At 43.2% G+C, this 67,962-nt stretch overlaps 1 protein-coding gene across 1 annotated transcript; it reads right to left on the minus strand.

Moving 5' to 3' along the window:
* Window positions 1-14,915: 14,915 nt before the first annotated feature.
* NNMT (nicotinamide N-methyltransferase) lies at window positions 14,916-32,727 on the minus strand. Its single transcript, XM_066372794.1, has 3 exons — window positions 32,478-32,727; window positions 31,459-31,666; window positions 14,916-16,279 (listed from the first exon to the last, which is right to left on the minus strand). Exons 1-3 carry the CDS (start codon window positions 32,629-32,631, stop codon window positions 15,847-15,849), a joined length of 795 nt encoding a protein of 264 aa, XP_066228891.1. The 5' UTR covers window positions 32,632-32,727; the 3' UTR covers window positions 14,916-15,846.
* Between the last annotated feature and the right edge of the window lie 35,235 nt (window positions 32,728-67,962).

Below are 67,962 nucleotides of genomic sequence, written 5' to 3' on the forward strand. Positions count from 1 at the left end.
TGCTGGGCCCTCCCCCTAACCAATCCATTTCCTAGATCTCCAGGATTTTGTGTTCCTTATCTAATCCCATTTTTCTCCTAGGCTAGACAGACAGGCCTCCATGGCAGCCATCTTTGTTCTTATTGTTCATGTCCCAGCAGAGGAATTTCCCCTTTGCTGTTTTATCTCCCCTGCAGTAGTTCATCTTATGACCAGCAGTGAGGATCCTTCATGGGGATTAGATCCTGAAGTTGGAGGATGCAGCGGTCCCCTTGGGGAGGCTTTGAATGTTGTGGCTTCTTGGTGAATCAGGCTTACTGTTCAATTTCATTCACTCCCTTCCTTTATTAATAACTAGCTAGCTACCTCTGCTAACACAGAGGCAAAGTATCATTCTTCCATTTAACAAATAATATTTAGTGGCCCTGACCAGTTGACTCAGTGGATAGAGTGTTGGTTCAGTGTGCGGACATCCCAGGTTTGATCCCCTGTCAAGGCACACACGAGAAACGACCATCTGCTTCTTCCCCTTCCCTCTCACCCTTCTCTCCCTCTTCCCCTCCTGTGGCCAGTGGCTCGATTGGTTCAAGCGTCAGTCCTGGGGGCTGGGGATAGCTTGGTGGGTCCGAGCATTGGCCCCAGACAGGGTTGCCGGGTGGATCTCAGTCAGGGTGCATGTGGAAATTTGTCTCACTATCTCCCCTCTGACACTTAAAACAAAACAAAACAAACATTTAGTGAACACATCCTAAGTGTCAGGGCTGTATGGGTGAGGGCTGAGTCAAGAAGGGCTTAGGTGGGACCATTGAGAAGGGCCTTGGATGCCATGCTGAGAGGTATGGAATCAATCCATGAATGAGGGAGAACCATCAAAGGCTTTTCCGGCAGGACTATGGTGTGACCCAATGTGGACAGAGAACAAGGGCTTAGAGGAAACTAAATGTCTTCTTTTAGTTACACAGTAGACTAGACAACCCAAAGAAGCCACGCCATTTTCTTCCCTGGAAATTGCAAAGGATAGGGAAGCTCTATGTTTCACAAGTCAGGTTTTGTTATTTCCTTTCTTTTTTCTCTTTTCTTTTTTTTAAGATTTTATTTATTCATTATAGAGAGGAGAGAGAGAGAGAGAGAGAGAGAGAGAAGGGGGGAGGAGCAGGAAGCATCAACTCCCATATGTGCCTTGACCAGGAAAGCCCAGGGTTTTGAACCGGCAACCTCAGCGTTTCCAGGTTGACGCTTTATCCACTGCGCCACCACAGGTCAGACTGTTATTTCCTCTCTTAACACCTTTGAGGGTCTCTCATGCTTAGGATTAAATACAAATACCTTCAGCCTTTCTGACTCACCCTGTTTCTTTCACTGCTTCCTCACTTAAACCATGCACTAAGTGAGAGAGAGAGATGAGAAGCATCAGCTCATAGTTGTGGTACCTTAGTTGTTCAACAATTGCTTTCTCATATGTGCCTTGACAGAGGGAGCTCCAGCCGAGCCAGTGACCCCTTGCTCAAGCCAGTGACTTTTGGGTTCAAGCCAGCAACCATGGGGTCATGTCTATGATTCCATGCTCTAGCTGGCTACCCTGCGCTCAAGCCAACAACCTTAGGGTTTTGAACGTGGGTCCTTAGCATCCCAGGCCAATGCTCTATCCACTGTGCCACCTCCTGGTCAGGCTCAGCCACATGGAACTTCCCACAGTTCTTTGATGAGCCATGCTCTCTCTGATCTCGTGTCTTCATGGTGCTTTCTCTGGAATATGCTTCCCCTCCCCCCACCCTCTGCCTGCAACATATGCTTGACTTACTTTATTCATACTTTAGACCTCAGATTCAAAGTCACTTTCTCCTGGAAACCATACATGTACACTACATGATACTTTTTACACTGAATTGTTTTTGCTTGCTTTACTTTCCATCCTTGCTAAATAAACTATACTCTTTGAAAGGGCAGGGACTGAGTGTGTCCGACTTCCTGTCTGTATCCCTAGCACCTGGCGCTTGTGATCCCAAAAGCAGGATAGAGAACACAGTCCCCTCAGAGGACATTGGCATCCAGCTCACCTAGTGTATGAATTGGCAGGGTTTTGCATTACATTCAGGGTCAAATGCTCCATTCTGTGCTGTGGGTACTGCATGGTCCCAGGGTCCAGGTTTTCTTAAGCCCTACATACTGCTAAGGATGATCAGGTTGCCAAGGGCCCTGAGTTTGCTCTCCGGCCAGCAGGACCCTCTGTGAACTGTGAAACAACTGATTCTTCTTCAATGTACTAAGTGCACTTAAATATCTATAATTACAGTAGCATTCTCTAAAGGACGCTAATTATCCTTCATTCACAGATTATACTTACTGTCTGGGAGCAAGAGATGAAAAAGCACATTGCATTGGCAGGGCAGGCGTTCTGCTTCTTTGCTTCACAGCAGGTCTTAGAGTGCTTGGTACTCACCAATCAAGGTCCAGCTCCCATTCTGCTCCACCTGATCTCTAGGGGTAAAGGCAGGACAACGTGAGACTATTGCTGGTTATGTCAGAAAGGGTCTGGTCTTGTAGGTTCAGAAACTCAATGTGGTCACTGATTCACACCAATCAGCTCCGGAGAGATGGAGTCACCATCAGAACACAGACTCTTCACTTGGTGGGAGACGTGTGCATTTCCAGAATTTAGAATACGGTTGGTTGTGATCCAGGGCATTCCTGTTCTCACATCCGAGGCGGTTAAAGAACATGAGGTATTTTTGAGGTATGTTTTAGTCTAGCTATACCTTGATAAAGATCATACTTTGCTGGGTCTTGGGTTTTTATTTACAAATTTAAACTAGGGATGTTTTAACTGTGATCCTAGGAATCAGAAATCTGAGTGGATATAGTCCATAAGACATTTTTATTGAAAAGGGGAATAACTTAAGTAGGTAAAGTTATGGATGAATGGGCTCAAATGTGAACCAAGGGCACAGAGAGAATTCAATTGCAACCATGTTCCCTCGGCCACTGTCTCAGCTTAGTTAGGTTCTTTAGAAGCAGGTAAAGGTGTTCAGGAACATAGAGTTCATGGAGGGAGTGCTCTTCAGGGAGCATTGCCTATGAAGGGAGGAGGAAGCTGAGCAAGGGTGTGGTCTCAGGGGTCCCCTAGCCTTGGCCGGATCCACTAGGGGCAAGAAGCTTGGAGCATAAACTGCACTGGCTAGTATTCATTCCCCACCACCCCACCCACTTGCAGCAGGAACGCCAGCCTTCTGAAGCCCAGCATCAGTCAGTCACCTGCTGTGGGCTGCTCCGTGGATGGCAGGTGGGGCAATGGCTTGTAATGTTCTAGAGGAGAGGGCTCCTACCAGCTAAGAGCAATTGTCAAGAGAAGGGGGCAGCTGTGAGCCCTTAGCAGCCAATACTCATTGCAGCTAGGGGCTGAGTGTGCGACCAAACCAGAACACAGCAGCATCTACTGCAAGCACTAATCCTGTGCCTTTTCCTTCTCACCACCAGGCAGTTCATACGTGCTCTTCTCTCTGCCGGAGACTTGTTTTCATCCTTTTTTACACAGATAAATCTTACTTCCCTTTTAAGCCTTCTCTTAGGTATCACTTCCTCTAGGAAGCCTTTGCCAGTCCTTCGAGACTAGTCTAGAGTCTCCCGTGCGTCCCCATGTTTCTCCTGTGCTTCTCTCTGGCCATTACTCAGAACTGTTCCTGACACTCAGTGTGTGCTTTTTTGTGTACAGGAATTAATAATGCACCTCTAGAGTTTTCAAACTTGAAAAAGGTCTTGAAAAGCTACGATTACTAATTGAGCTAAGTCAGGTGTAACCACAGTATAGGCAGGGGGGTGGGGCCGATGCCTGCACTACACCCCCATCGTCATGAACTACAGGAGAGAGTTCAGGGAAGGGAAAGTCAAGTTTATGCTGAAACAGCAGCTGGTTTGTTTTGAACTTGTACATATAGTGAACCTCGTGACTGATGTTCTCCTGTTTTGCTTCGGCTGCTAGGAAGCTCAGGGCCCAAACCCCTGATGAAACAAACAGGGTAAGATGTTCTAATTAAATACAGGCACCAAAGTGTCTATTAAGGGTAACAAACACCCTGAAGGCTTGAGGGAGGTGAAACCCAGGGATGTCTAGACCTGACGAAGCACACAAAATGCTATGGGTATTTGGGAGGGGAGCCAAGAAGCCTCAGGAGGACAGGGCTGGAGACCAGACAGGTAGGGAAGACCGCAGGACAACCTAGTAAGGGGCAAGTGAGGAAGTGAGCCACTGAGAAATTCCCCAGAAGGTAACAGCAGGGGTGCTGAATACTTCACAATGCTGCAGTCCCTCAGAGTGAACCCCTTCCTTTGTCCTGAAGCTTCAGTAGCCTGATCCTCACGCATGTAAGGGACATGGAATTGCAGAGGGCGAAGGCTGAGTCTGGTCAGGGCTCATATGATCCAGGAAATGATTAGCACACACTTGAAGTGAGATGGTTCACAAGCTAGAACTCAGTGCCGGTAGGAGCTCAGACCCAAGGGTCACCAGGAGAAATACAAGTCACTGCCCCCGCAAATTCCCTGAAACAGTAGAGGAAGTTACTTCATGGGTTGAATGGGGGATAGGGTTTTGAGCCAATTTCAACTGAATCTTTAAAAATAGGATTAGCTAGCTGGCATGTGTTAGAATTCTATTTTAACAAGTATTATTAAAATAAATCATAAAAGTTTGGACTTTAAAGATAGCTAGTTTAACATCTCATTTTATAGTAGAGACTGAGGCATAAAAGGTGAAGTTTGTTGCCCCATATTGGTGTCAAAGTCTTCTCCTATAATATAGAAGATTTTGACTTTTAATTTTGTAAATCTTAATTTACAAGTAAGATTATAAATTCTGTAAGGGCAAGGGTCACATCAAGTAACTGGGATTCCATAGCATTTAACAAATATTAAAGGGTTATAAGAAGGACAGAAACTGATCCTTGAGAAGAAAGGGGGCTACACACTAACAGTTTATCCCCCTTCTAGAAACATCTTCCTTCTCTCAATGCACATGGAGATTTTATGGCCAGGCTCTTAACGAGAATACCAGCCATTAGGGTGGCGGTCTTCAAAGTGAGTTGTTTCTGCTGTTAGCAATCTTTGTGAAGAGCAACCTAACTACAGTTTATAATTTTTTAAAACTCTTCTTCTGTTTAAATGTGCAAAGGTTTTTCTCTGAAATGGAGAGGGACAGTAAACTCCCAGGGAAGAAATCATTTCCTGGTCTTCAACACTGAGTCAGAACAAAAGCAATATTCATTCACAATTATTTGTTAAGAGTTTGAAATTCAACCCCCAACTCTTCTACCGAATTCATCAGATTCTATTAAAGTAAAATTTAAAAATTGTGTTTTCAGGCCCTGGCCGGTTGGCTCAGTGGTAGAGCGTCGGCCTGGCGTGCAGGAGTCCCAGGTTCGATTCCCGGCCAGGGCACACAGGAGAAGCGCCCATCTGCTTCTCCACCCCTCCCACTCTCCTTCCTCTCTGTCTCTCTCTTCCCCTCCCTCAGCCAAGGCTCCATTGGAGCAAAGATGGCCTGGGCGCTGGGGATGGCTCCTTGGCCTCTGCTCCAGGCGCTAGAGTGGCTCTGGTTGCGACAGAGCGATGCCCCGGAGAGGCAGAGCATCGCCCCCTGGTGGGCAGAGCATCGCCCCCTGGTGGGCGTGCCAGGTGGATCCCAGTCGGATGCATGTGGGAGTCTGTCTTGACCGTCTCCCCGTTTCCAGCTTCAGAAAAATACACACACACAAAAAATTGTGTTTTCAGCATTGTAGTTTGGCCAATAACCACAGAATGACTTCATTTTTTAAGTAATAAAAAACTAGGTTTTGGCCCTGGAAGAGTGATTTCGTGGCTAGTGTCATCCCCACGTGCTGAGGTCGCAGGTTCGACCCCCAGTCAGGGCACACGGGAGAAGCCATCAATGAGTGCACTAGATGGAACAACTAAGTGGGGCAACAATTTAATGATTTTCCCTCTCTTTCTCTTCCCTCCCTCCCCTTTCCTTTTGTCTCTCTCACATAAATGCAAAATTAAAAAAAAAAGGGATTTGAAAAAGAAAAAAAATTCTTTTTCCTTCTTTGAATTAAGAGAAAACAGAAGATGATAGTGAGTTAACTGAATAATCTAATATTTAACATTTCTTATGCCAATCTGGCCAAGATCCTCTGTATGGTTTATTAAAATTTGTATTTTGGGTACAGACCTAAGGGGTAAGTTTTTTAATGTCTGTATCTCTAAAAATAATTACACAATTGTTTGTGTGTGTGAAGGTAAAATAGGCTGAGTCCCCTCCCTTTCCCAGCAGCCACAGGAGCAGAGTGCACAGAGGGAAGTATTGTGACAAGTCTCATTGTGACAGGCTTTAGTCAAGTTCAATTCCTGGCTGTCTCAATAGGCAAATTCAGGAACAAAAGTCTCTATAGTAGCCGCGTTCGCCCTCTTCTGGTGATCGGAAGGGCAAGCAAAGTCTTTTCATTTAGTGCAAAACTGTTGCCAGCCAGGGAGAAGAGAGAGCAGAGGAAGAAGTGAAATCCCTCCTTCTGTCAGAAATAACAAGTAGAAAGTTTTTGTGGCTCCACTCACGGTGCTGTCTGTCTTTGTGATTTTTCTTTTCTTTTTTTTTTCTTTTCTCTCTTTCTCTTTCTCTTTTATTTTTCTTTTTCCTTTTCCAAGTGAGAGGAGGGGAGATAGTGCAACAGATTCCCACATGTGCCCCGACCAGGATCCATTCAGTAAACCCTATCTGGGGTCGATGCTTGGACTAACTGAGCTATCCTCAGTGCCCAGGGCCAATGCTCAAACCAGTCAAGCCACTGAATGCAGGAGGAGAAGAGGGAGAAAAGGGGGTGAGGGAGGGGGAAAGAAGCAGATGGTTGCTTTTCTTGTGTGCCCTGACTGAGAATTGAACCTGGGACATCCAAATGCTGGGCTCATGCTCTATCCACTGAGCCACCAGCCAAGGCCCATAATCTTTCTTAAGCACCTTTATTTATAGCTTTCTTCTTTTTCTTTCTAGTTTCTTCTCTTTATTTCTTTTCTCTTCTTTTCTTCTCTCTCTCTCTCTCTCTCTCTCTCTTTCTTTCTCTCTTTCTTTGAACCAAAAAAAAAAACAACTAGTACTTACTCTAAGTTTCTGTTAAGAGCGCATTGCTCTCTGGTCCCCTTCACAGGGACATGATCCCATGAGGCTGCATCACTCACTGTCCGCTTAGCATCCTTGCTCCCAGGCCTGATGCTGGCATATAGTGCGGCCACAACAAATACCTACTAAATGAATGCAGAGCTAGAGAGGCACCTGTAGTGCTGACTTAGGTATGAAACATACACAAGGCAGATTTCCCTGGTCATGGCTGGAGCCTCTCCACGGTGCGACAGAGTTTCTGAAGAGCTTCACAAGTGGTTTTTTATTGTTGTTGTTGTTGTTTTGTTTTGTTTTTTCACAAGTGGTTTTGAAGGTGTCAAGCCATGAAGGGAACCCCAATGAATGTAGCAACATGAGGCATAGTGGCTGTCCTAGAGAGAGTTGACAGTATCAAAGCTACCTAATAGCTATGTATGACTTAACAGGTTACAAAATGACCTCATAGGTTCTCATTCGACCTCAATAGTCCTGAGAAGCAATTATCAGAGATAGGTAGAAGGATGGCATCATAGCAATGAAGTGATAAGGCTAAGAGTCACACATGTTTTCTGTCCCACAATCTGGAGCCTCCCCCTGCCCCTCCTTGTCTCCTTAAGATTTGATGGTCATCTCACACTCTTGGGTTGGCTGAGGTGGAAATTAGAGGGGGAATTCACAGCTTTTAATGATCAGCCTAGTATATCATGTCACTGACATTGCTTCTTATTACTCTTGACAGCCAGACAATGGGAATTGGGCAGGCTGGGCTGGTCAGGCTGCATCACACCGAATGGGTGAACAGTCTTTTTAATAGCTTTCTCTTCCCAGTCATTGCCCAGGACATTAAACATAGACTTGCGTCTTCCTGAGTCATAAAAGTTTGCTCAGGTTGAGATGGTTGAACATTTTCCCGGAAAGTAGACTGAAAAAACAAACAAACAAACAAAAAACCCCCTGCATGTGTCAGTGGTCAAAGATATTTATAAGTTAGTACCAGAGTGACCTCTAGTCAGTGTTTGTCAGTGACTTGGTTGATACGTTTGATTGCAGGGAAAACAAACAAAAGACCAGCAGCCAAATATTTGCTTAGGCCAGCTGCAGCAGGATGACAAAATTGTGAGGAGCGTCATTGCTCCCCCTTCGCCACCTGCCAAACACACCCCCGTGCAGCTTGCGAGACCCAGCACAGGTGCCGCCTCTCTTGACCACCCCACTCCATAGCACCCTGTGCTTACTCATCTCAGAGCAGAATTTTAACTGTTTGTGAGTCAGTTTCCCCTAGCGACTCAGAGTCTTGGAGAATAGGGCCATGCCTCTCATCTCCGTTTGAAAGAAAAATGCTGGCTATCGAGAGATGAGTCCCAGAAACCCAGAGAGTACAGTCCAGGGACTTCCAAACATTGTTATCACAACCTACAGTAATAAATATATTGCATATCATGATCTAGGAACAAATATATATATGTATATATATATATACATATATATGTAATTTTACAAAACTTAACAAAGTAATAATCTGTGAATTTTGTTTTCTAGTTTATTATTTTTCCAAATGTTTATTATGATATGCTATATTAATTTTATGATATACTATTGAATGCCAACTTGCAGTTTGAAAAAATTAGTATAGTTGGCTTCATCTGCAACCCTCCCATTTTCTTTTTATTTTCTCTTTCTTTCTTTCTTTCTTTCTTTCTTTCTTTCTTTCTTTCTTTCTTTCTTTCTTTCTTTCTGTAGGGCAGATAAAATATATTATGCTCACTTTGTTAAAGATGGTGCTGCCCACGTGAAAGTCCGTCGCCCAGGTGATATTAGTTGCCCTTCTTGCTTGAAATGGGCGTGATTTATTAATGTGTGTTGGGGGCGGGCTGTGGGAAGACAGGATCCTTGTAGCTGGGGCTTGGTTTTAGAACTAAGCCTTTCCCACCCTTTCTGATGTGGGGTGGTACAATCCCATCATGCCTCAGATAAGTGACTTTGTATTAAAGACTTCCCTATTTTGAATATTGGATTAAAGGTTTTACTTTCTGCATGATAAAGTGGGGAACAGCCAACATGGTGGAGTGCTGAGTGAGAACCCAGTTTGTGCAGAATTTGTGCGGAGAGAAGGAAGGAGATGGGGAACAGAGGTGAATAAGGCTGGTGAGCTAGAAACCTTTGATTCTAGGAAACTCGGATAAGTCAGTAGCTTTGCGAGCACTGAATGAGTGGGTTTTGGAGCCCAGTGTGTGTTTTTACTTGCCTGCTGGGTGCAAGCTAGGATTAAAGCTAATGGCCCACCAGTTCGTGGCTCCGTTGTTTCATTACTGACTGTACGAATCTAATGCAAACCTGCATGGGCCAGGCAGCTGTGATGTTGGCCCTGGCTACTGGCCTTACATCTCTCTTTCTTTCTTTCTTTGTCTTTTTCTTTCTTTCTCTCTCTCTCTCTTTCTTTCTTTCTTTCTTTCTTTCTTTCTTTCTTTCTTTCTTTCTTTCTTTCTTTCTTTCTTTCTTCTTTCTTTCTTTCTTTCTTTCTTTCTTTCTTTCTTTCTTTCTTTCTTTCTTTCTTTTGTTTTTTGAGAGAGAGAGAGAGACAAGAAGGGGAAGAGTGAGAAACATCAACTTGTAGTTGCTTTCACATTAGTTGTGCATTCAACTTCTCATATGTGCCTTGACTGGGCCATGCCAATGTCTTCTTGCTCAAGCCAGCGACCTTTGGGCTCAAACTGGCAAGCTTTGGTATCGTGTGGAACATTCCCTTGCTTAAGCCAGCAACCTGGTACTGATGAGCCTGCCCTCAGAACCAAGGACTTCAGATTTTCGAACCTGTGACCTTAGCATTCAAGGTTGACACTTTATCCACTGCACCACCACAGGCCAGGTTCTGTGTCTATGGAATGCTTCAAACCGAGGTAGGAGGAAGGAGTGCCAATTGGGGGATGCAGTGGGAAAAGAGTGAGGAAGCATGGATAGAACACGGGAAATCAGTGTTCTGCAATTCTCTTGTCTGCCCCTTGGACTGGATTTGAGCTCCTATATGTAGGACTGATGAAACCAACCAGATGTCATCAAATTTTGGGTACAGACAAGGCTGCTTCAAGCTCTAAATCAGGAATCAGTAAACTACAACCCTTGTTCCAAATAACAAATCCACTCACTCATCAACCTCTTTCTATAAATAAGGTGTTACTGGAACACACACACACCCATTCATTTGCATATTGTCTGGGGCTTTATTTTAAAGTTGAGGAAACTGAGGCACAGAAGGACTATATAATTTGCCCAAGGAAAAAGAGCTACTAAGTGGCAGAGCCAGAATTTAAAAATAGAATGATCTTTGTAGCTGACAGAAAAAAAAAAGGATTGCGCCTGGCCTGTGGAGGTGCAGTGGATAAAGCATCGACTTGGAATGCTGAGGTCACCAGTTTGAAACCGCAGCCTTGCCTGGTCAAGGCACATACAAGAAACAACTACAATTTGATGCTTCCCTCACCTCTTCCCCCTTCCTCGCTCTTTCTCTCCTCTCTCTCTAAAATCAATAAATAAAAAATCTTAAAAGAAGTCCCGGTGGGTTCCAAGTGTGTACTTTTTAAAAAGAATTACTAGAATGACAGAGATGCTGGCTCATTCATTGAACCCAGTGAGCCTTCTTTTTCTTTGTGTTGTCACCTAAGAATTTATTCACTCATTTAACAATTCTTAAGGAATGTGCTGCGTCTGACTTGAACCCATGTTTAGTCAGATATTCCATCACCCAGACATCCTCCATTCCATTATCTTGTTATATTTCCTCAGTAGATCTTATCACTATCAGACAGTATCTTATTTACTGATTAGCTTCCTTATCAGCTTATACCTCCCTCTCCCTCTTCTAGAACATCAGTTTCCAAGAACAGGGCTCTTGCCTCCACTATTCACGGCTCTGTCCCCAGAGCCTAGACCAGTTGTGGCCAACAGTTTTTGCCCCCGGGCCAGATTAGAAAGAAAACTTTTTCATGGGCTGGACAAAATATTAAAATTAAAAAATGTTAAATACAAAAACGATTCATTTAAGTAAACAAAATTTTATTATGTAATTTGTTTATGAATAAATGGGAGTGAAAAAATTTAATATACAATATTATTTTAATAAAAATATATTTAAATAAAAATATAATTACATACTGTATAAATATCCAAACTGTATTGCAATCAATCGAAACAATATTTAATTAATAGAATGAGCTTGAAGGGGTTATATTGCAAATAAAACAATTATTTCATTTTACAAATAGCCTGGACACGTTTTCAGTTATCAACTACAGCTATTATCTATGCTACACTGCCACTTGATTCAGCACCATTGACCACAAAAATAACAAATTGTTTGACCTTGGGTGTGCACTGGCAAACTCCGCCTAAAAGAATGTGGGTTTCACATCGCCTCTAAATGTCAAACAGTTCATATCGAGTACAGACGAGTACAAAAGTTGTAAATCTTTTTTTTACAGCAGGGGTCGGGAACCTATGGCTCTTGAGCCAGATGTGGTTCTTTTGATGGTTGCATCTGGCTCGCAGACAAATCTTTAATAAAAAATAACATTAAAAATATAAAACGTTCTCATGTATTACAATCCATTCATTTCCTATTGCTCATGTTCATGGTTGCGGGTGGCTGGAGCCAATCACAGCTGTCCTCCGGGACAACAACAAATTTTTATTGGATAATGCGTAATGTACACGGGTCGTTGTATGGCTCTCATGGAATTACATTTTAAAATATGTGGCATTCATAGCTCTCTCAGCCAAAAAGTTTCCCGATCCTTGTTTTACAGAGACAGAGAGTCAGAGAGAAGGATAGATAGGAACAGACAGTCAGGAATGGAGAGAGATGAGAAGCATCAATCATTAGTTTTTTGTTGCGACACCTTAGTTGTTCATTGATTGCTTTCTCATATGTGCCTTGACCATGGGCCTTCAGCAGACCGAGTAACCCCTTGCTGGAGCCAGCGACCTTGAGTCCAAGCTGGTGAGCTTTTGCTCAAACCAGATGAGCCCGTGCTCAAGCTGGCAACCTCGGAGTCTCGAACCTGGGTCCTCCGCATCCCAGTCCGACACTCTATTTACTGCACCACCGCCTGGTCAGGCCAAAAGTTGTAAATCTTTATAATGGAATTTTTTTTTAAAATAAAAAAGTCTCGTAAATTCATTCGACCAATTATTAGAAGTTAACCCTAGGTTAGTCACACGTAGAATTCTTTTCCATGTATCACTATCTTCTTAAATATCTCAATTTACAGTAATTAAAGACACTTCCACTTCTGAGTAGCTGAGATTTTAAAGTAGCGGAGAATATTAAAAATTTAACCGTGGGCTGCATAAACTCATTACACGGGCCGGATCGGGGTGTATGTTGGCCATGCCTGGCCTAGACCATGTCTGGCCAAAGTGTGGGGGAATTGATGTATAAACCAGAAGCTCAGAGTTCAGTGGGGAAACAGAAAAATGAAGCTGTGCTACAATATGACAAATGTCATCCTAGAAGTAAAAACCACAGCGAGGAGTTCTGCTTGGGACCTGTGCCTACAAAGCTATTGAAGCAGGTCTGATCGCAAACTCACTCCCACCATGCCCGGCCTCCCCAGACTTTCATAGAAAAAGGTAGGAAAACCTATCATTTTTAAGCTTGTTTTAAAAAGAGATCAATTGGTTTTGGAAGGGGTTTTTTTTTCTTGTTTATATTACTTTATTTACTTTATCTTATGTTTCTTGTAAAATCTGTCTTCAATATAGCTGATACTCACTGACAACCCGCTCTGAGTTCTCTGGACTGAAACATAGAATAGGTCTGTATTTAAATCTACCTGTATCCTTTATGTCAGATCACAGCCAACATGTTATTTGTCCCTAACTTTCAAGGGCATTACATTTAATTTAAAATGTTTTGAAGGAAATACTCAGTCCACGGATCTGTATTTTCAATAATGGAAATAATGGTAGAGAGGACTTGTTTTAAAAGAGCTTTAAGCCTAACCAGACTGTGGTGCAGCAGGTAGAGCATTGACCTGGGATGCAGAGGACCCAGGTTCAAAACCCTAAGGTTGCCTGCTTCCTCATCTGGCTTGAATGCAAGATCATAGACATGACCCCACGGTCACTGGCTTGAAGCCCAAGGTCGCTGGCTTGAGCAAGGGGTCACTGGCGCTGCTGGAGCTCCCCCCGTCAAGGCACATATGAGAAAGCAATCAATGAACAATTAAGGTGCCGCAACTATGAGTTGATGCTTCTCATCTCTCTCCCTTCCTGTCTGTCCCTCTCTCCCTGTCTCTCTCTCTAAAAACAAAACAAACAAACAAGAAAACAGAGCTTTAAATTGGGAAATCCCATTTTAAAGGAATACTTGTGTTTTTGTTTCCAGTTATGCAAAAATAAATGAGCAAGGGCTATTGTTTTTGAGAGGTAACCAAATACAGATGTTTTGGGAGAAGCTGTGGCCTTTGTGTACTCTGGGTTAGTGAGGTCTGTGGCATATGTTTGAGAGATCCTTGTTTCTAAAGACTTGCTTATGTCTCTGTGGCCTGTCTCTGTGGCTCTTTGGTGCTGGCTCCATGGGGTCAAGGGTGCTCTTCTGGGAGCAGTTGCTCTCAGAAAGGTATGCAGGCCCACTAATCACCACCTGCTGAAGGAACAGAGCTGGACTTGGCTTTCAACACCCAGGACTAGCCTGTTAAGTGTCCTTTAAGACAGACTCTCTAGAATTGTAATCAGATTAGAATGTTGTATTGCTGTGAATGTTTTATGAGCTTGAATGTTTGAAAATAGACCATCCTGTGTTATGACACCACTGTATTGTTGTTCTAAACAACCACATAAACAAAAACGTACTAACGTTGGACTCTTGTGTTCTGATGTGATTATGCATGAGTGTGGGGGAGTGGGGAGGAAGCACTCTCCTTGTGGGAAGTGGAAAGGTCCACTGTCAGTAATCCTAGGAATAAAAGAAATCTTGGGATGAGGAGGGAAGCTCCTCTTTTCTTTATGGTAGGGGTCAGCAAACTTTTTCTGTAATGATCCAGATAATAGCTAGTTTAAGTTTTGCTAAATGTCAATGGAGCTCAAAAGAGTCAGGAGCTTTGGCTAGAAATAAATGACAAAGATTTAGTCAGTGGCTTTAGGATTTGCAAAGAATAAACTCAATGAGGCAATATCCAGAGTGTTCTGAAAGGGAAAGAATAGCTGAGGCTTCTTACAATAAAAAGGATATTCTTTGTAGAATTGTGTACCTGAAACCTGTATGATTTTGTTAACCAGAGTCATCCCAACAAATTCAATAAGTTTCTTTCTTCTTTTTTTTTTTATTTTATTTATTGATTTTTAGAGAGAGAGGACAGAGAGAGAGAAGGAAGGGGAAGAAGTGGGAAGCATCAATTCATAGTTGTAGTTGCTTCTTATTATGTGCCTTGACCAGGCAATCCCAAGGATTCAAACAGGCCACCTCAGTGTTACAGGTTAATGCTTTATTCACTGCACTGCCACAGGTCAGGCTCAATAAATTTCTTGAGGAAAATGAGTTCTACATTCTTGGCCTCCAGATTGGTCTTAGATGATAATGGTCATTTGTATGGTGGTAATTGTCACATGTCCAGTGGTCTAGACATCAGAACATTTTCTTTTGCAGGTGGTTACCTGGAGGCCTGGTGTACGTCCAGTCATTGCCACACAATGCACTGATGTGCATCCAGGTATAGACCCAGAACAGGAGGGTTCAAAAGTTTAAGTTCTCAGAGTCACTTAAAGCAAAAATAATTGTTTCTCTATGGCATGGCCTACTTGAGGTTAATAATTAAGCAGCTTGACTATTGTGACTCCATTTTATTTCTTCACTCTGCTCCTCACAAGCTATGCATACAGATGTTGTCATACCCACTCAGCTCTGGTATGATAGCACAAAGACAGCCACGGACAGTACAAAAAGAAATATCATGGCTGTGTCTCAGAAAGCTTTTACCAAACAGGCATTAGGCTGGATTGGGCTCATAGGCCATAGTTTGTCAACCTCTGTTTTAGAGAATCGTGGGTAATGGTATTGATACATAGGAACCAGAGAGCATAGGCATGCCATGGGATATAAGCTGACTCCAAGTAGCTCCTTGGCCAAGAGCTATGCCAACAGGATTCCTTCCAGGGACCTCTAAGGAGGTAGGCTCTGAAGACACAGTTTCTAATAGCAGCTGTAACATAGTGTCTGTTTTCTCTCTTGCTAACTCCTAAACTTCTCTTTAGATAAGAGTCACAGCCATGGCTTAGGTGTGCTGATAGAGTAAGAGAAGGATCTGACTCATTCTTGGGACCCAGGAGCCAAAGGAACAGCTGTTCTCTGACCGCAGAGGTAGTGGTGGTGGTACCAGTGGACTCCAGCAGAGGATGGAGGCTCTGGAGAAGACAAGACTTAAAGAGGAAGAGAAGGAGGCAGCAGGTCCCTAAGGAAATGAGTAGTGGATAACTTCAGACATCTAGGGATGTGTGGGCTTGAGCCATCATAACTGGGATTCTTAATCAAAAGTATATTTTCTTTTATAATCACAGGCAGAGTATACTAGACACAGTGTAGGTAGTCAACCAGTTGCTCCTAGGTTGACTGACAGCTATAGCTCTGTCCTAGATGAACCATCAGGGCCTCAGCCATTAACCTCTACTCAGCACAATGACCGTGACAGTTAGAACCAAAGGCTGAAGTCAACAGGATAAGTCAGGGGAATTGCCTTAGTAGTGATCACAAGGTGTCACACAGATCCGCCCAGCTTCTGCCCCACCAGGAAGAAAAGCCCTTCATTGTTGGACACGGCAAGAGAATAACTTTGGGAGACCACCTCAAACTGCTTGATGGCGTAGCCAGCTTCCGTCACGGCAGCCTTGATTGCATCACGGCCCAGGCAGAGGCTGGAGAACCTCTGCTCACCGATCATGTAGTAGCTGCTGTTCAAGGCATCCACCAGCACCAGGTGGCCCCCGGGCTTCAGCAGGCTGCCGAGGCTCCTGAGGGCTGCGCGGTAGGCAGGCAGGTCTGGGCAGGCTGCGTGCAGGCACAGCGTGCTGAGCAGGCAGTCAGCGGGGGGCAGGGAGGCAGTGCCCAGAGGCTGGCTCTGGGTCACGTCACACTTCAGCACCCGCGTGACTGCCCGCCTCAGCTTCTCCTCCTTCTCTTGCTCCTTCCCTCTGAAACACAAAACCAGCAGACACTGTGCCACCCCACACCTGGGGACCACAGCTCTCTTTGCTCAGGGCTGAAAAGCAACCGTGTTGTCCCAAGCATTATAGCTTTAGGGCCATTGCTGTTATAAAGGCAGAGCACAAAGTAATGCTTTTGTGTCTGAATGTGATCACATCACCCTATGCTGGGTGCAGTCCCTTTATGCGGAAACGATGATAAAGATAGCTAGCTGCTCGCCTCTGCACTGGCTTGTCCCCATCAAATTCTTCTTCCTCCTCACTTCAAATAGTGCCTGGCTCATTTATTATTGTCACTTATTCATTATTATTAATTTATTGATTATTACTGTTAATCATTACCTTTGTCACCTCTACCAAATTGCAAGGTAGTGGCTATTGGACCCATACATATCAGGTAATAATGGGTTGAAAATGCGGAAATGGTGTTTCCGTGATAGCTTTTGGTGAATGAGGGGACGAGGGTCATTCCTAGACAGTTTAGAAACTGTTGATCACTATTGCACAGCTGTGGTCAGGGTCTCCCTAGAAAGAAGAAAGCTCCTCGTTACCATTCTCAGGTTCCAGAACATACTGCAATAGAGTGTGTTTTCTGAAGGAGCTCATTGTCTTGGTAGCCTTGCTAGGAATCCTGTCCTCTTCTGCCAAATCAATGGGGTTTCTTGAGAGACAATCGTCGCAGAAAGGAGCAGAGAAGCCAAGGGCAGGAGACGGGATAGAGTGCCTTGCATCCTTTTGGAACTGGTTAGGGGAAGAATGAGGAACAGACCGAGAAATCAAACAAACACATAAAATGCACAAGAGAAACTGAGGCAACAGACACAAAAGAAAGAAGTAACAGAAAATCAGAGAGGTAGGAGAAAGTGAAGAAGGCCCCAGAGCCCAAATAATAGGGATGATGGTTGGGTATCCAGCCTTCTGAGAAAGTTAATCAATAGAACACCAGGGGTGCAAATCCAGGCTTACATTCAGGGAACACATAGTCCTTTGGCTCCAGAAGCCAATCACTTGGGCAACAGGCTTGATGGAGAAAGTAGAGCATGGCCCAAGATCAAAGCAGGAGAGAGAGACTTACACAGGTACCATTTCTGCTCATGATGAAAAGTCAATGCTATAATTAAATGTTAGAGATTTACCTCTATCTGGAATGATTTAAGATTATAGCAATTAGTTGTGTGGATATCTTATTTAAAATATTTAGTTAAAGCCCTGGCTGGTTGGCTCAGTGGTAGAGTGTTGGCCTGGCACACGGGAGTCCCGGTTCGATTCCCGGCCAGGGCACACAGGAGAAGCGCCCATCTGCTTCTCCACCCCTCCCCCTCTCCTTCCTCTCTGTCTCTCTCTTCCCCTCCCGCAGCCAAGGCTCCATTGGAGCAAAGTTGGCCCCGAGCACTGAGGATGGCTCCATGGCCTCTGCCTCAAGTGCTAGAATGGCTCTGGTTGCAACAGAGCAACGCCCCAGATGGGCAGAGCATCGCCCCCTGGTGGGCATGCCGGGTGGATCCCGGTCGGGCACATGTGGGAGTCTGTCTGATTGCCTCCCCATTTCCAACTTCAGAAAAATACACACACAAAAAAACCCCAAAAATATTTAGTTAAAAATCTTAAACCTACAGTGTATAAAGAGTTTTTACAACACTCTTTATATTCATTATAATTCCCCACTCAAGGAGCTTAGCAATAAACATACAAAAAGATATTCAACATCCTTGGCCATCAGAGAAATGCAGATCAAACCCTGAGCTACCACTTCACAGCCCCAGGGATGTCTATAATAAAAAAGACAGATAACTAGTGTTGAGAAGGAAGTAGAGAAACGAGGACCTACGTACACTGCTGGTGAGAGTGTAAAATGGTCCAACTACTTTGGAAAAACAGTCTGGAAGTTCCTAAAGATGTAAAACATAGTGTGAGCATGTGACCTAGGAATTCCACTCATCATTTTTATCCAAGAGACATATGAAACATATGGTCACACAAGAACATACATGAGTAATTATAGCATCACTATGCACAATAGCCAAAGGATAGAAACAGCCCAAATGTCCATAAACTTATGAATAGATAAATAAAAAGTGATAGATACATACAATGGACTATTATTAAGTTATAAAAAAGGAATAAACAATGGATGCATGCTACAGTATGGCAGAACCTTAAAAAAACATCATGCTAAGTAAAGGAAGCCAGGCACATAAGGTGACATATTGTATGAATCCATGTACAGGAAATGTCTAGAACAGGCAAAGCTACAGAGACTGCAAGCAGACCAACCAGTGGTGGCCAGGCACTGCGAGGATGGGGGAAACGGGGTGACTGGCAGTGGGCACAGGTTTGTGCGGGGAACTGTGAGAATGTCCTAGGATTACGTGGAGGATTGCACCACTTTGTGAATATACAAATAACTATTGAACTGCACAATTTAAATGGTTGAAGCACACGTTATGTGAATTTTATCTCAGTAAAAACAGTGATACTGTTAAATCAGGGAAAGAGAGAGAGAGGGAGAGAGACTGAGAAAGAGAGAAAGCTTAGCATGGTATTTGTTTAGGAAATTCCTACCAACCAATAAATTTGTAATAAACAGAAAATAATTACTTTTGATTGGCTCTACCTGCTCTCCTAGCAAGGGTAAAAATGGTAGTGGGGTGACTAACTGATCCTACTTGGTCTGGACTTTCTGACTGAAAATCCCAGATTCTGAGAACCCCTCTCAGTGCTGGGCTAAGCGGGAAAGTTAGTCATTCTGAAAGTAAGGAAATCAGTTACAGAGCCACTACCCAGCCTGACAGAATGCAGATTATTTACTTGACAGAACATTTTTAAGAATAAAAAAATAATAATTCTACGTTATTGGAATCTGTGTGAAACACAGATTTGAACAGGTAAATTCATCTGGAATAGAAGAATTCCAAATAACCTATCAGCACATATGAATAACTTAAGTGTACGCAAAAAGCCAAAGTGACAACACAGTGTTTTTTAATGTGTTTACAAATGATCTTTTATACTGGGAGCATTTGGGGAATGTGCCTGAAAGTGATTAGTCAAAAGCAGGTTGGACTTCTGTGTCCCATTGTGTCTTAAGTTATTTTAAAGACACAGGTTACCACAGAACGCATCCTTGCCAGTCAGATGATGAGGACAATTGTTCCTGAACTGTGAGACACACTGTGAAGTTCAGAAAGCTCGTGGAGAATGTGCCAATACAAGAGGTGTTAGGAATGTGCCAATACAAGGGTGTTAGGAACACCCACCGCTGCAGATGTCTGCTTGTCCTTGGACACATAGCAAAGTTGCCAAAGCCGGTTGCTAAGGCAGCTGTGTAAAGATTACACCTCAGGGCTCCTCAGGGCCTGCAAGGTCACCCGCAGGGAAATGGACCCGCCTGGGGACACAGAAGATCACTGCTCAGCCTTACCTTCAGCTCAAGGGGTAGGTGATTAACACACACCAGGAGAGTGTTCTACGGTTTTACAGAAAACAAACTGCAGAGTGGCCGCTTCCCTAGTTCTGAAAACGCACTTTTTCAGATGAGTCCATATGGAAAACGGCAGCCAATTCCTCTATAAATGTGCTGTCCATAACAGCCTGGGGGAGCGGAAAGGGGACGGAGGAACAGCACACCTGGGAAGAACACTTTGAAGAATGTCTTTCCTTAAGGCACTGATTATTCTGTGATGTAGAGAAGGCTCCTCCTGCCCTGTCTCTGCAAGCCAGGTGGTGGGTCAGGATTTACGGGAGCCTCTCTGAGCCCCACCCCCAGAGTTTCCAGCTGGGCCTCCTGGGAAAGAGAGCTATCAAAACATGTCAGGGAAATAACGAGCTAAAGGTACATCAATGTAACAATTGTAAGAGCAAGGAATGATCCTTGGTCAAGCTTGGGCACAGTCATGCTGAGTCAGGGAGAAGACATCCAGGAGGGAGAGTCAGGGATGCCGCCTGCATGCAGTCATTCCTTTCACAAGATATCTTTTGAACCTCTCTTACATGCCAGGAAGAGTGTTGGGCAATGGGGCTTTCATTGGAACCCACAAGAAACAAATCCCATCTTCATGGAGGTTACAGTCTGCCAGGGGAGAAAGAATTAATCCAATAGTCATCCACAAAAGTGAATAATTAAAGCCATGACAGATGCTAAGAAGGGGAGGGACATGGGGCTAATGGGGGAATGCTGGAGACTCGACTTGGTCTCTAGAGTATCGGGCAGAGCTCCTCCACAGAGGGCCAGGGAAGCAGAGGTAGAGAGGAGAGGGTAGATAAGCTAGAGCTGACTCGGCCAAGCGTGTACGGAGGGGAGGAGAATACTCCAGTAAGAGGAAATAGCAAGGGCAAAGGCACACACCTGCAAAGCTACCTGCAAAGGCCTTGTGGTGGAAGGAAACATGGAAGGACCGTGCCAGTGAGGCTGGGCCTCAGAAGGCAGAGCAAGGAGGAGAGTGAGGCAGACGGGGTCAGCCGGCACCAGAGGAGGCGAGGCTTTGTGGACCGTGTTAAGACTTTTGCTTTCTTTTTTTTTTTTTTTTTTCTGAAGCTGGAAACAGGGAGAGACAGTCAGACAGACTCCCGCATGTGCCCGACGGGGATCCACCCGGCACGCCCACCAGGGGTGACGCTCTGCCCACCAGGGGGCGATGCTCTGCCCATCCTGGGCGTCGCCATGTTGTGACTAGAGCCACTCTAGCGCCTGAGGCAGAGGCCACAGAGCCATCCCCAGCGCCCGGGCCATCATTTGCTCCAATGGAGCCTCGGCTGCGGGAGGGGAAGAGAGAGACAGAGAGGAAAGCGCGGCGGAGGGGTGGAGAAGCAAATGGGCGCTTCTCCTGTGTGCCCTGGCCGGGAATTGAACCCGGATCCTCCGCACGCTAGGCCGATGCTCTACCACTGAGCCAACCGGCCAGGGCAACTTTTGCTTTCTATTCTGAAAGCCATGGAAGGCTTTTAAAGGATGCTAAGGAAGAAGAGAGCGATAATGTGAACAGCTTTATATTGATTATGTTGGGATGAGAGTGGAGGTGGGAGGCCAGTTAGGCCCAGGGCAATGGGAAACAGTGGTAGGAACAAACTGGTTCAAGAGAAACCCAGGGAGTAAAATAAAACTTGGTGATGGTCATGGGACATGACCGAGAGGAAAATGTCAGGTTGCCTTCCTGGCTGCTGGTTTGTCCCATCACGTGACGGCTCCACTCAAGGAGATCATCCAAAATGGAGAATGCCAGAACCGGAGCAGATTTGGGGAAGATCACAGCTCACCTTGGAGCACACTGACTTTTTTTTTTTTTTTTTTTTCTTTTCATTTTTCTGAAGCTGGAAACAGGGAGAGACAGTCAGACAGACTCCCGCATGCGCCCGACCGGGATCCACCCGGCACGCCCACCAGGGGCGACGCTCTGCCCACCAGGGGGCGATGCTCTGCCCATCCTGGGCATCGCCATGTTGCGACCAGAGCCACTCTAGCGCCTGAGGCAGAGGCCACAGAGCCATCCCCAGCGCCCGGGCCATCTTTGCTCCAATGGAGCCTTGGCTGCGGGAGGGGAAGAGAGAGACAGAGAGGAAAGCGCGGCGGAGGGGTGGAGAAGCAAATGGGCGCTTCTCCTGTGTGCCCTGGCCGGAATCGAACCCGGGTCCTCCGCACGCTAGGCCGACGCTCTACCGCTGAGCCAACCGGCCAGGGCGGAGCACACTGACTTTGAGATGCTTTGAGACATATGAGGAAAATGCTTGCAATGTGAAGGAAATGGCTGGTGGAAGGTTTTTCAACCTGCCCCGCTGATTCCCTCCAAGAGATAATGCGTAAGAGCACTTATGTAAGAGAAAGCATTTTCCCCAAAGTCAGACACTTTTTCTAGGTATTGCCATGACTACCAAGGTCCTGATTTTGAGAGCAAATGTCAAGCTTTTATAGGAGACAAAAACACGGAGACGCTTTGAGATCAAGGCATTGCACTAGTTCATGGACCAAATTTAGCTCAACTCTGTCTAGATTTGGGGCAATAGACACACATCTTTTTAAATAGGTTGAAAATCTTTGTATAGAGAACATTCACTTCAGAGATGTGCCACCTCAGCATGTGCTTGAGCTTTCTCCTCGGAGCACGGGGAGGTCAGCAGAGGAGCTGCTCTTTGTAGAGGCAGCCAAGAGGGGCTCTAGTCTCCCTGGGCCCCTCTGGCTGCCCCGAGGGCCCAGAAGAACATCTTGCAGAGCACACTGTGTCTTGTTTCCACCCCCCACCCCCCAGGGTGCCCTTGCATACCTGTTGGGAAGCTCTGTTCTAGACACCAGAGATTGTCAAACTGTTAAATGCATATAGTTCCCTGCAGCTGTTGGTAAAATGCAGACTCTGATCTTATAGATAAGGAGTGGGGACCAAGAGTCTACATTTCTCACAAGCTCCCAAGTGAGGTGGAAGCTGATAGGCTGAGGACCACAAGGCAATATATTCCAAGCTCCAGGAGCCAAAGGTTAATTAATGCTGTTTCAAGAATTTCTTAAGGTAAAATCTCATTTTCCCAGTTCATGCTTGAATAGTTAGTTAAATATTAGCACTTGACATTCTGACCTGATAAATAAATAGCATAAGAATTTGGCATCAGCGTCTTACAACTTTTAGGACCAGTCGTAAAAATGAGTGGTGCGTCAGTGTGTGAGTCACACTCCGGAGGCAGAGGAAGAGGAGACAGCTCAAACTGTCTTTGGCAGCAGTCAGCACAAGAAATAGCTTCAGATAAAAAGGGAACAATCTCGGGAGAAATAGTTTGTGGGTTGATAGAGGTACTTGAAGATTCAAGAAAGACCTGAGTTGAATGGGATCACTATCATTCTCAAAATAGTTGAAGCCACAGGATCTAGCACAAGGATAAGGGGGAGAATGCAGAGTTTTCCTGCCAAAAATACAATACTGCTGTCTAACAGAGCAATTGGGAAGGGACAGTGCCTTAAAAGACCATTGTGACAAGCTGATGATTCTGCCCCGTGATAAGTAATGTTTTCAGTATCCTGCCAAATTTTAAGGGTTCTTTTCTGAATGAGATGGAAGGCCCATGATGGCTAGGGAAATCAAGAAAGTTATAAAAAGCCTTCTTGATACATGGTTTGAACTTCAGAAAGGTGTTGTCTGACAGTGACTAAGAACTCTTTTACAAACTTTCTCTGAAATTCTATAAATCCTGGTGCATTCTTTATTTATTTGGAATTTTAGATATTATCCAAATCCTCCTAGCTACAGTTATTTTTTTTTCCTAGTTAGTACTAATTTCATTCTGTGGAATTACATGGTTAACAGAGAAGTTTTTAATTATGTTTATATTAAAGAATCTCTTCAGTTTGAAGGCCAATGCCACCACAGAGTTCTAAGTGAGGGGTTACAAGTTAAAAAGACTAATGAAAGTAGCCACTTTTCAACTTCTCACTAAATGCCAGAAAACAATGGAGCAATATTTAAGCTGTATTAAACAACTTTACTGTGTTGCTCATGTGAGGTACAGCAAAAATACATTTCTATGGCCTGACCAAGCAGTGGTGCAGTGGATAGAGCATCAGACTGGGATGCAGAGGACCCAGGTTCGAGACCCCGAGGTCACCAGCTTGAGTGTGGGCTCATCTGGTTTGAGCAAAGCTCACCAGCTTGGACCCAAGGTCACTGGCTCGAGGAAGGGGTTACTCAGTCTGCTGTAGCCCCACATTCAAGGCACATATGAGAAAGCAATCAATGAACAACTAAGATGTCGCAACAAAAAACTAATGATTGATGCTTCTCATCTCTCTCCATTCCTGTCTGTTTGTCCCTATCTATCCCTCTCTCTGACTCTCGCTCTGTCTCTGTAAAAAAAACAAACAAACAAAAAAACATTTCTATGAATGCATGGGCTTAGAAAGTAGGTCACTATGTGTGCTTCTTGGAAAAAATCATTTGAAGACTAGTTGACTAAGAGCTGAACCAGAATTAAAAACTCAAACACCTAGAAAAATCATATGACAGGAGCATAACACAGGTCCACATAACAGCAAATCGAATCACAAAGCAAATGTTCAAATCGATCCTGAAAGAAAATATAAAAAATAATAATTTGCATTACAACATTTGACTTTAAAATCTCCAATTTTAACAGTAAACATTGAGAAAAGATTTTCCAGAAAGACTTTGGGTGTCAGAAATTGTTAACTCATCAAGAAGATATAACAATCCTAAACAAGTATGCAGTTGTTACAAAGCTTCAAAATACAGGAAGTAGCTTGACAAGGCAGTGGTACAGTGGATAGAGCATCAGCCTGGGATGCTGAGGATCCAGGTTCAAAACCCTGAGGTTGCCAGCTTGAGTGTTGGCTCATCTGGTTTGAGCATGGACCAACCAGCTTGAGCACAGGGTCACTGACTTCAGTGTGGGTTTATAGACATGACCCTATGGTTGCTGGCTTGAACCCAAAGGTCACTGGCTTGAACAAGCCCAAGGTCATTGACTTGAGCTCAAGGTTGATGGCTTGAGCAAGGGGTCACTGGCTCAGAGCTGGAGCCTCCTAGTCAAGGCACATAAGAGAAAGCAATCAGTGAACAACTAAGGTGCCGCAAATATGAGTCAATGTTTCTCATCTCTCTCCCTTCCTGTATGTCTATCCCTGCCAGTTCCTGCCTGCCTGTCTGTCTGTCTGTCTCTCATTAAAAAAAATAATAATACAGGAAGTAAATGTTGACTCAAAAATGGAAAGCAAGAGATAGATAAATCCACAATTATAGTTTAAAATGTTAATACCTCTTAGTAATTGATTTAAAAAATCATGCAAAAAATTTGAGCAATACTATCTTTCTATCTGACTTCATTAATATTTATAGAAACTAAATTCATACTGGACAATATACACTCTTTTCAATGCAGAAAGAACATAGATTGTTCACCAAGATAGACTCCATGTTGACCATAAAATAAGCCTCTGACTTCAACAAAATTTAATTAGAAATCAATAACAATAAGATATCTAAGCTCTGGCCGGATGGTTCAGTGGCTGGAATGTTGTTCCAGTGCACTGAGGTCACAGATTTGATCCCTGGTCAGGGCACATATGAGAAGTAATCAATGAGTGCACAACTAAATGAAACGACTAAGTGGAGTAATGAGTTGATGTTTTTTTCTCTCTCTGCACCCCTCCCCCCCTCAAATCAATGGAAAGAATTTTTAAAGAATATCTAGAAAAACCTAAAATTTGGGGGAATTAAGGTACACGATTATAAATAATTTATTGTCAAAGAAGAAATCACAAAAGAAGTTAGAACACATGCTGAATTGAATACTAACAAAAAGATGACATATCAAAAACCATGGGATGCAGCTAAAACAGAGTGCTGAAGGAAATTTATAGCTTTAAATGCCTACCCTACAAGAAAAGAATCTGATGTGAAATCAGTGAACTTATCATCTAAGTTTCCATTTAAGAAGCCGGGGGAAAAGCACGTTAAAACTAAAGTTAATGAAAGAAAGAAAATAAGAACAGTAAGAACAGAAATCAATACAATATAAATGGACAATCAAGAAAATCAAAAAAGCCAAAAATTGGTGTTTTGAAAAGATTAACAAACTTTATCAATATATAGCAAGATTTACCAAGATTTTAAAAAGACAAATTACCAATTTCAAGAATGAAAGAGGGAAGATTATTATAGATTCTATAGACATTAAAAGGGTCATAAAGGAATATGGTAAAAAATCTTGTGCCAATAAAATTGACAATCAGGATGAAAAAAAACAAATTTTTTGAAAAATAGTACTTATCAAAACTACCAAAGAAGAAATAGCAAATCCAAATAGCCATTAAAGGAATAGTAGTCTTAATAAAAAAAAATCTTCATACACATGAAGGAACTTGTAAATTCGATTGCTTCACTGGTGAATTCTATCAATCATTTAAAGAAGAAATACAAACTCTTTTAAAAAATAAAGGAGAAAGAAACACTCTCAACTTGTCATATAAATCTAGCATCATGCTGATATAAAAATTTATCAAGCGGCCCTCAGTGGTAGAGCGTTGGCCTGGCGTGCAGGAGTCCCGGGTTCGATTCCCAGCCAGGGCACACAGGAGAAGCGCCCATCTGCTTCTCCACCCCTCCCCTTCTCCTTCCTCTCTGTCTCTCTCTTCCCCTCCCACAGCCAAGGCTCCATTGGAGCAAAGTTGGCCCAGGTGCTGAGGATGGCTCTGTGGCCTCTGCCTCAGGCACTAGAATGGCTCTGGTTGCAACAGAGCAACGCCCCAGATGGGCAGAGCATCGCCCCCTGGTGGGCATGCTGGGTGAATCCCGGTTGGGCGTATGTGGGAGTTTCCAACTTAAGGAAAAAAAAAATCTACCAAGCATATTTAAAATTAAAGCTCAAAATCCCTCATAAATATAGATACAAAAAATGATAATACTACATGACCAAGGGGTTTAGGTCAATTTGGTTTAGACATTCAAAATCATCCAATATAATTAACATTTCCAGAATAAAGAAGAAAAATCATAGGACCATCTCTCAACAAATACAATTTATTTTTACATAATACAATATTTGGTTAAAAAGTCCTAAGAAACTAGGAATTATAAGGGAACTTATAAATAAATAATATCTATAAAAAAGCCAGAGCTACCATCATTCTTAATGATGAATCATTGAACATGTTTTTCTGACACATGAAAAAAGGCATGAATATCTGCTCTCATAATTTCTACTCAACATTGTTTTGGAAGTACTCGCCAGTGCAATAGTCCAGAAAAATAAATAAAGGCATCACGTTGGAATAGAAAAAGTAATGTTTATTTTCAGATGACATAAGAGTGTACACAGATTATAGGGCAAGGGGTGGCCAGAATGGGGGGATACGTGGTGATGGAAGAAGACTTGGCTTGGGGGCATGAACACACAATGAGGTGTACAGAGTGTTGTAGAATGTGTCATAGAATTGGGCACCTGAAACCTGTATAGTTATGTTAACCAGTGTTATCCCAATAAATTCAATTTTAATAAAAGAGTGTACACAGAAATCCTATGGACCCATTTGGGCTTGCTGGTCGCAGGTAAACAAGTCAGGTGGGCTCTGACTTATGGAGTGGGGTTTGGGGCAGGGATGGACTGTGACGGTGCCCAGCAGGGTTGTGGCTATATGTCCCTGGCCCCTTGTGGCCCGCTTGCGCTCTCATGGTCAGGAGCTCAAGACTGAGACAATGGTGTGCATTCCAGTTCTGCTCCGGGTCTACAAAAAGTTCCAGGAGTCAAACACACACCCTGCTATTTCTGCCTTTGTTTGTTGTACAAAAAAAGCTATTCAAGGATCCAATGGTAAAAACAACAGCAAAGTAGACTACTATAAGGATGCAGACCTAAATGGATTGCCAACAAAAGGACCCAAAGAAATCGCTGATAAAAAGATAGACTATAGTGATTGTCCTAGAGGACCTCACTGTTTGCAAAATGGACCTAATAACCTGAATCAGCCTCTTTGAAATTGCTTCTGCCCTTTTCGTCTGAGACCAGAATTTGGGATAGTTTAGATATGTACCTGATACAAATCAGGAAATACAAAGTATTTATATGTAAAGTGTATTTAGTTATATTTACTGATCTCATCCCTGAGTTCCTTTTTAATTAAAGTAACTTTCACCTTCTATTATTGCGGTTTAAATAATATGAATAAATAGAAGGCTTGTGCCACTGGATGCTGTTACTGTCAGCACCTAAACATCCCTGGGCTTCTAGCTTTTGTCCAGGCTCTTCACATTTGAGAAAGTATATTTTCGCCGTGAAGCAGTGCAATGAGACTGTGCTGCGAAGTGAAAGGGAGTTTTTGGAGATGATAATGACTTAACACATCAAGTTACAATTACTGCCCAACACAATAGAGCTTCTTATCTACGGGAATAGTAATTACTGTTTATTGCTCTAAGGAAGACAGCAAAGACAGGACATAGAGGATTTCTTTGAAAAATGAAACACCTTTTACGTAAATGTCTAATGCAAATTGTAAAATTCTAAGAAAGAAAAAAAGAAGGGATGGATGGAAGGAAGGAAAAAAGGAAGGAAGGAAGGAAGGAAGGAAGGAAGGAAGGAAGGAAGGAAGGAAGGAAGGAAGGAAGGAAGGAAGGAAGGAAGGAAGGAAGGAAGAAAGGAAGGAAGGGAGATACAAAAAATCAGTTGTATGTCTATATAGTAACAAATGAAGTTAATTGAATGAAATAAAATAAAATTTAAAAATACGTTTAACAAAACATTAAAGAATGACATTAAGGAAAATTTTAACAAAACAAATGCAAAATATGAGAACTATAAAATATTGCTGAGAGAAACCAAAGTCCTAAATAATGAAGAAATAAACCATGCTCATGGACTGGAGAGTCAGTATATCCAGTCTCTTAAACTGATTTGTAAATTCAAAGAAGTCACAACCAAAGTTTTAGCCGAGTTTTCTGAAGAAATTGACAAGTTTATTCTAAAATCAATGACACTAAATTTGCCAAAATAATCTTGAAAAGAACAAAGTTGGAGCACTTACACTATCTGCTTTCATGACTTACTACCCCTGGTAAAAGGGATAAAACACCAGCATAACCCTGTGGAAATTCAGTCACGTGGCCCGATACTAAAGAAGGTTAGTTGGGGATAAAATAGAAAGCTCCTAGTTTATTCCTTCTGCTATATTATAAAGAACTGTTCCCCCTATGAGTCACCTTAATTACTTCCATTTGACAATTCATGTTTGTTAACAATAAAACAGTGTAGCAACAACATATGAAGAAATGAAGAAAAAGTTTAGAATACTCTTAATAAGCTCAAAGTTAGCAAACCATTCAGAGAATATGAGAGGGTTAAAGAAATAGAAGTAGACTTTAGAGTTAGTCTCAGAAGGGAAACTGGCCCAAGAATAAACACAGTTGGTAACGAGTTGGGAACCAAATGTAAGGTCAAGTACAGAAAAATGACTATCGCTCCAGAAGAGCATGGAGGTGGCACTGTCCTTAGGGACACATTAAGACCAAATGATTTTATATTTTTCCCTGAGATTCAAGGAATATTGCCTCAATCTGCCTGTTCAAGTTCAAAAATATGGATGTCACCACTGATACGTGATACCAACTCTTATCCATCCTGTTTCAAAAATGCCTCTTAAAATCATCTACCTCTCTCCATCACCTAGTCCAGACCACCATCATCTCTAAGCTGGACTTAAACAGTTTCTTTTTTTTTTTTTTTTTCATTTTTCTGAAGCTGGAAACAGGGAGAGATAGTCAGACAGACTCCCGCATGCGCCCGACCGGGATCCACCCAGCACGCCCACCATGGGGCGAGGCTCTGCCTACCAGGGGGCAATGCTCTGCCCATCCTGGGCGTCGCCATATTGCGACCAGAGCTACTCTAGCGCCTGAGGCAGAGGCCACAGAGCCATCCCCAGCGCCCGGGCCATCTTTGCTCCAATGGAGCCTTGGCTGCGGGAGGGGAAGAGAGAGACAGAGAGGAAAGCGCGGCGGAAGGGTGGAGAAGCAAATGGGCGCTTCTCCTGTGTGCCCTGGCCGGGAATCAAACCCGGGTCCTCCTCATGCTAGGCCGACGCTCTACCGCTGAGCCAACCGGCCAGGGCCAGTTTCTTTTTTTTGCATCTCTCATTTTTCTCTAAACTGTTCTTGTCCATTCTTCACACAATAGCCAGAGAGATCTTTAGAAATGCAAATCGGTTCACAAAACTCTTTTCAGTTATACCTCTAATGCGTTTCTGTGACACTTGAAGTTCACAATCTTACAGTTGGTCTTGAGAACCCAGATGCTCTGGCACTTGCTTGCCTTCTGTGATATAAGCTCTAGGAGACAGAGACCTCCTCTGTCTTTACTGTTCTATCCCCACAGGTAGTACTGCGGCACCTCAGAGGTGATCAATATTGGCTTGTTAAATGAATGCACAAATGAAGGAATGTTAGTTTAACCGTGAGCAAAAGTGTTAGTACTTGTTTCTCGAGGGGGATTGTCTTGCCAGGAAATTAGAGCCCTTTCCTGATCAAATAATGAAATATGTTAATAATAAATTAGCTTTCCCATTGTGAAAGAAAAGGAAAGACAGAGAACACAGACATGTGCATTATATGAGCAAAGGGGGTGAGGGACATAGGGAAACGTGGATAGGGGAAGGAAGAGAGAGATTCCATGTAGAAACTAAATCCTGGATAAGGGCTGTGGGGAATGCCAGAAAAACTGCACGACCCCTTCCGCCTGCCCCCACGCATACACACAGGAGCAGGACAAAAAATGCTAAGTGTAAGTGAGCATATAAGAAGTAGCAGACAGGGCCAACAGGATCCTAGAAAACAACACTAAAGTAATCTTTTTATGCAGTTTACAAAAGGGTTGGTGGGGTCTTGGCAGAATGGCTACCAGCAAAGACATGATGCTCCCTGAGCTGATGTTTGGTGGGGCAGCTGGTGTGGAGGCACATCAGGGCCAGAGATCAAGACAGGGAAATGCAGAACTGGTCACTTCTGCCCAGGTGACTATTGCCAAAATAGTAATTTAAGCTAAATTTGTCTGCATAAGTTTATTTGTAGAGAGAGTAGGGTCCGATTTTGGTCATTAGCTGTGAGCATGTAAAGCTCTAATGGATGGCAAAGTAACAAGTTCCTTTTTATGCTGCCAATCTCAATTTAGAAACACAGTCAGCTTTTTGTTGTGTTTGGTGGTGTCATCATTAGCTCCTCTCACAGCAGGGTCCTATGTGGCTGGCCGGCTACCCACAGAATGGCACTAGTGGGACAAACTCTGACACCCAAAAAAGCTTCTGGAGAGGAACTGGTTTTGCCTTTTGAAATTGTCCTAAAATAAAGTCAGTCTGGCCAGTACACTGAGTCCACACATGGGACTGGAAAGATCTATTCCTCTGGGCTCAGTATCCATCTCTTTGTCCCTCGCCATGTGTTCTGGCGTGTGTACATACGTGCATGCACATGCGCGCGCGCGCCCGCGCGCGCACACACACACACACACACACACACACACATCTACCTTGTTCTTGCTCTCTCATGCCCAATTTGGATTTCCTTCTGGCCTGTCTCTTTCAGTCTGCTTTGTTCTTTAACTTAGACTCTAAGAATAATTCTAGGTTCCAAAAACCAAACTGTCACTCAAGTCCCCTCGGGAAGCTCATAAGCAGAGCCCAGTTTCTCTACCTGTTACCTTCGACTTCACACACGTAGGCCACTACAGGGGACCAGTCGAAGGCCCCTGGCTCTTTCTTCAGCCATTTCTCCAGCTCCCGCAGGTTCTGGTCAGTGTAGTCGGTAGCAACGATCTCTTTGAAGGATTCACAGGCAGAGAGAAGCTGATAGATGGTGGGGCCAGAGCCAATGTCAATCAGGAGGTCTCCCTTCAGGCCGGCTGGTTCGGAGGAAAGAACGGGAATCAGGCTCTCTGTGGTGGTGGATGGAGCCAGTTTGCAATGTCTCTGCCAGCATTGTGATGGTGCACCCCAGGGAGAAACCCAAAACAGACCATCTCTCTCACTAGTATACCATCGCCACTCACTATTCTTCTGTCAAAGTCCTTTTTTTAAAACCAGCTTTTCATTTTCTATTCCCCAATCCAGGGTGGAGGCATGCTGCTAGGACATTTTTAGGTCTGAAAGAAGGAAAAAATGATCTACACCTGGTGTGCAGGCTCCCGATCCAGAGAAATTGCTACACAGTGAATCTCAAAACTATTAAGGGATACTTTGGGGGAAAGTTAAATTAAAAAAAAAATTGAATTCACATAATGTCGTTATCCAAAAAACATTCAGTTCTTCCTATGTTAGGAGGTTTTTGTCTCATGCACATTCACAATATACCTCTGAATCAGGTACAGAATAAATAATAGAATCTCCATTTCCTAAGTGGCCCATCACGAGGCTTTAAATGACTGGGTCTGGTCACATAGCTATTCCATGTAGAATCAGGGACAGAACTCCTGTCCCCTGGCTTCCCTTCTGTATAACCAAACAAGATAATGGACATAAAAGCACTTTGTAAACTGTAAAATATGCCCACCAACATTTGTTTTTATCTTAGCTACATACATAGGTGAAACCAAAAGGGCCGTCAAATAATGATGACTAAACAGAAAACCCAGGATGCCCTGCGACCCTATCTGTATGACTCACATTTGAGGGGAGGGGGGAGCAACGGGAGGCACAGACAACAGACACACTTACCCACACAGAATATATTGAAAAGATTTTTCAGAAGCAGCCTAAGGATCTGGGTTTCTGCAGAGGGTTTGGACCCAAAGCTGTAATATTTTTCTAGATAATCTCGAGAGTTAAAATGGCTCAGATAGGTGTCCTTGGAGGTGAAGCCAGACTCCATTGTGCCTCAACCCTATGCCACCCTTCCGCTGCCCTACGCCCTCTCCTCCAGAAGCTAGGCAGCCACCCTGCAGGAGTGTCCTCCTGAGTCCCAGGCTTTTGACATTTCTCCTGGCAGTTAAGCCCACCCCTGAGAGTCAGGTGTTGGGTTAAACACTAACTGAGAGGAATATACCAAAAAGGTTTGGGTGTTCTAGAAAATGGTGAAATCCCTGGGGAAGGGATCCTAGGGAAAAGGGAGGCGTGGTGGTGAGGGGGAGGGAGGACCATGAGCTGCATGCAATGCTGACCAAGGGGCAATGTTCAGCTTGTAAAAGATTACAAATAAGAGAAATCAATGGGGTTCATCAGGGAAATTATATAACTCATATAAGAACCATAGCACATCATTCTTCTCTTCTTATGGGGAGCTTTCCAGGAAAGAAAGTCACAAAGAATGATTTTCTAAAATTAATTTTAGTTTATTGTGTTAACATGGATTCAAGTGTCCCACTCAATATAACACCCTCTTCCTCCCCCTTATTCCCCATTATACCCCCTTTGCCCCCCTCCTCCTAACCCCCTTCCTCCCTTACCTCTGGGATTTGCTGTCTTGTTATCTGTATTCATGTGTTATGTGTATATAATTTTACTGCTGTCCCGGTCCCTGTGACCCTGCCTCTGCCTCTACTCCGTTCCTCAGTTCACCTTGTTCATTAGATTCCACATATAAGTGAGATCATATGATATTTGTCTTTCTCTGCCTGGCTTATTTCACTTAGCATAGTAGTCTCCAGGTCCATCCATGACATCACAAAATGTAAGCTTTCCTTCTTTTTCAAGGCTACATAGTATTTCATTGTGTATGAACTACTGCTTTCTTTTTTTTTTTTGTTTTTTTGTTTTTTTGTTTTATAAAAATTTATTTGGCCAAACAGTGAAAATTCGACATAAAGTACTTGGTAAGTAATTATTATTATTATTATTTTTTTTATATATAATTTTATTTTTTTAATGGGGTGACATCAATAAATCAGGATACATATATTCAAAGATAACAAGTCCAGGTTATCTTGTCGTTCAATTATGTTGCATACCCACCACCCAAAGTCAGATTGTCCTCTGTCACCTTCTATCTTGTTTTCTTTGTGCCCCTCCCCACCCCCTATCCCTCTCCCATTCCCCCCTCCCCCCCCCGTAACCACCACACTCTTGTAAATGTCTCTTAGTTTCACTATTATGTCCCACCTATGTATGGAATAATACATGAACTACTGCTTTCTAATCCACTCATCCACTGATGGACACTCAGGCTGTTTCCAGATCTTGACTATTGTAAGCAATGCTGCAATAAACATGGGGGTGCATATCTTCTTTTGAATCAGTGATTTGGTATTCTTAGGATATATTCCTAAAAGTGGGATAGCTGGGTCAAAAGGCAGTTCCAATCTCGGTGCCGTTTGGTTGCTCCGCTACACCCGCTATGAAAGCTGGAACGCCCACTAGTGGGCGGGAGGGACCAGGTTGACCAGCACTGCAAAATTGGCAGTTTTTATAAAAAGGTTTGTCATCATGGTCCTAGAGAATGAACCATGAGCACTTAAAAATAATGTATATTTTGCTGCTTTGGGGCGAAATGTTCTGAAGATATCTATTAAATCCAGTTGATCTAGTGTGTCATTTAAGGCCACTGTTTCTTTGTTAATTTTCTGTCTGGAAGATCTATCCATTGATATTAGTGGGGTATTAAAATCCCTTACTTTACTATTAGGGGATTGCTGTTGATCTCACCTTTTATGTCCATCAAAATCTGCTTCATATATTTAGGTGCTCCTATATTAGGAGCATAAATATTTACAATAGTTATAGCTTCCTGTTGGATTGCTCCCTTTATTATTATGTGGTGACCTTCTTTATCCCTTACTATAGCCCTTGTTTTAAAGGTTATTTTGTCAGACATAAGTATTGCTATCCCACCTTTTTTTTTTTCTTTTCCATTTGCATGAAATACATTTTTCTATCCCTTCACTTTCAGTCTATGTGTATCTTTTGTTCTGAGGTGGGTCTCTTGTAGACAGCATATGTATGAGTCCTGTTTTCTTATTCATGCCACTATCCTATGTCTTTTGATTGGAGCATTTAATCCATTTACATTTAAGGTTATTATTGATATGTACTTATTTATTGCCATTTTATTCTTAAATCTATAATCATCTTTTTCTAGATTTTTTTCCCCCTTTGTTCTTTTTACAGCAGGCCCCTTAAAATTTCTTGCAGTACTGGTTTGGTTGTAGTGAATTCCTTAAGTTTTTCTTTTTTTGTCTGGGAAGTTTTTATTTCTCCTTCAATTTTAAACAATAGCCTTGCTGGATAAAGTAGTCTTGGTTGTAGGTTCTTGTTTTGCATCACTTTGAATATTGCTTGCTAATCCATTCTAGCCTCAAGTGTTCCTGTTGAGAAGTTGGATGCCATCTTTATGGGGGCTCCTCTGTAAGTAATTAACTTTTTCTCTTGCAGCTTTTAGTATTCTTTCTTTGTCTCTTAACTTTGGTATTTTAATTATGATATGTCTCAGTGTAGGCCTCCTTGGGTTTCTCTGTAAAAAAGAGCAAAGGAAAAAAAAAAATCTAGAAATCTAGATTCTCTGTGCTTCCTGAACTTGTGTGACTTTTTCTTTCATTCATTTAGGGGAGTTTTCAGCTATGATTTCTTCAAACAGGTTCTTTATCCCTTGTCCATTCTCTTCTCCTTCAGGAACCCTTATGATGCAAATGTTGTTTCTCTTAATGTTGTCACAGAGCTCTCTTAGAGCTGCCTAAGTCTTTTTGAGCCTCTTGTTTTTTGCTGCTTTGCTTTTGTGCTTTCATTTATCTTGTCCTCTAAATTGCTGATTCCATCCTCTGCTTCATCCAGCCTGCTGTTGATTCCTTCTAGTGCAGTCTTCATTTCTGATATTATATTTGTCATTTCTGACTGATTATTTTTTATGATTTCAATGTATTTTTTGATGCTTGAGATCTCTTTGTTTAAGTTCTCATTGTAACCATTTATTGTTGCTCTAAGATCCTTGAGCATCCTAAAAATCATTATTTTAAACTCTGCATCTGGTAGTTTGGTTATTTCCATTTCATTTAGTTCTTTTTCCTGGGGATTTCTCTTGTTGATTCATTTGGGTTGCATTTCTCTGTCTGCCCATTTTGTCGGTGTATTAGATAGCACTGTCTGACTTTGAAATTTTTGTGGTATCTTTATGAGAAAGATGGACTCAGTGGTACTGACCTCCAGGCCACCTGTTTTCCTTTTTCTAGGAATACTTCTTGATGGTACTATTTTCCCTTTTTTTGTATCTAATTATTAAATGCAGTTGGTCCTTTTGTTGGTAAGGTATTCCTTCAGGCTGGCTGGCTCTAAGGGTCAATGTTGATCATGTATATTATGCACTGTGCAATGTCTGTCTTGTTGGGCATATTTATTCTCCACAGAGTCTGGTGCCTGCAAGACTTCTCCTTAGGGCGTGCTGGTTATGTAGCTAACTGAGTCTAGGGTTGGTGCTGTCTGCTACCCACTGCCAGTTGTGTTGGCTCTAGATCTTCTTGCGCTGGCATCAGCTGTTGTTTGTAACCCACTGTGGGCTACTGCAGCTACTGCATTTTTTGCTGTATGTGTCTGCATTTTCTGTTTCTGAGTAGTGTGGGCGGGGCCAACCTGTGTATAAGGATCAGCTTTCTCCTGTTTAGAGATGACAGCAGCTCTGTAAAAGCCTCAAGCTCCATAAGATTTGTCTCCACTTTTCAGCTGCTCCTCCTCTTGTAGCTGCCTGGTCTTCCCATACAGTCTTCTGTAGAAAGACTGTACTGTGGGTTCAGACTGACCTCACCCAACCAACCCCTCTACAGGTTACATGCTTGGTGGGTTAGGGCAGCTAAGGTTGTGAATACAACATTAATGGGACACCCTACTTCAGGGTTCTCTTGGTCAGTAACTAAGTACGGGGAATGTGGCCCCTATTCCAGAGCTTAATCTTTCAGCCACTGCTGGATACTCAAATTTTATTTCTCCCCAACAAGGTGAGAAGCAGGTTCAGACCAAGTATGCCTGATAGTTCCCTCTGCAAAAGTTCTTTCATCTGGTGAGACCCTGGTCTCAGGGAGGAAGACTGAGAGAGTCCTCTCCTGGGGCTGACTGTGCCCCCCCAATGTGACTTAGCCCCTCAACCAGATCCAACAATAGGCTCACAGGAACCCACATGTTACTGTCTGCTGGCTGCTTGTTGGGTTCAGCTGCTGAAAAAAACCTCTGGTAGAGACTAGAGCCTCTGGTGGTGAGTGTGGCTCCATCCGAGGTCCCAAGTGTCAGTCTGTCCAGACTTTTTTCACAGACCTCAGTAGGATGTGGCTCCAGGAGTCTGGTGGGTATGGCCTCTGAGACCCAGAGGTGTGCTTGCCCACTTTTCTGGACAGTTTCTACTGAGTCTCCCGTGATGTGGAAGCACCAGTCTTAGAGTGGGGAGCGTGTGGGGGAAAGCTTAGGCCTCAACACCAGGAAACTGAGTCACTGACATGCCCCCTGCTTCCTGTCCTCTCAGAACAGACCCGTCACCATGACTGGGGTAGGAAAGACTCCCAAGGGTGGAGTAGCTGCTGTTCTCCAGGCTGATGCTGCTCAGAGGGGACACTCCACCCAAGAAAGATGGTGACTGCACTATTGGAGAATGACTCAGCACAGGGGTCCTGGTGGCTGTCCCTCACAGTGTCTCCCCCTGGGCCTCCAACTTTACACTCTCCTCACGCAACTCTAGTCCTCTCAGTTCCCCCTCCACCACAGCCCCAGGTAAATGGCTGTGAGTGAGATTTTTGGCTCAGGCCCTGTAATATGAAGTCTGTGTCTCCAAGAGCTCCGTCTCTTTCTCACAGAGAGAAACCTGGCTCTTTTCACCGCCAAATGCTGTTGGGTCCTCTTCTAGGCTCTAGAGCTCTAGGCTGGGGCTCTGGGCCTGGGGCTTATGACCCACATCTCCCAGGGCGACCCTCCCCACAGTGAGAGTCCATCCGGAGAGCGTCCTCTGCCACTTGCTCTTGGGAGCGGGCAGCCCTTTCCACATCTCTGCCCTTCCTACTAGTCTTGGTGTGGCTTCTTCTGTGATTCTTGGTTATAGACTCCTCTTTGTTTAGTCCAAAGTTGGTTTTTCAAGATGGTTGTTCTTAAATTAATTTGTAATCCAATTTGGTCCTGGGCGGTGGCAGTTGGAATGTCCATCAACTCTGTCAACATTTTCACACAAAGAATGATTTAAATTTAAACATGTTAAAGAAAGAAAAGGGGAGAAAGACAAGGATAAAAAAATGTGTTTGGGGCTAAGGAACGTTGGCTAAAGAAGGAATCTCATCCCAGGCCAAGTGGCTCAATAGAGAAAGTGTCGACCTGGCACACCAGAGGTCACAGGTTCCACCCCTTGTCAGGGCACATAGGAGAAGTAATTAATGCATGCACAACTAAATTAAATAGTTAAGTGAAACATCAATGAATGCACAACCAAATAGAACAGCTAAGTGAAACACTTGATGATTCTCTCTCTCTCTTTCAAATCAATTAAAAAAAAAAAAGGAAATAATAAAAGAAGAAGAAGAAGGAAGCAATTTAAAAGGTGACGGAGCAATTTAAAAATCCTGAGCGAGGCTTTCTCTGATGTCTAGGCCCACCACAATCTGTAACCCTCTCCTCAGGTGCCACCTTCTCACCCCCTCCCTATGAGCCCGCAGTTTCTCACCCACCACTGCTCTCTCTGTGTCTCTCAAGCTCTTCCCCACTTAGCCTCTCCACTCCTTCCAGTCAACCTAAATATTGACAGTTCTTTCTTTCCTTTTGTTTTTCTGAAGTGAGAAGCAGGGAGGCAGAGAGACAGACTCCTGCATATGCCCTGACAAGGTCCACCTGACAAGGTTGCTATGGGCTCTGGCCATCTGGGGCCATTGCTCTGTTGCTAGGCAACCAAACTATTTTAGCACCTGTGGAGAGGCCATGGAGCCATCTTCAGCCAACTTGCTTCAACTGAGCCATGGCTGTGGGAGGGAAAGAGGGAGGGGGGAGGTGGGGGAAGGGGGGAGATGTCGATGGGTGCTTCTCCTGTGTGCCCTGACTGGGAATCAAACTTGGGACATCTATATGCTGGGCCGACACTCTACCACTAAGCCAACTGGCCAGGGCCCTGGCAGTTCTTTCAAAGTGAACTTGAAACCTTTTACTTCCTATAAGAACTCCTTAAATTCTTTTTTTTTAACTCCTTGCCCTTAGAATTAGTTCCACCCAGCCAAGTATTTGATTTTGTGGTATCATATATATTTGTTTCCACTTTTGTCTGTGTTTATTTCAGTTTCCAAACAAAATTTTGCAAGTATGATATACTAAACCAGCAGCTCTTTTAGATCCAAGACTGTGGCTCAGTTCTCTTTGTATTATCTGCTGAACATTACACGTTGGTCTTGCCTACTAGGTGGTCAAAACACTGGTTGACTAGCCAGCTGTTGTCATATTGCACCAAATGTAGTTGCAGCGAGTGCCTGGTGTTCCGTGGGTGATGGCTTAGTAAGGGCTCATTTGGTTACAAGGCACAGAAATTCACTCAAAAGATCTCAAGTGAAAAAGGAATTATTAATAGGAGAATGTAATGGAAACAAATTGCAGGTGTCTAACTGGGTCTCACGAACCAAAACTTTATTCGACAGCTAATTTCTCTCTCTCTCTCTCTCTCTCCTCTTGCCTCTCTTTGACAGGCTAGAGGTCTATATTCTCTGTAAATTGGACTTTTTTTTTTCACTCTTCTAGTATATGAGGCTCCATTCTGGGCATTCCAAGTGGTGGCCTCTGCACCTGAACTTACAGAGCCTCTGACCCATCTCCTTGCAGCTGGCTGACCAGGTCCAAATCTAGATTCCCTAGAGAGAAAATCTGTCTGGTCCAGACTAGGCCCGTCACTAACCCTTCCCAGTAAGTGGTGGGAGGGAGAACAAAGGACATTTGTGTGGCATTCAGGGCACTCATGGTAAGAACATAGATGGGACAGGAAAATGGCCTCAGGTTACCGCCACTGTTGGATCTTTAAAAGCCGATGGTAGACGTGAAGGATGTAAAATCAAAACAAGTGACACTGTGAACGGTGCCAAAGGGCTGCTGTGGCCATTCCTGCTCCCCTGACCCTTCAGCAGGAAGTTCCAGAACTCAAGTCTAAAGACACAAATTGCCATCCTGATTGACTGCCGATGATTTGTATGAAAATAGCAGTTAGGAAAATTAACTTTCGAGAGTTCGAAGCCTCAGTTTCAGTGTATAAAATGGAAATAATAGTACAAGAAAAGGGAAATTCTCTACCCTGTTAGGGACTTAATGGACATCTATATAAAATATCACATCTAACACACATTCATTTCAAGAATGCAAAGGCCATTGAAAATGACCATACTAGCCCACAAAGCAGGCCAAAAGAATTAAATTATATAGAGTATATTCTTTGACCAGTGCATTTAATTTAAAAGTAAATATAAAATGATCACTAGCATACCCTTATTTGTTTGGAAATTAAGGAATATATCAATAAATAACCCATGGGTCAAAAAAGATATCATATTGGAAATTATAAGACTTTTTGAACTGAGTGACAATAAAAAATACTACATATCAAAATTTCTGGGTTGAAGCTAAAATAGTAGAGGGAACTCTATTCCCCAAATATGTGTACCAGTAAAGAAGAAAGACTGAAACTTAATCAGCTTATGAAGTTAGAAAAAGAATAGCAAATAGACATAAGTAGAATGAAAAAATATATAGACAGCAGAAACTAATGAAATAAAAAGCTAAGTTACAATAGGTAGGATCAGTAAGGCCCAAAAGTTGGCTCTCTGGAAAGACTAATAAAATTCACAAATTTTGTTTAGAATGGTATAGGAAAAAAAGAGAGTAAAGGCACATATACCCAGTGTCAGGAATGAAAAAGGAAACCTCGTGGCAGACACTGCAGGCATTTAAAAAACAAGATATTATGAATAACTTTATACCAATACATTGAAATTTTAGATTTACAAGGACCTAAGTAAATATACAACACATAAAACCTGAAGAGACCTATAAGCATCAAAGAATTTAAATTGAAATTTGTTTCTACATAAAACCTTCAGGGCAGATGGATATAACCATATATCTATATACAGTATATAAGCTTGCAGGTAGCCTAGCCTCGAATAGCTTTTATTTAGAATTTATAACTTTGTTTAGATGAAACTATAAACCCCTTTAGGTCACCCTAACTTTTATAAGGTTTGTGCAACCACATCCTGCAATTTGCTAAGAGTTTAAACAGAAGGGCTGAGTCTTGGTTAAACTTTCTCCCATCCCTTTGCCCTCACTGACACTGACCAATGCCAGACCTATCTTTCCAGGAAGGTCAGGATGATTTGCAGAATAAGGGGGCTAACCAGGCTCTAACAGCCAGAGGCTGGCCAAAGTGTCCTGAAGGACCTTTTGCTGACCTCTTTGTGAACTTTTCTCGTTACACCCTTGTCATACCTAAAATCCATCCCTAGGGATTTTCTGCCATTTCTGAACATGCAATGTATGTATGCCTAGGCATGTTTTCGAACTGTGCATATGCAGGAATGTCCCCACCTATATGTGCGATGACGAAGCTCACCTTGATGTTTGTACATAATTTACTTGCTTGGCAACTATATAGTTGGACCCAGTTTAGTCTGGTAACAATGGCTTCACAAATGAGTTCCACCATATAGTCAAGGAATCAGTAATTCTAATCTGACACAAATTTTTTCAGAGAACAGAAAAAGAGAAAACACTCCTCAACTAATTTTATAAGTTTAGCAAAACCCTAATACCAAGGTCATTTGTGAGAAAAAAAAATTACAAGTTAAAGTCACTCATGAAACACAAGTATAAAATTCCTAAATAAATTACTGTGTAGTCAATAAACTAACAAACACTTACATGGCGTCTATGATGTTCAAGGCATTGGTTTAAGCATTTTGGATATATTATTAAAGCTTACAGTACTTTGGTGAGTTAGGTACTATTATTATCCATATTTCAACAGATGAGGAGATCGAGGCACAGAAGTTAAATAACTTACCCAGGTCACACTGCTAGATAGTGGTATAGCCAAGTTTCATAGGTTTGACTCAAATGCTTATTCTTTTAGTAATTACACTATGACCAAAGTGGGTTTATCCCAGAAATATGAGAAGATTTAACATTTAATCATCAATTAATCTAAATCATCATATAGACATATTAAAGGGGAAATACCTTCTGATCTATCTAATAGATATACATAGAAAAAAAAACCCTCAAATTTAACATCCATCTACAATAAAAAACAACTTTTGGCACACTTAGAATAAAATGGAACTTCCATAATGTGATAAGGATTATCTACAAAAACTTCAAAAATTACAATGACTCAGTTTACAGCTTTCCCTTAGACTTGACGACAGAGATGAGAATGTTAATGATTACCAATTTTATTCAACATTCTACTATATATCTTGGACTGCATAGTAGATAAGAAGAATAAATAAAGGGCATAAGGATTGGGAAGAAAAAAGATTAAATTATTATGATAAGCAGATAACATGATGATATATATAGAAAATAAAAATAATCTATAAATAAATTACTAAAATTAATTCAAGACTCTAGCACAGTTTCTGGGCATAAAATCAGTATAAAAATTAAGTTTATTTTTAACAGGCAAGAGTTAAAAAGTGAAATTTAAAAACAGACTTCACTCAGCCCTGGTCGGGTAGCTCAATTGGTCAGAGCATCGTCCCAAGATGCCAAGGTTGTTGCAGTTTCGATTCTGGTCAAGGCACATACAAAATCAACCAATGAATGTATAAATAAGTAGAAAAACAAATCTATGTTTCCCTCTCTCTCTCTCTCTCTCTCCAATAAATCAATAAATAATATTTAAAAATAAAAAAATATATAACAGACTTCACTCAGAATGGCATTAAAAAATGTGAAGTACCCAGGAATAAATTCAACAAAATATGTACGAGACATTAACAGAGAAAATTATGAAATTTTATTGAAAGACTTTAAAGAAGAACTAGATAAATGGAGAAATATACCACTTCATGGATTAGAGGACTCAACACTGTAAAGATGTCATATCTCTCCAAATTGATTTATAGACTCAGTAAAATCCCAATTAAAATCCCAATAGGTTTTTGTTGGAACTTGACAACCCAGCTCTAAAATTTATATGACGGTGCTATGGGCCAAGAGGAGCTACTCCTGAAGAAGAAAAATAAGGTAGGAGGATTTGTTCTACCAGAAATAATACTTATTATAAAGCTAAAGTAATTAAGACTGTGTGGTACTGGACCAAGGACTGACAAATATGTAGGAGGCAGCCAGACAGACCTGAGCAGAGCAAGAATGATGGGGCCAAGTACAGCAGGACACCAAGGTAGAAAGCCCTGGGAACCTAGCAACGGCAAAACCGGGAAAACAAGGACCTTACCCGCAGGGTGACCTTTCCGCCCTTAGCACATCACTGGTAATGGAGTTCAAACCCCCTGACCTTTCATATCGCTGATCCTGCAGTTTGGACACTCCTCTGACCTTTCCTCCCTGGGCATGTGAGTAGCCATGTGGTTTTTAGATCCCATTAGAGGAGGAACAACAGGCAGGAGAATAGCCTTAAATGACCCCCGTACAAGCCCTTGCACGACCAGTCCCTTAAGCATTAAGCCCTAGAGAGAACACCTAGGCCTCAGCTGTGCTTTGGCTCCTGGCCCAGAAAAATAGCAAAACCAAATGGAGCCATGCAATGGTTGACCTCAGGACCAGCTGGGATGACTAATGACTCCCTGCCTGGCACTGACCAATCACTGGAGACCACAACCCTGAAAGAGCACACCTGGAAAGCTGATGAATATTCTATTGAGATCCCCCTAGGACCGCCCCTAAAATCCCCACCCTTAAAAGCCCTTGGAGGAGCTAGGGCTCTCTCTCTTTCTAACACACCAGAGCCTTTCCCCACCCCTCCCCTCAAGTGCATTTTCTTTGCTCCCACCCCTCTCTCCTAAGCTCCAAGGGTCCTTCTTTAGCCTCTTGTTTCCTGAGCCCATTTCTTCTATGGCTCACTTCTCCTACCTCTATGCCTTTCTATTACAGTTTGAGTCTTGGTTCTAAATTATTTCGTAGCCAGAACTACGTACTGAGTTTGCTGAACCAAGGTCCAGTCTAACTCCACCAATCTAAAACCTGGTGCCTTTCACCACCAACAAATAGACTAATGGGACAAAGTAGAGCCCATAAACAGACCCAAACCTTTATGAACATTTGATATAGTGTAAGGGGACAGACAATAGACATATTCCCACTCTATATTGTAAAATTGTTTTTTCAGGCATAAGGATGCCAGCTGAACTGCTTTTCTAGCCCAGATATCAAGCCTTGAAAACCAGATCAGGCCCTGGCCATTTGGCTCAGCAGTAGAGCATCGGCCTGGTGTATGGATGTCCTGGGTTTGATTCCTGGTCAGGGCACACAGAAGAAGACATACCTCTTCTGTGCTCCCCGGTTCCCTGCACATCTCTCTCTTGCTGAACTTGCTATACTCTATTGCAATGGCCATTTGCCCACCTGATTATGAACTTTTGGGAAGAGCTGAAGCCTAACACATGCATTGGACTTAATAGCTGCTGAGTGGAATTGATGGGCTCACAATGCCCTAGCCATCACACTTGGCCTTCTCACCCAGCTTCCTGGGCTTTGGGGAGGTGTTCACTGCAGCAGACAGGGCCCAGAGGAATTCCACTCCAGGGCCCAGCCTGGGTACCTCTCACTGGGTCTGTCTGCCATCGGGGTCACTGGTGCACTAGTTTCTAGCTTGGCCCTGGAGCTGCTCATGCAGGAGGAGGAACAATGTGTTATGTACGGTTGCGTGAAGGTCAGTGAAAATTAGCGTGCCCTGTGCTGGCAGGACCTCCTCTTCTTGACCCCCACCCCACCCCCATTCAGATTTCAGGTTGAACAGCAGAGCAGGCCTCCAGCACGGGAGCAAGGATGGACGAGCAAGGTTGAGGGAAGGGTCTTGCGGCGGTTGGCCCTGCAGACTGCCAAGCTCAAGGCTCTGCTGCCACCTTGTGTCTAGAGAGTAAAAGGCAAGGGAAATGTAACCCAAACAGGTCTAGGATTAGTCTGGAGGAAGCCATTCTTATCCAGAAGTGTGCATTTGCACAGACACACACATACACCAAGATGTCCTGGCTTGTCCTCTAACAATGTGCCCCCCCCATCCTATTCACTGCGTGTTATTTTCCCTGGAGGTCTGAATGCCTAGAGCCTCCTTAGGAAAACAGAAGGGGAGGGCTTCTCCACAGGAGGCCTACAGAAGAATACAAAGGCAGGAGCAGCTCCTCTCGCTGGGCCTGTAGACTCTGCTTCCGGGAGTGGTCTCCAGGCCACGTTTGGAGAGCGCCTTTGTTAGAGGGAGGGCAGCTGCTGGCCTTGGCACCTGTCCCCAGATAGCCCTGCTCTCACACCCCTGCCTAGCTGTGCAGGTTCCAGTCTGGGTCTCTCTGTCTCAGGCACCTGTGCAGAGCCCTCCTCCTGTGCCCTCTGCCCCAATTACTCTCCACAGTATCACTCTGCTTATGTCTTTCTTCTTCTTCTGCCTTTTCTTTTCTTTTCTTTTTTTTTAGAGAGAGAGACAGGGACAGACAGACAGGAAGGGAGAGAGGTGAAAAACATCAACTCATAGTTTCAGCACTTTAGTTGTTCATTGACTGCTTCTCTTCAGTCGAGCCTATGACCCTTTGCTCAAGCCAGTGACCTTGGGCTTCAAGCCAAGGACCTGTGGCTCAAGCCAGCGACCATGGGGTCATGTCTATGATCCCACGCTCAAGCCAGTGACCCTGCACTCAAGCTGGTGAGCCCTCACTCAAGCCAGATGAGCTTGTGCTCAAGCCAGTGACTTCAGGGGTTTCGAACCTGGGTCCTCAGGGTCTCAGGTCAACCCTCTATACACTGTTCCACTGCCTAGTCAGGCAAAACAAAATTTAAAAATCTATAGAAAAATAATCCCATAGGTAAGACTCCATAAAGCACAAATAAAGCAGAGGATTTCATAATCTTAAGTACATATATTAGAAAACAGAAAAAAACGTGTTAAGCATCCAAATCAAGAAGTTAAAATGGAGTAGCAGACACATTTAAAGATAGCGTAAGGGGATAAAAAGAAGCCCACATTACTCAGTGGCTGAGGTAACGTGTGCCGAAGCAGGACTGGAGTGATGCAGCGAGCAGAAGGTTAGAGGGCGGAGAGAAAGGGCAGCCGCAGCATGTGAACAACACTCCCGGAGCCCGGCTGTGCCGGAAAAGAAAGACATTGGGCACAGCTAAAAGTGGACAAGCCTTCTACAGAGAGAGAAACACTAAATATTTTGACAGTAGAGGAAAAGGCTGGGTGCCAATACTAGTCAACTTTATAGGAATGAGTAGGAAACAAAGTCCACACCTGGAAACCGTGTTTCTTTTTTTTCCCCTGAAAAGAATGAGTAGGCTGGTACAGGTGTTCAAGATTGCAGGTGAGAATGACAGCAAATGGAAGGCAAAGACTAGGGAAACACACGATTATTAGGTATTTCCCGAGGCCCAGGTATCCCAGTGGGAGTTCTGCCCAGAAGTGTGGCTTTCTCCAGCTTGCTGCACAGTCTGGGTGCAGCAGGGAAGAGGTTCAGTCGGGGCAATGTTGGGGTTTCCCGGGTGTGTGGGACAGAAGGTAGAAGAGACAGCCACCTAGTCAATTATTCAAGATGCATTCATTGAGCACCTACTGTATAAGATAACAGGTTACTGTTTAAGAGCACAGACTCTTCAGCCAAAAGGCCTAAATTCAAAATCTAGCTCCACCATTCATAGATATAGCTTTAGACAAGTTACTTAATTTTTTTTTTGCCTCAGGTTTTTTTTTTTTTTTTTTTTTTTTGTATTTTTCTGAAGCTGTAAACGGGGAGAGACAGTCAGACAGACTCCCGCATGCGCCCGACCGGGATCCACTCGGCACGCCCACCAGGGGCGACGCTCTGCCCACCAGGGGGCAATGCTCTGCCCCTCCGGGGCGTCGCTCTGCCACGACCAGAGCCACTCTAGCGCCTGGGGCAGAGGCCAAGGAGCCATCCACAGCGCCCGGGCCATCTTTGCTCCAATGGAGCCTTGGCTGCGGGAGGGGAAGAGAGAGACAGAGAGGAAGGGGGGGTGGAGAAGCAAATGGGCGCTTCTCCTATGTGCCCTGGCCGGGAATCGAACCCAGGTCCCCCACACGCCAGGCCGACGCTCTACCGCTGAGCCAACCGGCCAGGGCCTGTTTTGTTTTGTTTTGTTTTGTTTTGTTTTTAATCTGGAACTCATGAGTATAATAACCAGCCTCACAGAGTCCTTGAGAGGATTAAACAAGTTAATTCAAAGAAAGAATGTAGAACAGATGTAATGCCGGTGGCCAAGGACAGGCAGGTTCACACTGAATTTGGGCAGATGATAGAGAAACTGTGGAGCCAGAAAGCATTGGGCCATTCTGTTTAATAAAGTCTCACAATGGCAGACAAGCACACAGCCAGAGGAAAACCTTTTTTCTGGCACACAGACAGCAAGAACTGCCTTTCTCATTGATGGGCAGGCAACCGCCATCCACAATCTCCCTGAGCGCCAGCACCCACAGCCTGACATAGGCCAGACACACATGGTGCTGCCATGTGCTCACGTGCTGATCAGGCAAAGAGCTTGCAGCTGGTAAACCAGCAAGGAAGCCTAACACAGCTGCCCCACATTCCACCCCTCTAGTGTTGCTCACCTCACAATCTACATGACAGGAAACAGAGACTACAGCAACAACCAAAGTTACACAATAATTACAAAGGTGCCTTTCACAATGTGTCCCTGAGCACTTAGCCCAGGGTATCACCTGAAGGCCCACCTCTAACTCCCTACCCCATGATAGGTAAGAGGGCCTGTGTAGTACAGGGCTGTGTCCATGGAAACCGTAAAGTGTCCTTGGTGCCCCTCTGCAACTGGATGGGAACCAGTGCAGGAGGGCCTCCACAGGTGCTGCACCCCCCTCATCAGGGTCCTTCATACTGTCTACGAGCGAGGTGTCCATCCATCAAGAAAGCCAGTGTCCCCCTCTGGTTGCAGTCCAAGAGTCAGTCCATGATAGACAGCGCAGCTGTCTGTGCAAATCACCAAGTCAAAGGTCCATTACAGGCATTAGCTCATACAGCTCTTTATTAACGGACTTTAGCACCTTTCCATAGTGTGCTGTCTGTTGCCACAAGTCTCATTCAAACCCCTCAGGGGCTACACGAACATTAAGCTCACAAGGCCTGGCGGGGTCAAACACATTCAAGGCTTGTGTCACCTTAACAGTTCTCTTAGCTGCTGCTGCTGTAAAAAAAAAAAAGAAAGAAAAGAAAAGAAAGAAAGAAAAGGACCTATTACCTTCTAATGCCAACACCTGCTACCCATTAAAAGGGGACCAGTGGATTGCCAATTTCACATGGGGCCTCTGGCCCCTGCCCGTCCCTGTTGGATGGGTCTCTTGCCCTTCCCCCATTCAAACTGGGACAATGGGTCTTGGGGATCCTGTAACCTGAACGCCAGCCATTTTCCTGGCAGATGCCGGGGCCACCATTTCACCCACCTTTTCAATGGCTGGAACCTCTGTTCTGACTGAAGCTGCTGCCAAAGCTCCAACAAGACTTTATTAGGCTTGCCATCTAATTTCTATCTGTGCGGGCTGCAATCAAATCTGCCCACATCTATGTTTGGGTAACTTTCATAGGCCCGTTTCTCTTGTTAGTTGGGGGTGGGGGCAGCATGGGCAGCAGCCCTCATGGCCTTAAGGTCCATCTCTGTTTCGGAGCGCATGATGCCATTCACCCTTATGTCCACAGCTGCACCAAACAGGCTGCCAGAGGCTCAGTGAGTTTCTGCCTGAATTTCACCCCCAACTTCATCAGCTCTGTCCAGGCACAGGGCCAGACCACAGTGCTCCACTACCTGGAGAAGAGGCTGTGGCTGCCTATGGGGCAGCTGTGTTAGGCTTGCTCACTGGTTTACTGGCTGTAATTCCTTTGCCTGATTAGTGTGCATGGCCTATGTAAGGCTATAGGTGCTTGCACTCAGGGGGATTAAAGATGTGTGGATTGCCTGCCTGCCCGCCACTGTGAGGGCTATTTTGCTGTTTGTTTGCCTGAGAGGCAGTTTTTCCTGACTGTGTGCTTGTCCGCTGTTGAGACTTCATTAAACAGAATGGTCCAACCCTTTCCGGCTTCACTGTTTTTCTACCATCTGCCCAAATCCAACGTGAACCCGCCTGACCTCGGCCACCAGCATTACACTGCTCCTGGGAAACTTTAGGCTGCTGGGTCTTTACCTTCTTGGCAACCACCACCTGGGCTCCGAGTCTGCGGACGGCAGTTGCAGCCTGAGCCTCCCCCTCAGATGAGTTGGAAACACCTGCTCCCATCGACTCAGAGCTGCTCCGCTGGCAGGACTGCAGTTCCGTCTTCCTCACCCACTTTGGCTCGTATGGCTGTCAGCCCTCGGCCTGAAGCTGACTCTCAAGCTCCTGAACCCGCAGTTGTTTCTCCAACAGCTGTCATTGACAATGTCAGCTTCTAGGGCAAACTGCAACTCATGAACCTGTAACTCCTTGTCCAGAGACCATTCCAGTTCCAGGTGCCATTGACGCTCAGCCTGCACCTCACACTGCAGCTCTCGAACCTGGTCATCCTCCTCTCCAGCACTTGCTCCAGTTCACACTGTCATTGGCACTCGTTATGCAGATCATCCTGGAGCTTTCCACCTCACTCAGCTTCTCACACAGAGCTCTTGGTTTCTTCTCGCAGGATTGTAAAAAACACCCAGCCCAAGGTCCCCACCAGGAGAGCCACCAGGAACAGCCACTCTTCTGTTTCACCCTTCAAGGGTGTCGGCAGCTCCATACCAACCTGCTCCGATTCCTGCCCACTACACCAGATGTAATGCCAGTGGCCGAGGCCAGGCAGGTCCACAATGGATTCAGGCAGATGATAGAGAAACTGCAGAGCCAGAAAGTGTTAGAGCCATTCCTTTTAGTGAAGGTTCACGAGGACAGGCAAACAAACAAACAATAAAAGAGAAAGACCTAATAAACAAAGGAAAATCTGCTACTTTCAGTAAGGGCAAGGGAGCAAGGAAAAACCACACCTCATGGTGGCAGGAGAGCAATCTGGGAAAATTGCCGCCCAGGGAAAGCACCTATAGCCTTACATAGGCCATAAACACACGGTGCTACTATGTGCTCATGCACTAATCAGGCAAAAGGCTTGTAGCTGGTAAACCAGTGAGCAAGCCTAACACAGCTGCCCCACAACAGATATTTCACATAAAGCCATATAGAATTGCAAACACTGGAACTGTCTTCCACCATAAAAAACTACAAAACTGAACAAAGTATAGGACACCACTGTTTCCAGGTGTGGAATGACAGTCAGGGTGTGCCCTGCAGTCTCTGAGAGAAGGGAAATAGGCATGTGTAAAGGGAGCCCCATGTGCACTGGCCCTAACGACAACCTCCTGACCACAGCATAGGTGGTTGGAAGCCGGGAAGAGTCCAGCGATTCCACTGAGCAGAGGCAGCAAAATTGGAGTTTGGAGAGGCTAAAGCAAATAAAACTCATGGGGTTGTCTGCCAGGGAGGTGGGAGTAATGTAGAAAGGATCCCAAAAGTCTGTGTGGGTGTGTGTTCATTTGCTAGGACCACTGTAACAAAGTGCCACAAACCAGGTGGCTTACACAACAGAAATGCATTCTGTCACAGTTCTGGAGACTGAAAGTCTGAAATCAGGGTGTTCGCAGGGTTGTTTCTCCTGAAGAATGGGAGGGAGACTCTGTTCGATGTCTCTCCCCAAGCATCTGGTGGTTTGCTATAATCTTTAACATTCCTTTGCTGGTAGAGGTATCACCTTTATCTCTCTCTCCCTTTATCTTCATATGGCTTTCTTTCTGTATACGTATCATTGTGTACAACTTCCTCTCTTTGTAAGGACACCAGTTATATTGATTTAGGCCAGCCTAATGACCTCATCTTATTTTAATAACATCCTTTACATCTGTAAAGACCCCATTTCCAAATAAAGGTCACATTCTGACATATTAAGGGTTAGGACTTCAATGTATATTTAAAAGGGAACACAATTTAACCCAGAACAGGGGTTCCCTATTGGCTTTTGGTCAGGAACTGGGCAGCATGTGCACAAGTTGAGACTCTAAGAAACTGGCTGCTATGGAGTTGGGAGCAGAATGGAACACTAGAGGCCACCCACAGCCAGGGGTCATCTTTCCAACCAAAGTAGATGGATTTTATTGGCACAACACACATTATCTCAGCATTCATCTGAGGCACCAGGAAAGTTAGGCTTTGGGAAGAAGGATCATGTCCTAGAAAAAAGCTACTATAGACTCACCCTAAAGAAGCCTAACATCGCCCTGGCCGGTTGGCTCAGTGGTAGAGCGTCGGCCTGGCGTACAGAAGTCCCGGGTTCGATTCCCAATCAGGGCACACAGGAGAAGTGCCCATCTGCTTCTCCACCCCTCCCCCTCTCCTTCCTCTCTGTCTCTCTCTTCCCCTCCCGCAGCCAAGGCTCCATTGGAGCAAAGATGGCCCGGGCGCTGGGGATGGCTCCTTGGCCTCTGCCCCAGGCGCTGGAGTGGCTCTGGTCACAACAGAGCGAAGGCCCGGAGGGGCAGTGCATCACCCCTTGGTGGGCAGAGCGTTGCCCCCTGGTAGGCATGCCGGGTGGGTCCCGGTTGGGCGCATGCGGGAGTCTGTCTGACTGTCTCTCCCCGTTTCTAGCTTCAGAAAAATACAAAAGAAAAAAGAAAAAAAGAAAAGAAAAAAAAAAAAAAAGAAGCCTAACACCAAGCCTTTGCTGGGGCAAGAAAAGCCTCTGATGAATTAATGAATTAATTCATTAAGACACAACGGTCTTTAAAGGAACACAACATAATTCAGACTCCTTCCTGTAGATCACTTACAATATCTAGCATACAATAAAATAATTACTAGACATGCTAAGAAGCAGAAAATGTTACTCATAAAATAAAGGTATCAATAGACACAAACCCTGAAATAATCTAGATGATGAAATTAGTAGACTAGGACTTTAAAGCAGTTATAATAACTGTGCTTATGTTAAAGAAAAATATATTCTTAATGAACAGCAAATAGAAAACCTTGGCAAGGAAATGGAAACTATATTTTAAGAAAATTCTAGACTGAAAGTACAATATCTGAAGCAAAGAATTCACTGGATGGTTTTAACAACCAATTGGAGATGGCAGAAGTAAGAGTTCATGAACTTGAAGATAAAGCCATAAAAATTATCCAACCTGAAGAAGAAAGAGAAAATTTATTCAGACAAAAACAACAGAGCCTCAGAAATCTGTGAGAAAATATAAAGCTGTCTAACATATTAATTAGAATCCCTGAAGGAATGGACAGAGAGAATGGGGTAGAAGGAGTTAAATGAAAATGAAATGGTCCAATTTTCCCCAAATTTGGTGAAATGCATCAACCTATAGATCTAAGAAACTTGGCAAATCCCCAAGCAAAGAAAGTCACACCTCATTACATTGTAGGCAAACTTCTGAAAATTGTGAGACCATCCAGAGAAAAGTCACATATTACAGACATGAAGACAGTGACACTCATTAGGAAGAGTGGAAGCTAGAAGATAAAGGATGACATCCACAAAGTTCTAAACAAACACACAGAATCTCAACCCAGAATTCCATACCCAGCAAAAATATCCTTTAAAAATATGGAGATAAAATAAAGATATTTTTAGATAAATGAAAGCTGGGAGAATTTGTTACCAACAAACCTGCAAAATAACAAAGGAAGACCACCACCTACAGGGCAGGGTCCTTGCAACTCAAATGTGGGAGAAGCGGCGGCGAGGCAGCTGGGTTCACATAGGCTCCTGGCACACCTGTTGTCACACCCACTGAGGGGGCAGCGAAGGAGGGACTCAGGAAGAGATGGCAAGGTTGTCAGCTACACCTGCAAAAGTGGACACAACGCCAAAAGAGGCAGCAGGAAAGGACAAATCTGAAGACGAAAGAAGTCAAACCAAAGGGAAAAGGGAAGCAAAGGGAAATCAGGCTGAAGTGGACAACCAAGAACCTCAGGAATATCTACCTGCAGAAAATGGAGAAATTAAAAATGAGGAGAGTCCAGCCTGGGTTGAAGCAATAGAGAAAGAAGGCAATTGTGACTAATACCACATAACCTGTCCAGGCGGTACAGGGGTGCACAAGGCTTTGCCCAGTGACAACAGCCCCTTCCTCAGTGCAGGTGAGACAGCCAGGCCTGGAATCTGCACCTGCACACCTTTGTGGCTTCTCAGTCCTGTGGACAATAACTGAGGGGACAAACCCTGCAAGAAATATCTAGGAGAAAAAAATGAAAAAAAAAGAGAAAAAAGCAAAATAAAAAATATACAGCCTGTTTTCTCAGTGGTCCCTGTCTCCCTTCTTGTACAACCCAGAGGGATATTTTTATCAACTCTTTTATAAATGCAAGTTTTTTAGTAGTTCTAGAAACATTTTTAAGGAGGGACGTTCACTTCATCTCATTCTTTAAAGTGTAAATGCTTCTTCTTAACAGGTGAAACCATTTTCTGGCTGTTTATCTTTTGGTGCAACCAGAAAAATAGTGCAATAATATAGGAGGCTTTGATGGTTTTGGGTATCAGTTTAACATTGGGGCCAGTTTTTAATATCCCATAATACAAAGCATACTAAATGGCAACCTGGAGTCCGTCGTGCATTTAATATGTCTGAACATTTTAAGTTCTATTCCTATGTTTTTGGTAGAATTATTTCCTAAGGAAAACCACTCTCTAAATTGTACTAATAAACATTATGTAGTGCAGTTTTAAGAAAAAAAGAGAGAAAGAAAGAAAGAGAGAGAGAAAGAGAGAAAAAAAAGAAAGAGAAAGAAAGGAGGGAGGGAGGGAGAAATGAAGAAAGGAAGAAAAAGGAAAGAAAGAAAGGAAACCTCTCCTTGATCTTGGCTCCCCCCAGCAGAGTTTTGTGCATTTTGTGACATTGGTGTGGCAGTGCAGTGTTCTTAAGTAACTTTGTTAATGTTCTATGAAAGATTGGAAATTTGATTATGTAGTATATATGATACTAAATTGTGAATTAGTAGGACTTTGATGTAACTTGAAGATACCAGTACCTGCTACTCTGTTAAGAAAAATTAGCCTCCAAATTTTAAGCTGGAAGGTCAATGGAGTAACTGTTTAGAAAAGAATCACAGCTACATGAATTATTAGATTTCCGTACATATGCTAAGAATTGTGTACAAATTGAAATGTCTGTGTACTTATCCTCAAAACAACCAATAAAATCTCAATTATGAAAGAATTTTTTGAAGCACACACACACACACACACACACACACACACACAAATAAAAGCTAAAGGAAGCATTTCATTCTAAAGAAAAATGATTCCTGTAGAAGTTCAGATCCGCAAGAAGGCAAGATCTGGGCTTCTTTATATCAATCCGCCTTTACTCCCTCCATGGCCCAAATACATCTGTTAAAAAATGTTTGTGTCCTGAGTGTCCCAGAGATCTAAGAGGACCACAGGAAGAAGGGGGACTGGGGCCCAAGCAACCCCGACTGCTGACGTAACTTGTTTGCCTGCTCAGCAGCTGACTCGGGACAGTTTTCCTGGTCACGTGGCAGAGGAAAACTGAGGCCTGCACACTGGACAAATCTCTCTCCAAGCTGGACTTGAGGTTTTCATAGAGAATAATATAAGAGGAGAGAGCTTTTCCTGATAATCTGGAAGTTCTTCAAACTGGACGCCCCAGAGCAGCGCTGGGCAAAGGAAAGCTGGTTGAGGCTACCCCAGAGCAGTGCGCCATGACGGGAGGCCAAGGAAAACCTCCAGCTGCGCAGAGTGAATGTTAGAACTTTTATATTATTTCTTGTTAAATCTTGTTGTTTTTTAAATGTTTGTTTTAGTGTGTTTTATACTTAACATGGTAGTACAGTAGTATCTGAATATCATATATAAACAAACCTCGGGGTACATGTTCAAAATTTTGATTAAAAATGTACACAAACAGAAATGATGGGAGATGACTGGCCCCAGAAAAATTGCAACTCTGCTGGCAGACAGCGCTTTCCGGGTTTTTTTCTCAGGACTCACACTGTTGGTGTGCTCTACACGGTTTCTGTGTAGTTTGTGAATTAGCAACACCACGGTCGCCTAGAAAGTGGTTTGTAAATACAGATTTCCAAGTACCGTGCCCATAGGTTCTGAAAGTCTTGGGTAGAAAACCAGATACTCGAGTGTATTTTTAAAGAAGCAGAATAAAACTCCATGAGTTTTGGTGCATAGCTGGTGTTGGGAGCCATAGTAAGTGCAGTATGTGGGAACTGGCCCTCTCCTAGCAAGCTTCAGCAGTAGCAAGATAAAAGAGAGAACTCTGTGAAGAAGTGGAAGGATTGGGCTCTGGTCAGGTGGCTCGGTGGATAGAGCATTGTTCCAGTGCGCCGAGGTCGTGAGTTCTATCCTTGGTCAGGACGCCTACCAGAAGCAACCAATAAATGCACAACTAAATGGAAAAACTAATTGCAACAGCAAGTTGATGCTTCTCTCTCTCCCTCTCTCAAATCAATGGGGAAACAAAGTGAGAAGATTGTACAGATGTTCTGCCCAGCTGGGGGAGAGTGGTCAGTGACTGATACTAAAGACTCTATAAGAGGGAGCAAGGTCCCTCTCTATTGCTCTGTTCCTCCTTTGACTCAGAGAAGTCAGTGATGTCATCACCCTACTGACCTATAGAGCAGAGTTGACCAAATCTTCTACTCCACAAGGTGTCTTCAGACTGTTTCCTCCTTTTCACCCCTGCTGCCCAGTCCCATGTTTGGCCCTCATCATCTCACAACTGAATAGTTCATAGTCATCACCTCTTTTTCCAACAAGTCAATAGTATCGGGGAGGGAGAGTCAAGGGTAATAATGGGCACAGCCTGTGGACTTGGTTTGGCTCCCAATTCAAACAGATCAACTTTTTCAAAAGTTATTTTTGAGGCAATCAAGAAAATCTGAATATGGAGTGAGTGACAATATTAAGAGATCACTGCTTATTTTTGAAGGTGTATGAATGCCATTGACATCATGTAAAGATTTCATTTTAAAAATGATATTGAAGTATGGATGACATGATACCTGGGATGTCTTTAAAATGCATCAACAGAATCAGTGAAAAGGAAAAAGAAATGAAAGCAAAAGAAAAAAAGAGAGAAAAGGATAGATGAGGTGAACATGGCGTCATCCTTTTAATGTTTGACCTGGGTGACAGGTTTTATGAGTAGTTCTTTATATTATTCTACTTTTGCGAATCTTAGAAATTTTTCATTTCAAAAGGTTTCCAGCAAATAACTAAAACTTTGGCACATGGTATTGCACAAGTATCAGCATGTGTCATAACGGCCATGAAGCATGCACAGTTCTGAAGGATTCTGCTCACAGAAGTGCGTTCAGGAGGAAGGGGACAAAGGCTGTGACAAGTAAATAACAATAATATTGGATGGTGGTAAATGCTATGAAGACAAACTATATTTTTTTAATTTATTTAGTGAATTCTTCTTCTTTTTCCAAGTGAGAGGAGAGAGATACAGAGACAGATTCCTGCATGTACCCTGACCGGGATCTACCCGGCAACCTCCGTTTGGGGCCGATGCTCTGCCCATCTGGGGCCATACTCGCAAATGAGCTATTTTTAGCACCTGAGGCAGAGGCTTCATGGAGCCATCCTCAGCGCCTGGGGCCAATGTGCTCAAATCAATCAAGCCATGGCTGCAGGAGGGGAAGAGAAAGACAGGGAGAGAAGAGAAGGAGGAGGGGTGGAGAAGCAGATGGTCACTTCTCTTGTGTGCCCTGACCGGGAATCAAACCCAGATATCCACACGCTGGGCTGATACTCTACCACTAAGCCAACCTGCCAGGACCAAAACAAACTTTAGATGGGATGGCCAGGGAAGGCCCCTAAGGTAAGGTTTGAGTGGAGCCCTGAGTTATGTGTGAAGAGGGCACTTGGACAAGTACTCAGGGTAGCAGCGTGTGCACCGGCACATCTACTCTAGGGGCAGGTGGCGGACAGTGAGGTGGGGACAGTGGTAGAAGGACAGTGGAGGAAGGAGATGGCTCAGAGAAGGAGATGGTGGCCACATTATTTAAGACATTTGCTGGCAGCAAGGAGAGCTCAGCTAGAAGAATAGAGTCCCATGGGAGACAGGAATGATACATTTAGGAAAACTCTTGCTTGCAATAACTTGAAAGGCAGATCCAGTGTGTCCTGAACCATAACTCTGTGAGAAACTGGTAAATAACCAGAACATTAGTGTATGTTGGTGGTTCCAGCATCTATAGCAAGATATTATTACTAAGAGATGAGTTTGGGGCAGGGAAAAATGACAATTTTCCAAGAAGAAATGAAAGAAAATAGGGGAATCTAGAAATTTGTATTTTCTAAATTGTAGATAGTAAACTGCTGCTATGCAATAATGGCTTGCCACTTAAAATTCTCTCACTCATTTTTTTAATATAATTTTTTCTTTCTTTATGAAATTTTATTTTTTAAATTAATTTTAATGTATTGTGTTAGCAAGGATTCATGTCCCACTCAATATAACACCCTCACCCCACCCCTGGTCCCCCATTACCCCACTTTGCCCCCCTCCCCTTTCCCTCTGGGATTTGCTGTCCTGTTATCTGTATCTCTGTGTTATGAATATACAATTTCACTAACCTCTTCACCTTCTCTGATCCCATCCCCTCATCCCCCTTCCATCTGACTGCTGTCCCTCTGCTCCCTGTGACCCCGCCTCTGCTTCTATTCCATTCCTCAGTTCACCTTGGTCATTAGATTCCACATATAAGTGAGATCATATGATATTTGTCTTTCTCTGCCTGGCTTATTTCACTTAACACAATGATCTCCAGGTCTATCCATGCCATTGCAGAAGGTAAGATTTCCTTCTTTTTTACAGCTGCATAGTATTTCATTGTGTATATGTACCACTGCTTTTTAATCCACTCGTCCACTGATGGACATTTGGGCTGTTTCCAGATCTTGGCTATTGTAAACAATGTTGCAGTAAACATGGAGGTGCATTCCTTCTTTTGAATCAGTGATTTGATATTCTTAGGATATATTCCTAAAAGTGGGATAGCTGGGTCAAAAGGCAGTTCCAGTTTTAATTTTTTGAGGAATCTCCATACTGTTTTCCACAGTGGCTGCACAAGTCTGTATTCCCACAAGCAGTGCAGGAGGGTTCCCTTTTCTCTACAGCCTCGCCAGCGCTTGTTGTGTGAGCGCCATTCTGACAGGTGTGAGGTGGTATCTCATTGTGGTTTTAATTTGCATTTCTCTGATAATTTGTGACATTCATCATTTTTTTCATATGCTTTTTGGCCATCTGCATTGGACATCCTCTTTGGAGAAGTGTCTATTCAGGTCCTTTGCCCATTTTTTAATTGGATTGTTTACCTTCCTGGTGTTGAGTTTTAGAAGTTCTTTATGAATTTTGGTTATTAAAATCTTTCAGACATATTGGCAAGTAGGTTCTCCCATTGTGTGGGTTGTCTTTTTATTTTGTTAATGGTGTGTTTTAATGTGGAAAAGCTTTTTAGTTTGATATAGTCCCATTTGTTTATTTTATCCTTTATTTCACTTGCCCATGGAAATATATTGGCAAAAATACTGCTATGAGAAATATTGGAGAGTTTACTGCCTATGTTTTCTTCAAAGATGTTTATAGTTTTGCAACTTATATTTAAGTCTTTTATCCATTTTAAATTTTATCCATTTTTATGAGTGGTGTAAGTTGGTGGTCCAGTTTCATTTTTTTTTTTTTTGCATGTACCTGTTCAATTTTCCCAACACCATTTATTAAAGAGACTGTTATTACTCCATTGTATACTTTTTATCTCCTTTGTCAAATATCAATTGAACATAAAGGTGTGGGTTTATTTATGGGTTCTCTGTTCTGTTCCATTGATCTGTATGCCTGTTTTTATGCCAGTACCAAGCTGTTTTGATTACAATGGTATTTGATATCAGGAAGCTTGATATCTCCCACTTTATTCTTCATTTTCAAGATTGCTGAGGCTATTTGGGTTCTTTTTTGGTTCCATATAAACTTTTAGAATATTTTTTCTATATCTTTGAAGTATGCCATTAGTATTTTAATAGGAATTGCATCGAATCTATAGATGGCTTTGGGTAGTATAAACATTTTAATGATGTTTATTTTTCTTATCTGTAAACAGTATATGCTTCCACTTGATTCTTTTTTTTCAATGTCTTATAATTTTCCGAGTACAAATCTTTTACCTCCTTGGTAAAATTTATTCCTAGGTACTTTATTTTTTTGTTGTTGCAATAGTGAAGGGGATTGATTCCTTAATTTCTCTTTCTGACAGTTTATTGTTGGTGTGTAAAAATGCCACTGATTTCTGAATATTAATTTTATGTTCTGCCACCTTGTTGAATCATTTATCAGGTCTAGTAATTTTTTGGCTGAGACTTTAGGGTTTTCTATATACAGAATCAGGTCATGAGCAAATAGTGATAGCTTTACTTCTTCTTTTCCAGTTTGGGTGCTATTTATTTCTTCTTCTTGTCTGATTGCTGTGTCTAGGACTTCCAGTATTATGTTGAATAACAGTGGTAAAAGTGGGCACCCCTGCCTCTTTCCTGATCATAAAGGGATTGCTTTTAATTTTTGCCCATTGAGTATGATATTGGCTGTAAGTTTGTCACATATTGTCTTTATTATGCTGATGTTGTTTCCTGTATTCCCACTTTGCTGAGATTTTTTTTTTTACCATAAATGGGTGCTGTATTTTATCAAATGCTTTTTCTGCATCTATTGATATAATCATGTGATTTTTATCCTTAATTTTGTTTATGTGATAAATCACATTTATTGACTTGCAAATATTGTACCAGCCTTGCCTCCCCGGAATAAATCTCACTTGATCACGACGAATGATCTTCTTGATATATTGCTGGATCCAGTTTGCTAATATTTTGTTGAGAATTTTAGAATTTATGTTTATCAGGGATATTGGTCTATAGTTTCTTTTCTTTGTAGTGTCTTTAACTGGTTTTGGAATGAGGATAATGCTTGCCTCATAAAAGGAGTTTGGAAGTCTTCCCTCCTCTTGAATTTTTTGAAATAGCTTGATAAGGATAGGTGTTAGTTCTTCTTTGAATGTTTGGTAAAATTCGCCTGTGAAGCCATCTGGTCCAGGACTTTTATTTGCTGGGAGTTTTTTTGATAACTCTTTCCATTTCATTTGTTGTAATTGGTCTGTTTAGGTTTTCTGATTCTTTCAGATTGAGTTTGGAAGGTTCTATGTTTCTAGGAATTTATCCATTTTACCTAGGTTGTCCAATTTTTTTTTTGCATATAGATTTTCATAGTATTTTCTTACACAATCCTTTGTATTTCTGCAGTGTTAGTTGTTACTTCTACACTTTCATTTCTAATTTTATTTATTTGGGTCCTCTCTCTTTTTTTCTTGATGAATCTGGTTAAAGGTTCATCAATCTTGTTTACCTTTTCAAAGAACCAGCTCTTGGTTTCTTTGATCTTTTGTATTTTTTTAAGGCTCTATGTCATTTATTTGCACTCTAATCATTATTATTTCCTTCTACTTCCTCTGGGATTTATTTGTTGTTCTTTTCCTAGTTCTTTTAAGTGCAAGTATAGATTGTTTATTTGAGCTTTTTCTTGCTTATTAACATGTGCCTATAATGCTATGAACCTCCATCTCAGGACTGCTTTTGCTGTGTCTCATAGATTTTTGGTTCTTGCATGTTCATTTTCATTTATTTCAAGGAAATCTTTTATTTCTTTCTTGATCATATTGTTAACCCATTTGTTATTTAATAAGATGCTATTTAGCTGCTGAGTGTTTGAATGTTTTTCAGCTTTTCTATTGTGGTTGACTTCTAGTTTTGTGTCATTGTGATCAGTTTTGTGCCATTGTAATCCTTCAGCCACTGCTGGATACTCAAATTTTATTTCTCCCCAGCAAGGTTAGTAACAGGTTCAAATTGAGTGGAGCCAACAGCCCCCTCTCCAGAAGTTCTTCCAGCCGACAAGACACTGGTCTCAGGAAACTAAGAGTCCTCTCCTGGGGCTGAATGTACCCCCCCAACAGAAATTAGCTAAACCCCTTGACCAGACCCAACAATAGGTTTGTGAGGACCCACACTTTAAATGTCCATGCTCCAACCCTCTCTTTATCTTCCCCCTGTGGAATCCAGCTCAGCAGAGAAGGATATCCAGCACCTGAGACGGCTGACTGAAGTTCCACCCTGTCCAATACATATGAGCTACTTGTGCCAGTGCTGATCACAGAGAGCAGAACTCTGCTCAGTGGGCCAGGTGTGAGGAGCCCTTCCTTTGGATATCACTCTAGCAAGGGTTGTTAGGTTCTGAACCGATGCTCTCCACAACTGGATCCTGGATGTGCCAGCCCTGGGCCTTCCTGGCAGGAACTCAGCACAGACCAGTGGAAGACACTGCCCATGACTGGCCCTCAGCAACCTTCTTGGAGCTAAAAGCAATACAGAGTTTGTGGTTGCCTCTGCTGGGCCCAGACAGACATGGAAATACCAAGTGACACACCTAGGATGACTTTTACCCACACTGGGGCATGGGGGAAGGTCCACTTAAAAGGTCAAGGTTCCCTGATTTCCACCTCCTGCAGCCTCTGTCTGCTGGCTGCTTGTTGGGCTCAGCCACTAAAAAAACCTCCAATAAATTCTAGAACTTGGGGCAACTCAGAAATTAGGAAGGGTGGTGAGTGTGCCTCAGTCCCAAGTTTCAGTTTGTCCAGACTTTTTTCACAGACTTCAGTAGTGTGTAGCCCCAAGAGTCCGGTGGGTATTGCCTCTGAGACCAAATTGTAATCCTCCACAGTCTGGACAGTTTCTACAGTATCTCCCTTGAGGCAGAAGCACCAGTCTTAGACTTGAGAAAATATGGGGGGGGGGGAGAACTCCAGCCTCAATGCAAGAAAACTGAGTCACTGAGGTGCCCCCTGCTTCCTGGTTTACTTCTCAGAATGGCCCAGTCTCCATGGGGTGGGGCAGGAGAGATTCCCGAGAGCAGGGCAGTTACTTTTCCCCAAACTGATGCCACTCAGAGGTGACTGCTCCACCCAAGAAAGATGGCAGCTGCAGTACTAGAGAATGACTCAGAACAAGGGTTCCAGTGGCCATCCCTCAGTGTCTTTCCCTGGGCCTCCAACTTCATACCCTCCTTATACAACTCTAGTTCTCTCAACTTTCCTCTGCTGGAACCCTAGTCCTCTCAGCCCTCCTTCCACCAGAGCCCCAGATAAGTGGCTGCGAATGAGACTTTCTGTGCTGGTCCTTTAAGACTGAGCCTGATTCTCTGAAAGCTTCATCTCTTTCTCGTAGACTGTTTTCACTGCCAAATGCTGGTAAGGAAGAGGTAGGCACCTCTTCCAGGCTCTGGGGCTTTAGGCTGGGGCGCCCAGCCTGGGGTTGAGGATTCTCCCTTCTCAGAGTGACCCTCCATGTAGGGAGAGTCCCTCTGGACCCTCAGTTGCTATTAGCTCCTGGGAGTGGGAAACCCTTTGTGTGACTCTGCCCTTCCTACCAGTCTGGGTGTGGCTTCCTCTGTGATCCTTGATTGTGACTCCTCCTCGTTTAGTCCAAAGTTGGTTTTTCAAGATGATTGTTCTTAAATTAAGTTGTAATCTAATTTGGTCCTGGGAGGGGGCAGTTGGAATGTCCACCTACTCCATTGCCATCTTGGAGTCCTAAAATTCTCTTACAAAGTGATTCAGTCCTGTGATCAACACCACGTGAAGAGTGTTGCCTTTCACACCGAGCTCTTCTGATGAACCAAGGTCACCAATGGGAAGTTGACAAGGAGGCTTGGATTTGAGGAAGAAAAAAATGAACAATAATAACAACAATAAAGGTAGGCGTGACAGTGATATTTAGGAAGAAACTTTAGCTTCGGTTACTGGCATGAGGAATGGATTGGAAGCAAACAGATCCAAAGGCTATTCTAGAAGAAACTGAATTGCCAAAACCCCCTGCACCTGGCCTAGTTAAGCCTTGGACTGCTGGAACTTAAAACCACACTCAGTCCCCCAAACTTGCACGAGTGGGAGCCAGGCTGATGGTGAAAGCCATGCTGTCCCGATGGAGGTCCAACTCCCAGGGTCCACTTCAGATGTGGCTAGGACAGATAATGATCAAGAATTATTTCCTAGAGACTGGAACCAGGGACCTGAGAAGACCAAAGACAAGGAAGTTCCTCTGAGACAGAAAAAGGGTCTAATTAAAGAACTTTGTCCACTACTGGAGTACAGTCTTCATAGACACCTGAGTATCATCACTGTAGACTAGGGACTTATGTGTGCTCAGCTGCTCCTACTGCCAAAAGGGGGTTTTATTATGAAGGGGGCTGTAATGGATTGGATAGTGTCTCCCCAAAATTCATGTCCATTGTTACCTCAGAATATGACTTGGAAATGGGGTTTTTGCAGCTATAGTTAAGGTAAAAATTGAGATGAGACCACTCTGGATTATAGAAAGCCCTTTATCAATGAGTGTCTTTAAAGAGACAGCAACAGTACACACAGGAAAGAAGGGCGTGTACCAACAGACACAGAGATGCCGCCCCAGCCTAGGGATGCCAGGGGCCGCCAGGAAGCAACAAGGAAAAATTCTTACCTAGTGTCTCCAGGGGGAAAGTGGCCCTACCAACAACCTTGGTTTCTGATCTCTGGTATCCACAACTGTGAAGGAATAAGTTTCTGTCTTAAGCCACCAAGTAAGTGGTCATTTGTTACTGCAGCCTTAAGAAAAAAATGCAGGGTAATATACACGGTCTCCTAAAAGCCTCCGCCCAACAGTGACATAGATGATTACTGCTCACATATTATTGTTAGGCAACAGTCACTGGCCATACTTCACTGCAAGAAAAAGAGACTCTTCCTTAACTTATACCAAGGGAGGAGAGAAAACATTACTGCCGAAAGAGGTTTTACAAAATGTTTTGACATTGCATAACACGAGCTATTGTCTCCATTTTAGCCATATATGGAGGTGAGGTACAGGTAACTTGCTTTTAGCTCAGAGCTGATGGGGAGCATGGCATATCAGCCAGAAATCCTAAATTCTGAAATAGATGCAATGACAGGGTGGAATTTTGGGTTAGTTCTCTTTGCGAGTGAGTGTGTTCTGTGTGTAGGAAGAAGAGTGTAAACAGATATTTGGTGACTAGAAGGACAGACTGTGGCAAAAACTGCTAGCTCTTTACCAAAAATCCATCTCTCCTTTCTCTTCACAGAGCTGGGATACACGCCCAGCCTCCCTTGCAGGTAGACGTGGCCATGTGACTGAGTGCCGTCTGATGGAACAAGAGCAGGAAAGACGCATGCCATTGCTGGGCCAAGGTTTTTAAAAAGCAGGCAAGCTGCCTTCAAACTCTTGCTCTCCTTCTGGATCAATGAAGATGATGACAAGGCCTCCAGGGATGGCAGAGCCACAGGATGTGGAGAAGAGCCGCCTGCCAACCACAGACATCCACCTTGGACAGTTAAAGGAGTAAGAGAAATACACGTCTATTCTACTTGAGCCATTGTGTATTTTGGATCTATTGATTATAGCAGCTACCATTATCCCATGTGCCCAGTGAAAGAGTTAGGCATGGATATGTGTGGCAAGTCTCCGGAGAAGGGCATGTTACATTGGAAGTGCCTGTTAGACATTAAAACAGATATGTTTACTCAGCAGTTTTGTCTGGAACTCAGTGGAAAATTTGTCTTTGTAGAAAAAATAATTGTGAGTCATCAGCACATAGTTAAAGCCACAGAAGTAGGTGAGAGACAGGGTAAGAAGACCACGGAAACATTCAGACAGTCTAAATAACATCCAAAGTTCCAGCAGAGGAAACTGGAAGAGGGAAGGAGCGAGCCCCTGAGGCGGAGCAGCAGCACGTGGTGTAGGAAATACCAGGAGACTAAGTATTTCCAAAAGGAGCCAGTTATGTAGGAAGATGCTAAGAGATCAGGTAAGATGAAGGCAGCAAAGTAGCCACTGTGTTTGGAAGATAGACCCACTGGTGAGCTTGACAAAACAACTTTAGTGGGGTAAAGAAGGAAAGACTCAGGTCAGAAACAGCACTGAGAAAAATGAGGAGGAGTGTCTAGACACAGCTCTTTCTGGAATTTTGCTGTTCAAAGCAGGAGTATCTGTGAGCCCTGGCCGGTTGGCTCAGTGGTAGAGCACTGGCCATGCATGTGGATGTCCCAGGTTCAATTCCTGGTCAGGGTACGCAGAAGAAGTGAACATCTGCTTCTCTACCGCTCTGCCTCCCCCTTCTCTCTCTCTCTCTCTCTCTCTCTCTCTCTCTCTTTCTTTCTTTTTTTTTAATAATTTTATTTTTTTAATGGGGCAACATCAATAAATCAGGATACATATATTCAAAGATAACATGTCCAGGTTATCTTGTCGTTCAATTATGTTGCATACCCATCACCCAAAGTCAAATTGTCCTCTGTCACCTTCTATCTAGTTTTCTTTGTGCCCCTCCCCCTCCCCCTTTCCCTCTCCTTCTCCCCCCGTAACCACCACACTCTCATCAATGTCTCTTAGTCTCACTTTTATGTCCCACCTACGTATGGAATAATGCAGTTCCTGGTTTTTTCTGATTTACTTATTTCACTTCGTATAATGTTATCAAGATCCCACCATTTTGCTGTAAATGATCCAATGTCATCATTTCTTATGGCTGAGTAGTATTCCATAGTGTATATGTGCCACATCTTCTTTATCCAGTCATCTATTGACGGGCTTTTTGGTTGTTTCCATGTCCTGGCCACTGTGAACAATGCTGCAATGAACATGGGGCTGCATGTGTCTTTACGTATCAATGTTTCTGAGTTTTGGGGGTATATACCCAGTAGAGGGATTCCTGGGTCATAAGGTAGTTCTATTTTCAGTTTTTTGAGGAACCACCATACTTTCTTCCATAATGGTTGTACTACTTTACATTCCCACCAACAGTGTATGAGGGTTCCTTTTTCTCCACAGCCTCTCCAACATTTGCTATTACCTGTCTTGTTAATAATAGCTAATCTAACAGGTGTGAGGTGGTATCTCATTGCAGTTTTTTTTTTGTTTGTTTTTGTTTTTTTTTATAATAATTTTATTTTTTTAATGGGGTGACATCAATAAATCAGGATACATATATTCAAAGATAACAAGTCCAGGTTATCTTGTCGTTCAATTATGTTGCATACCCACCACCCAAAGTCAGATTGTCCTCTGTCACCTTCTATCTTGTTTTCTTTGTGCCCCTCCCCACCCCCTATCCCTCTCCCATTCCCCCCTCCCTCCCGTAACCACCACACTCTTATAAATGTCTCTTAGTTTCACTATTATGACCCACCTACGTATGGAATAATACAGTTCCTGTTTTTTTCTGATTTACTTATTTCGCTTCGTATCATGTTATCAAGATCCCACCATTTTGCTGTAAATGTTCCGATGTCATCATTTCTTATGGCTGAGTAGTATTCCATAGTGTATATGTGCCACATCTTCTTTATCCAGTCATCTATTGATGGGCTTTTTGGTTGTTTCCATGTCCTGGCCACTGTGAACAATGCTGCAATAAACATGGGGCTGCATGTGTCTTTACGTATCAATGTTTCTGAGTTTTTGGGATATATACCCAGTAGAGGGATTGCTGGGTCATAAGGTAGTTCTATTTTCAGTTTTTTGAGGAACCACCATACTTTCTTCCATAATGGTTGTACTACTTTACATTCCCACCAACAGTGTATGAGGGTTCCTTTTTCTCCACAGCCTCTCCAACATTTGCTGTTACCTGACTTGCTAATAACAGCTAATCGAACAGGTGTGAGGTGGTATCTCATTGCCGTTTTGATTTGCATTTCTCTAATAGCTAAAGAAGATGAGTATCTTTTCATATATCTGTTGGCCATTTGTATTTCTTCCTGGGAGAAGTGTCTATTCATATCCTCTTCCCATTTTTTTATTGGATTGTTTGTTTGTTTGTTGTTGAGTTTTATGAGTTCTTTGTATATTTTGGATATTAGGCCCTTATCTGAGCTGTCGTTTGAAAAAATCATTTCCCATTTAGTTGGCTTTCTGTTTATTTTGTTATCAGTTTCTCTTGCTGAGCAAAAACTTCTTAGTCTGATGTAGTCCCATTCATTAATTTTTGCCTTCACTTCTCTTGCCATTGGAGTCAAATTCATAAAATGCTCTTTAAAACCCAGGTCCCTGAGTTGAGTACCTATGTCTTCTTCTATGTACTTAATTGTTTCAGGTCTTATGTTTAGATCTTTGATCCATTTTGAGTTAATTTTTGTACAGGGGGAGAGACTGCAGTCCAGTTTCATTCTTTTGCATGTGGCTTTCCAGTTTTCCCAGCACCATTTATTGAAGAGGCTTTCTTTTCTCCATTGTGTGTTATTGGCCCCTTTATCAAAAATTATTTGACTATATATATGTGGTTTTATTTCTGGACTTTCTATTCTGTTCCATTGGTCTGAGTGTCTATTTTTCTGCCAATACCATGCTGTTTTGATTGTCGTGGCCCTATAATAGAGTTTGAAGTCAGGTATTGAAATGCCCCCAGCTTCATTCTTTTTCTTTAGGATTGCTTTGGCTATTCGGGGTTTTTTATAGTTCCATATAAATCTGATGATTTTTTTCTCTATTTCTTTAAAAAATGTCATTGGAAGTTTGATGGGAATTGCATTAAATTTGTATATTGCTTTGGGTAATATAGCCATCTTGATTATATTTATTCTTCCTAGCCAAGAACAAGGTATATTCTTCCATCTCATTATATCTTTTTCGATTTCCCTTAACAATGGTTTATAGTTTTCATTATATAAGTCCTTTACATTCTTTGTTATGTTTATTCCTAAGTATTTTATTTTTTTTGTTGCAATCGTGAAGAGGATTATTCTTTTGAGTTCCTTCTCAGTTGTTTCATTGTTGGCATATAGAAAGGCTATTGACTTCTGTATGTTAATTTTGTATCCTGCGACCTTACTGTATTGGCTTATTGTTTCTAGTAGTCTTATTGTGGATTCTTTGGGGTTTTCGATGTATAGTATCATATCATCTGCAAAAAGTGATACCTTTACTTCTTCTTTTCCGATATGGATGCCTTT

This window comes from Saccopteryx leptura, chromosome 1 (assembly GCF_036850995.1).
Source record: "Saccopteryx leptura isolate mSacLep1 chromosome 1, mSacLep1_pri_phased_curated, whole genome shotgun sequence".
NCBI classification, from domain to species: Eukaryota; Metazoa; Chordata; class Mammalia; order Chiroptera; family Emballonuridae; genus Saccopteryx; species Saccopteryx leptura.

Excerpts from the sequence above, each read along its gene's own strand:
- NNMT (XM_066372794.1), bottom strand. The coding sequence starts at position 32,631 with ATGGAGTCTGGCTTCACCTCCAAGGACACCTATCTGAGCCATTTTAAC. Across the intron at positions 31,667-32,477 it reads TTTCAATATATTCTGTGTGG|CCGGCCTGAAGGGAGACCTC; the intron begins GTAAGTGTGTCT and ends CCTCCGAACCAG. Across the intron at positions 16,280-31,458 it reads TGTGAAGTCGAAGGTAACAG|AGGGAAGGAGCAAGAGAAGG; the intron begins GTAGAGAAACTG and ends TTTGTGTTTCAG.